The sequence below is a fragment of the Zingiber officinale genome, chromosome 6B (assembly GCF_018446385.1).
Source record: "Zingiber officinale cultivar Zhangliang chromosome 6B, Zo_v1.1, whole genome shotgun sequence".
Taxonomy (NCBI): domain Eukaryota; kingdom Viridiplantae; phylum Streptophyta; class Magnoliopsida; order Zingiberales; family Zingiberaceae; genus Zingiber; species Zingiber officinale.
Window position 1 is genome coordinate 3,782,379 of NC_055996.1, and position 72,089 is coordinate 3,854,467.

Below are 72,089 nucleotides of genomic sequence, written 5' to 3' on the forward strand. Positions count from 1 at the left end.
GAACACACAACTTAATTTTATCAATGATAATTCATTCCACTAGAGAACTATCATTGAACTACCGCACCAATCCCAAATTACATTTTTGGGCTCCTTCTTATTATGAGTGTGTTAGTCTCCCTGTGTTTAAGATATCGAATGTCCACTAATTAAGTGAGTTACTGACAACTCATTTAATTAATATCTAAGTCCAAGAGTAGTACCACTCAACCTTATCGTCATGTCGGACTAAGTCCACCTGCAGGGTTTAACATGACAATCCTTATGAGCTCCTCTTGGGGACATTATCAACCTAGTATCTCTAGGATACAGTTTCCTTCTATAATCAACAACACACACTATAAGTGATACCATTTCCCAACTTATCGGGTTTATTGATTCATCGAACTAAATCTCACCCATTGATAAATTAAAGAAATAAATATCAAATATATGTGCTTGTTATTATATCAGGATTAAGAGCACACACTTCCATAATAACCGAGGTCTTTGTTTCTTTATAAAATCAGTATAAAAGAAATGACCTCAAATGGTCCTACTCAATACACTCTAAGTGTACTAGTGTAATTATACAGTCAAGATAAACTGATACCTAATTACACTACGACCTTCTAATGGTTTGTTCCTTTCCATTTTGGTCGTGAGCTACTGTTTATAATTTATAAGGTACTGATAACATGATCCTCTGTGTGTGACACTACACACTATGTTATGTACAATATAAATTAATTGAACAACTACATTTATCACAAATGTAGACATTTGACCAATGTGATTCTTATCTCTAGATAAATGTTTATACCAAAAGCTAGGCTTTTAGTATACACTCTAACAATCTCCCACTTATACTAAAAGACTAAGTTGCCATATCAGCTGCCATACATCTGATTCCCAACCCTTCAACATGCCCATCAAAAGCTCTTGCCTTAAGGACCTTAGTAAAAGGATCTATAGGTCATCACCTGATGCAATCTAGGCGGCAACAACTTCTCCTCGTTTATACAATTTCTTGTATTGGGTGGTACTTGCGCTCTATTGTGTTTACTTGCCTTATAGACTTATGGTTTCTTCGAGTTTGCTACTGCACCAACATTATTACAATAAATTGTAATAATCTTTGGACAAACCAGAAATCATATCTAAGTCTATCTTGAGGTTATTGAGTCATTCAGCTTTTATGGCTACCTCAGAGGTTTGCCATATACTAAGCTTCTATGGTGGAGTCCAGAAAAACACCTATGCTTATCACTCTTCCATAGTTATGACTTTACCTCCTAAAGTAAACACAAAACCCCGAGGTTGACTTATTATTGTCCCTATCCGATTGGAAGCCAAAATCCGTGTAACCCACAGGGACCAAATTAACTGCCTTGTAAGCTAGCATATAATCTCTAGCGCCTCTAAGGTACTTTAATATATGCTTTACTGCAGTCCAATGTCCTTGTCTAGGGTTACTTTGATATCTACTAACTATGCCCTTGGCAAAACAGATTTCTGATCTCATGCATAGCATACATTAGGCTTCTGACAGCCGAAGCATAAAGAACTGCCTTTATTTCCTTTATCTCCTTTGATGTCTACAGAGACATATCTTTAGATAAAGTTACTGCGTCCTGAAAAGGTAAGAAACCTTTCTTGGACTTTTGTATGCTTAAAACGAGCAAGGTTTTTTTTCGATGTATGAAGCTTGGGATAAGTAAAATATTCTTTTCTTGTGATCCCTTATTACTTTGATCTCAAGAATATATATATTCTCCCAAGTCCTTTATATCGAGTTATTTGGACAACCATACCCCTACTTCTGACAACATTTTGATATTGTTTCCAACTACCAAAAATGCTATCTACGTATAGTACAAGAAATACCACCACGTTTCCATCACATCTTTTGTATACACAAGACTTATCCGTTTACTCAATAAATCCAAAGGTCTGGATTACTTTGATAAACCGGATATTCCAAGACCTTGAAGCTTTGTATCAGTCCATAGACTGATTGAGCTTGCACACAAGATGCTCTTAGCCCTTTGCAATGAACCCTTCTGGTTGCTTTATATAGATGTTTTCTTCAAGACTTCCATTAAGGAATGTTGTCTTGACATCCACTTGCCAAATAGATAAAAGAATCCGAATAGACTTAAGCATGGCTACCAGTGAAAAAGTTTCCTTTTTCATCTAGCCTTGCTTTGAAGGTTTCTACCTTCCTGTCTATCCCTCTAGACCTTTTACACCCAAAGGCTTTTACACCGCTTGGTGGTTCTACAAGCTTCCAGATTTTATTAGAATACATATATTCTAATTCTATTATTCATTACTCTTTGCCAAGATGTTGCATATTTATCTTGGAGTGCTTCGTCATATGTCCGGAGATCAGGTTTATGTCCTTCAGGGATCGAGTCCAAAAACTCTCTCAAAACATGACCTATTTAGGTTGCCTAACAACCCTCCCACTACGACAAGGCACTTTCTGCAATTGTGTATCATTTGTGATACGTGTTGCAGTTTTCTTGTGGTATCTCATCTTGTACAGTTGGTACTAGGTTAGACATGTCCTTTATTATTTTCTTAAGAACAAATTTACTTATGAGCACGTGGTTCATTATATAGTCCTTTTCTAAAAATCAGTCATTGATGCTAACAATGACTTTCTGATTTTAAGACTATAAACCTACTTTTGTTTATCTAGGATAACTTACAAACAAGTGAACTCCTATCCAACTTATCATTGTCTCTCATATGTGCTAGATTACCCGAATCCGAATATGCTTCAAAATAGGTTTTCACCTATTCAGCAATTCTATATGAGTAGAGAGTTCTAACTTTGGAAGGTACTATGTTCACTTTCGTTTTCAGAGTTTATCCTTAAAACAAATTTGGTAATTTTCTGAATAACTCATCATCTATCTAATTATTCCATAAGAGTCCTTTACCTTCTTTCTACTACACCATTCTGTTGGAGTGTACCAGATGTAGTTAGTTGGGATTGAATCCCTACTTCTGATAAATGACTCCTAAATTTTCCCAAGAGGTACTTGCCACTACGATCTTACCGTAGTGTCTTGATATTTTTCCACATCAGCCTCGTACTCTATGAACTAATCAAAGCACTTAGACTTGCGGCACATCAAGTAAATATATCCGTATCTCAAATAGTTATCTATAAAATAGATGAAATATTTGAAACAACCTCTTGCCTGGATGCTCATAGGATCACACAAATCAGAATGAACCAATTCCTATATATCTTTGGTTCCATACTCCTTAGACTTAAAAGCTCCTTGGTTATTTTCCTTCCAAGTAAGACTCGCAGGTTGGAAAGATTTCCACTACTAATGAACCCAAAAGTTCATCAGCTACCAATGAATCCTACTCAAGTATAACCTAGCTTTTAGATGTCAAAGATATAATTGGTTCATTTCCGAAGGTTACTTTCTCTTAAAATTGGAAGATGTGTTACTAATTTCCATTTGTTGCATCGTGGGAGTTATTGGATTATAAATTGTCAACCACCATACCAGAATAGATAACTTCCCTTTTTTTTCTTGATAACAACTTTGTTATCAAAATAGACACAATATCTATAATAGTTTAGAAACTGAAGTCAGGTTCTTTCTAAACTTAGTACGTAAAGACAATTACTTAAAATCCATATTTTATTCTTATCAAAGGATAAACATCTCCCACTGCAATAGCTACCACTTTTACAGTAGTGCCCATGTGGACGGTGATTTACCTTTCATTTAGTTGTCGAGTTTCCTGGAACCCTGCAATGAATTGCAGACATGATTAATGGCATCTTGTATCTACATTCCAGGTTCTGGTAGATAACACCACTAGACATGTTTCAACTAATGAATTAAATACACCTAAATTGTTCTTAGTTCTAAGAAGACAGTCTACCTTAATGTCCAAGTCCTATTTCCAATCATTACAATTTGGGATTACTAAGTCTTTTTCTATAGTATGACTACTAGGGATTGACAAACATCCTAAGAATCACAAAAATATTTGGTCAAGATCAACTTCTTAAAATCTCCATAAATTTTGCGTATACAAAATTGAAGAGGAGATTTCATTAATTTTATTATCTCGTCAACTTTACTTTATGACGAATAAAATTAATAGTTGGTTTATCTTTAATCAAATATTTGGTCAAGACTCTAAATTTAAAATAATATTGATTCCTCTAACAATACTATTTAAATTTACCAACACCTCAAAACACCGTGAATTTTGCATGCCACGTTAGTGTGGACGTATACAAAATCAACATTTGTAAGAGGAAGGTTTTACCCATTAATTATCTTGTCAACGTAACTTTATGACAAATAAAATTATCTCAAACACCGTTAATTTTGTATGCCACGTTAGTGTGGACGTATACAAAATCAATCATTTGTAAGAGGGGTTTTAACCCTTTAATTTTATTATCTTGTCAACCTAGTTTTATGACAAATTAATAGTTGGTTTCATTTGGTTACACAAATAATAGCAGTGACTCCGATGGGGAGGATACTATTAGATGTGTCTAAGTGTATACCATTACTTGACACTAAGTCCATTAATAAGATTATGCCCCTTCCGTTGGGGAAGATCACACGCTCTTAATTAACTTCCTATAGTCATCCAAAAATGGAAGTCTGTTCTAGTGATCCACAAACAAGCTCATCCGTTATGGAGGAAGGCACTCAGAGCCAACGCGCAAGCTTGTTTGCATCACTTACAAACCAGTAATGGAGACCATGGGATTTACTTAAAAATCCCTCTCCCACTTAGTTATTTATGAATGAGGAATTTTAACTATGCTAGCCTACTAAACTTGTAAACTAACATACACACACAGCACAATATAAAAGCAATAAATAGAAAATCTAATTTTCAACTATTATGGCTTTTATCTCTAGTTGTCCTCCGTGTGTTGTCATCCCAAGCTGCTGCCATATTTGGCCACCGCCACCGGGTCTAGCTGTCCTTGCTCCTAGTTCCGCTGCGCCTCTGGTCCTTAGAAGGTTCCACGCTTTGCAAGATTCGATCCGCGACATAAATAGAATTTTACATTTTTGATCCTATATTCCATAAAAGGAATGTACATGTATCTAGATCAAAAACAAAATCCTAATAAAACTAAATACAGCTCCTGCTGTATTTTATAATACAATCATGCACACACATATAAATGCCCTTGACATGTCCAAGGGTCCAATCACACACATAATAACTAAAAGCCATAATAGTTGGATCCTGCATCCACAAAGTTAGCACATCCTACTATTATCCTGCCTAAATTATGTATGACATGTGCATAATTAAACTAATACCAAATACACAGAGGCAAAACTCTAGCTCTGATACCAATTGTTGGTTGCTACTCGGAAAACCTATAGGTTCCACTGTACAAAAATTTTGTACAAAGGTCTGAACCTTTTCCTAGCTACCATGTGTTCTTTTAAATTAAATTTTGGATCGCCTGCGGAACTTTACACGTTTGATCCAAAACTTAATCTATTTGTTCTTTTAGGTTTTGACTTGGATCTCCTGCGGAACTTAACACGTTTGACCCAAGTCTCCTTAAGTTATTAATTCCATTAAATATTAATTTCCATAAAAGGTTCCCAGTACTGACGTGGCGAGGCACATGACCTTCTTGGATATGGGAGCAACCACCACCGACTAGACAAAACCTTTAATAGAAAGCTAATATTTAATTTCCTAAAATAACTTTAGGTTAACCAAAGAGAACAATCAAATCACAAGGAAAAGAAAGAAACAAAAGAACACAACTTCGAAAAACCATATTCGAAACACTAGAACGTAAGCCTCTTGTATTTGGTATTATTTCCATAAATAACTAGCATGATGCGGAAATAGAAATTACTAGTTATACCTTGTAGAAAAACCTCTTGATCTTCTACCGTATTCCTCTTCTTATCCCGGACGTCGTGTGGGCGACGATCTTCCGAGATGAGAACCACCACGCACCTTCTTCTTCTCCAAGCAAGGTTCGGCCACAAGAAGAACCACCTCCAAGGAAGAAGAACTTGATCACCACCAATGCTCCAAAGGATCTTCAAGATGAGGCTTCCTCCTCTTCTTCTTCTCCTTCCTAGGTCCGGCCACCAACAAGAGCTCCAAGAGATGTATGGTTCGGCCACCAAAAGAGAAGAAAGAAGAAAGGCTAGGGCCGGCCACAAGAAGAAGAAAAGAGGGAGAGAAAAAATAAAAATATTGTCTCTCTTCAAGGCACCTTAACCCCCTCTTTTATAATCCTTGGCCTTGACAATTAAGGAAACTTATTAAAAATAATATCAATAGCTTTCCTTAATATGAATTAATGAGGAATTAATAAAATAAAAACTCCCCATTAAATTCATATGGCCGGCCACAATTTAAAGAGAAGAAAATTTCCAATCAACAAAAATTTCCTTATTTGTTCTTGTAAATTTAATTTCTCTTCAAAATCCCTTCATGGTTGATAAAAAGGAAATTTCTATAATTTTAATTTTATCAACATGTGGATAATATTTAAAGAGAAAATAAAACATCTCTACAATCTACAAATAAGGAAAGAGATCTAATCTTTTTCTTTAATCTTTTGTAGATCTATTACAAGAGAGATATTTTAATTTTAATTCTCTTTAAATTATATCTTCCACATAATAATAAAAATTAAAATTAAATTTCTTTTTTAATTTATTTTGGCCGGCCCTACTAGCTTGGGTTCAAGCTAGGGCCGGCCACCCAATTTTATACCTAGGCCGGCCCTAGCTTGTTCCCAAGCTAGCTTGGTCGGCCCCTATTGGGTAGGTTTAGAAGGTGGGTATAGGTGGGTATAGAACTCTATAAATAAGAGGCTACGATAGGGACCGAGAGGAGGAATTGGTTTGGTCTCCCGATAAAATTAAGCCCGTGTTCGCCCCGAACACACAACTTAATTTTATCAATGATAATTCATTCCACTAGAGAACTATCATTGAACTACCGCACCAATCCCAAATTACATTTTTGGGCTCCTTCTTATTATGAGTGTGTTAGTCTCCCTGTGTTTAAGATATCGAATGTCCACTAATTAAGTGAGTTACTGACAACTCATTTAATTAATATCTAAGTCCAAGAGTAGTACCACTCAACCTTATCGTCATGTCGGACTAAGTCCACCTGCAGGGTTTAACATGACAATCCTTATGAGCTCCTCTTGGGGACATTATCAACCTAGTATCTCTAGGATACAGTTTCCTTCTATAATCAACAACACACACTATAAGTGATACCATTTCCCAACTTATCGGGTTTATTGATTCATCGAACTAAATCTCACCCATTGATAAATTAAAGAAATAAATATCAAATATATGTGCTTGTTATTATATCAGGATTAAGAGCACACACTTCCATAATAACCGAGGTCTTTGTTTCTTTATAAAATCAGTATAAAAGAAACGACCTCAAATGGTCCTACTCAATACACTCTAAGTGTACTAGTGTAATTATACAGTCAAGATAAACTGATACCTAATTACACTACGACCTTCTAATGGTTTGTTCCTTTCCATTTTGGTCGTGAGCTACTGTTTATAATTTATAAGGTACTGATAACATGATCCTCTGTGTGTGACACCACACACTATGTTATGTACAATATAAATTAATTGAACAACTACATTTATCACAAATGTAGACATTTGACCAATGTGATTCTTATCTCTAGATAAATGTTTATACCAAAAGCTAGGCTTTTAGTATACACTCTAACACCGCAGCAGCGGCTCCTGCCGCATTACGGATAGTTGTCGCCGTTTTTAATACTCCGGCGCTGATCCAGTGTAGATTCCTCGTCGTTGTATGCCCCCGACATGTGTGTCACTGTGGTGTGTTTCCGACCTCCGAGCCGATATGGTGCTTCCGGCCTTCGAGCCGATATTGTGTTTCCGGCCTTCGAGCCGATATTGTGTTTCCGGCCTTCGAGCCATATTGTGTTCTAGTCTTTGCATTTTTTTTGGCATGCGTGCCATTATTATCTCCTGGCCTGCGTGCCGATGTCTTATCCAGGCCTACGTGCTAATGTCTTATCCTGGTCTGCGTGCTGAGGTCTTATCCCGGCCTACGTGCCGATGTCATAGCTTGGCCTACGTGCTAAGGTCGCATCCGGTTTCGTGCCACTACTTCCGACTCCACACCACGTCCGGCTCCTTGTCGTCAGATCCAGCTCTCCAACTTGATCAGAGTCATCTACTCTTCCGGGTTACGACACCTCGACCAGCGTCCCGTCCGAGAGCGCCCCCTGGGCCAGGGTATGTTTTCCATACTCGCCCCTCATTTATCTTATTATTATATTATTAGCATGTTACTCATATATTCGTTGGATCTGCCTCGAGCCTCGGGGACCAGGGCAACCCGGTCGCTGGCTGCAGATAGCGTTGACCAGAGAACTTCTGAAGACTTGGTCAATATAGAAGTCATTTAAGCATACCCTCCTTTGGGACATCACAACTCGATCAACATTCTCGATTTTATCAATGAAAGTAAAATATGACACAAATGAGAAGCATAAACCATGGAAACAGAAAATAATATTGCATGATGGTTTTTGACTACATATAGGCATGTAGATGTAATGGATCAAAAAAAAGAGAGTAAACTAATTCACGGATTTGGCTAGTCTTAACAGACACATCAAATTGACGATGAGTTAACATCTGAATTTTGCACTAATAATGGCATTAGATCAAAGTGTTGAGGTCACAAGGATGTTTTGGATATGCACACAACAAATGGCGCTTTTGGCCTAAAAGATGATAAGGGTGTTCACCTACAGTTACAACTAAAACATGCTAACAACATGTGCATCAATGGAGAGCTATCATGTCCAACTAACATCAAAATCAAATTTAATAGATCAGTTGATTCAAAGGATGATTTGCACATCTGCAAGATTACAAATTGGTTCCAATGGTTGATAGTTAGAGGAACACATAATGATAGTCGCGGCCGGCTGCGCTCGAGGCCGGCCGCGAGCCACATGCAAGGGCGGGGAGGGACAGGGCCGGGGAGGGGAGGGGAGAGAAATGGCATATTGCATTCAAGAAACGGAGATTACCGATGGTTCTCGGAGTGCTTTGCAAGTTGGAGAGAAATGACGGAGGAGAGCAACACATATCGACAGAGGAGGAGAGCAGTACAGATCATGAGTGAAAATTAAGGCTAGAGATTTAATCCTAAATTCAGCGATGAAATTGACCTTCGTTGCTAATTTCAACGACGTATACCAGATTGATCGTTGAATCTAATATTATAATACATAACTTAGTCTAAACTTAGTGACAGAATCTGATTTCATAGTAAATTTAGCTACGAATAAATAATTCGTCGCTAAATTTTTCTAATTTATCATTAAATTCATCGTTAATTTGTGACAAATAATAAAGTCATCGCAAAATAGCGATGAATTAAAATTTCATCCAAATTAGTGATGAATTTAGCTACAAAGATATTTTTTGCTAATTCTATGATAAAAATATTTTTGTTGTAAATATCCTTGTTGTTTTATAACAAAAGAGTTTTTAGTCACAATATATGTTGTTGATTTGCGACTAATAAATTTCATCTTTAAAATTTGTCACAAATTAGGAATTTTTTTATAGTATTTCTTTTCAATTTTTCCGCTAATGGCACCTTTGTTGGGGGAATTATCAATGCTCGAAACCTACACCACATTGTCAACAACTTGGGTAAGGTTCAATACTTCATCAGTAGAGATAGATTTCCTATCTCCCTCAATGGAAGAAGTCATCATGCCAGGCTAAACTCACAATATATGCAGAGTCCTCATCTTCAACAAAAAAAAATAGATCCGTTATCTTAGCGGTTCCCCTAGTGCCGGTCCCACGGATATGGAGGGAGGTTCATGCAGGTACACAGGCCATAGGCGCATGGCGAGGTAAACCCCAGGTCGTTAGTTCCTGAGAATTGACCCCTGGCCATTACGCCAGAGATACCATGCGCCCATCGTCTGTGCTACGCCCTGAGAGCACCTCATCTTCAACAAGATATGATATATTGTTGAGTTTCATCACCACATAACTCTACTTGAGGAAGGGGTGTCAACATATATAGTTAAAGGATCTAGGTGAGTTGAAAATCCAAGCTAAATGCTAGCAAGCTTGTCTAAACTACTAGTTGTTTCTCTTGATAAGTTGTCATCAGATTCTTGTGACTTGGATATAAACGCAGCTTCCACAACTTCCAAATGTACATCCAAATTCTCAACCTGGGTAGATTCACTAATGTCAGGCCCCCTTGCTGGGTCTCACCTTTGCCCAAAATGCATAAAGTCACTAAAATAAGGGTTGAGTATAACCAAAGTGAAGAAAGTGACTATTCATCTTTTGCTTCATTTTCTCCTAATCAATGATTTTGGCTTTACCTTGTTTCTCTTGTGAGCATCACAACTGTCCCACCATGTAGAGGCTTGGCCTCTGAGTTTCACGATAATCAATTTTACTTTATTAGGTGCTTATAATAAAAAATTATTTTTATTTCGTTAAGTCAATCAATAAATTTCTCGGTCCGTACCATATCAAAAAAACTTAGGAAGATCAATTGAAAATTCAATATCTCCATATCATTTGTCTCGACCATAGCTTTCGTAATTGTAATGGAGTTTTTAAAAGTGGAAGTAGAATTAAGATAAAAGAACTCATGAGATGTTGATTTAATTCTACAACTTGTCTATGTAGATTTTCAAGTATCTTGTCTTGGGTGTTACGATTCCAATACGAGGCTTCTTCAGTTGGAACCTGCTTGTCACGACCACAACCACGACCACGACGATCGTCCATGGGATATGATAATCTCTTATATCAACTGACGCTGGACAAAATAGCGATTATTCCGCGAGTTCATTTTCTCATAGAAATTGCAGAGAAATGAGTAGAGAATTCGGAAAATGAAGAAGAGTCACCTCTAGGTTTAAACAAATTTTTTTTATTTATTTATTAAAATAAAAGATAACGTTTAAATCAACTAAACAGACGCTAAAATAGACTAAAACCCTAACTCGCAAAGATAAAAAAATATCCTTTAAAACTGAAAATTACTAAAAATAGAAAGAGCCTCCGAAAAAGTATTAAACAGTACTTTTCGGGCTTGAGACTGACCTGCTACAAATTCCACCTAATAACAAATATAGATCGCTGAACGAGCTTCAATATAACACGTAGATCATCCTATCCTAATACTCGAGTCAAAAGTTAAGATTGATGCTCGGATCCTCCTACATTAACTATCAAATGCATCAAACTTCTTGAGCTTGCTCTAGATCATCCAGTCATCCAAGTTTATGAGTCCACGCCATTCTAGACTATCAAACCATTAAGAAAAAATCAACTCAATCCCATCAATTCAGTAGGTTCAATGTACACTATTTTACATCTGAACAAATTGAAATATAGGTAAAACTAACTTAAACCACATTATTAACACATCAAATATCATAGCCAAATCTAAGTTTTTTCCCCAATAGAGAGGTCCATATAGAGCTCTAACTAAATGGTCAAACTTTGACCTGATTAGACTAATTGGGTTGATTAGTTATCCAATTAGTTTGATTGGACTAGTTGGACTGAACGAAGCAATTATAGGTCAATCAAATTAAGTGGGTCAATCAATTTGAATAGGCCAATCAATTAATGATGGGTTAATTTGCTTGGATCAAGTCAAACAATCTCGATGATCTCATCATCTTAGGTGAGTTGATCTAGTCAAGTATGGGTTAAGTAAATTTGATTAGTGTAGTCCTAGTAAGCCAATTAAATTTAGAAAGTTGGTCGAATTGGTAACTGATTAGACTAGTTAGTTTGTCAAACTAGGCTAGTCGAGTAGGGTAGGTGAGTAAGCAAGTGAGACTAGGTGCTTGTCCCTCCCAACTCAATCCATCTAGGATATGGGATGTTGCAAGCGGATCTAGAGATGAAGTGACAGTCAAAGTTAAAATGAGTGAATGGCCAAAGTCAAGATGAAATGCAGCCATAACGTCTCTCAATAGGACATAACTCTTTACTCAGTGCTAAGACCTTTGATATAAGGAAGGTGAACCTAAAATCTGATTGGACTTGAAGGATCTAGTGCTCCACTTGTAAATAGCCGGCCGACATAAAGAAAGGTCGAACTTATGGACCTCGTTCTCTATTCTTAGAGTACAAGTCTCTCAAGGTAAGCTCGGCTACAATGCGCTCGCCATGTGTAAGTGACTTAGCTCTCTAGCCTTCAGAGGTAGTCTCCATGCATACAACCTTGCATAATTAAGGTACTCGGTATACAACCGGTCAACCCAATAACTAGTCAGACTCTCGAGATAATAGCCAGTTGATCACAACGTCGGTCGAATATACATGGCTCAACACCCTCATATATACGAGGTAAATGTGTAGAGCACTTAGAAAAACTCGATTAGTCTTAATGTGATGGTCGAATATATGGGACCTAGCTCCCCACTGCTACAATGTAACTCTCAGCTTACAATATAACTATCAATATAAAAGCTGACCGACCCCATGGACGGTCGGACTTACGTGGCCAAGCTCCCTATTCTTAAGAGTTAGTCTCCCATTATACGGTTGGTCGGTCATAGCACTGATCGGACCTACGAGAATTAACTCATTATTTGCATATAAGATCTTCAGTATTAGAGCCTACAAGCATATAGCTGCTCGACTTTAGGGATGATCGAATTTACGGGATTCAGCTCCCCATTCAAAGGTACCAAGCTCCTATTACATATGGCCGATTAGACACAGGGCCGATCAGATTACATTCAGGGGATAATATTATCAGGAAATCATAACAAGCTGTCAGAGAATAACAGTTATTCACCAGTCAATATTCTAACACAAACCTGCAACAAAACTGATATGATGCATAAAGGTGGGGCCCGATAAGGCCAGATAGTCAAAAGTCAAGGGGATGTGGCGGTCAATAGTTAAGGGGACGTGACAATCAAAAATCAATGCGACATGACCATCAACAGTCAAGGGGGTGTGACAGTCAAAAGTCAAGGCGACATGGCGGTCAATAGTCAAGGGGATGTGACAGTCAAAAGTCAGGGGGACGTTATGGTCAATAGTCAAGGGGGCGTGACAGTCAAAAGTCAAGGTGATGTAGTGGTCAATAGTCAAAGGGACATGACAGTCAAAAGTCAAGGGGGCATGACGGTCAATAGTCAAGAGGATGTGACAGTCAAAAGTCAAGGGGCGTTGTGGTCAATAGTCAAAGGGACACGACAGTCAAAAGTCAAGAGTACGTGACAGTCAATAGTCAAAAGGAAGTGACAGTCAAAAGTCAAGGGGACGTGGCAGTCAATAGTCAGGAAAAAGAGCGAGTCGGACGGTCTGACGTCATCAGCCGCATATTTCTTGGACGGTCACAACCTGGATAGGTCCCCCAGATCGGAGACATAAGATGAAACTCGTACTAGTTCCTGACCTACCCCTGACTGATCGGACTTCCTCAGCTTGGGCCGTGTAGCCATGCCTAGTACTTTCACTAAGATAACTCCCGACCGACCCTTTAGCGATCAAGGCGTGAAAGATGGGTCCTTTGCTACAACTCATTCTTCTCATCAAGACTCAAGCCGGGTGGTACATCTGAACGTCATCTCGAGCTGTCTAAAGCTAGACCCAGGTGGGACGGAAAGTGCTAAGCGACAACGATGTCAGAGAATCGTAACCTCCTGTCAGAGAATAACTGTCATATGTTAAGGAATATTCCAGTGGTCTGCTATCACCTGCGAATGGAACCTTTCTTCCACTAATAGGAGACCACTGTACATCCTCCCTCACCCGACAGTCCCTGACACCCAACATTCTCTGACAACAGATAAGCTCTAAAGGTACGCAGTGTCATATAAAAAGGGAGGTCATCTTCCTTAACCAGGTATGCGTACATTCGCACTCATCTTCAACAATTCTTTTTCCATCGTACACTGTTTTTTTAGGGAAAAATGACCTGACTTGAGCGTCGGAAGGCCTGTGTCGGGAACTTTTCTCCTGATTTTTAGTTTCTAATGCTCCGGGTGTTTGTCTGAGTGTGTGCAGAGTTCAGGTACTATCAGTCCTCATACTATAGATCAGGGAGTTCCACGTGGGGGTTGACTTTTCGGATGTGCATACACCGGGTGCGTCAAAGTCGTCTCTCCGTCAACACCAATGTCATCTCCGTCAACCTCGATCTGACTCAGATTCTGGACATGATCAAGGATCTTCTTTTGAGGGTGGCTATACAACTCTTATCATTACTGCGGAGGTTACAAGAAACTGTTCATATACATGTAATAGAATATTTTTTGGGGGAAGACTATATACTTTCCATTATCCGACATCTTCTGACAATGAATATTCTTTGTCATCATATTATTACGGAGGTTATATAACAAGGAGTTCTCTCCATTGGCGAGGCATACAACTTTACGCTTTACTATGCTTAATCATGCACTCACATTTATTGTTCATCTTCTCCACTTTTAGCTCGATCACCTTACGTTGGAGGGCCTACGTCAGAGACCCCTTACTTGGTTCTCGTCCTAACGTTCCGTTTGTTCTTTTAAATGTGTACAAAAAGTAGTCGAAAGGAGGATTAGACGTTATCATTTATCCCTAACCGAGTCATCTCCCCATCAATAATAATATTACTTATCTAGTACGGCATCTCTATCAATTCCCGAGATGATTAATTTGATTAGTTTATTAAACCGTGTGATCTAGGAAAAAAAAACGTACGTCCCTTTTACACCAAATAAAATAATAATCTCAAATGGATTTAGTATCATATTAAAATAATAAAAAACTAGTTTTTCTTAAAAAAGTATTTTTCATTATGGGAAAGGAGTATGGTACAAGCAAAAAAATTCTCTACTAAACAAAAATTCTCTGATACATACAGACCACCATGATCCCATGTCTAGCAAACTAAAAGACAACCAACTAGAAGACAACGATATGTACATACTAAAAATAATTTAGACAACGTGAAGCAACTCCAATAGCCCAACAGAGGGGAATGGAAAATCCAAAGGACAGATATGCACATCTTGATCTAAGCAAAGAAAAATAATGAGATGGAAAAGCCAACTAAGAATCCGATCATCCGCCCATCACTTTTTGCCAAAGTAAAACCTTGGAATAAGACTAGGATCTATCTCGTATCGTATTGTTAACTCTCTACCCAGCACCGTAGCCCTGGTTGCATTGTGCACGTCCCTCTCAATCTAAAACAAAGTCGATTTCCTCAAATTAATCTCGAGCCCACTGCAGACAAAAAAAAAACAACGACAGTGATAAAGAGATCAAGTACAACGCTGGATCAACGCTAGAAAAGAATAAGACTACTCAGTGTAGTCAGTCCCAAATTGGCAAATCAAACTGAAAAACTTAGTTTGAATTGATTTTATCGATCAGAAAAAAGAATCAGGATTGAGTTTGGTTTTATCAGTAGCTGAGAAATCTGATCCTGTCCGAGAGTCGAGATGATGAGTGCTAGGAGCGTGATGTTTTTATTGACCGTGCGTAGACTCCGCGCTAGAGGAACCTACAATCACAACAATATCAGTGCCGAATCAGGGAGGTAGGGATGTAAATGAACCAAACGGTTCACGAGTTATTCGGAGCTCGGTTCGATAAAAACTCATTCGAGTTCGTTCGTTTATGTTATCGAGCCGAGCTCGAGCTTAAGGATATTCGGCTCGTGAGCTCGCGAACATGTTCGTTTGTAGGCTCACGACCCAAAAAATGAGCCTTAAATCGAGAAAAAATGAGCTCTAAAACGAACTAAAAAAAGAGTTCTAAAACGAATCTTAAAACGAGCTTTAAAACAAGCTAAAAAAATGAGCTATAAAATGAGTCCGAAAATGAACCCGAGCTCACTTAATAAATTAGACTCGTTAACTATTATAATCGAGCGAATAACGAGACGAGCTCGAACTGTTCGCGAGCTTGATAATTTCAAAACGAGCCGAGTTCGAGTCTTGTAATAAAAGTTCGATTCGAGCTCGAGCTGAGTTCGAGCCCGAATATAACTTAAACGAGTTGAGCTCGAGCCTAATACTGTTTGGCTCGTTTACATCCTTACAGGGAGGGGTTCCTCGACGATGGTCCTCCGACATTCGAGTTAGTCTCCGGTGATGTGCAAGTAAGGAAGCGAAATAACATAGTAATAGTGTGACCATAGTAAAAATTAAGATACCTCCGTTGAAGCTTGGAGCCCTTTATATAGGGTTTCGAGGGCCCGCGTGCACGCTCCTCGAGATGTGCACGTTTCTCAAATCTTTCTCTGAAAAGGACATGTCAGGAAAGTGTCCCTGACACCATACCTTAACGACCCGGACATATTTCTGGCGTGACAATAGAAGCTTCCACCGTACGATCCACTATCTGACCATGTTGCTGACCATGTCGTCTATCGACGACACGGGTTCCCAGAAGGATATCCTATAGATCTTTCTTTTGTCCGTTACTGGGTTGAGCGGGTGAGTCGTTAGACCAGCCATTAGTCGTTTGGACGTTATCGTTCATGTGTCGAGCGGGATGATCACTCAGCCGACCACCCACTGCCCGAGCTCCGCTTCGAATGTAATCTGTTCGGTCGTGACTGAGGTGATGTCGAAGTTTGATGTAACTCCGAGTGGAGCCGGCCGCTCGATGTGTGCTTTATTGATCCATTTCTCTGAGTGTCAGAAACTCAGTATGTGATCGAGCTATAATGATATTGAGTCGTACCTTCTCTATCCCGAACAGATAGGTGGGCATCCGATCGGCCGATGGTAGAAGCATTGATGATTTTAACTCTAACCTTTGATCTGACAATGCCCTTCCACTGGATGACCCCTCATTACCACATCACACTGATTTCTTTTGTCAGTTATCTTGTTTGGAATCGCCACTGTTTCAGTCACCGAGCGTGGCCAGGTTCCTTTACCAGTGACAGAGCAAATTCCATCGTTTCGAGATGCGCGAGCCGCGATTCGAGATTTCTCCCGGAGAATAATTGCTGTCCTCCCCAACGTCACCGTGTGTGAGCCCCGACCGTTGTCACGTGAATGGACTTGATTTGGATATGGAACCGAACCATCGAGATTTAAACACGCAATTATTGGCGATCCCTCGCTAAGCTGCTGCTCCAATGCTCCATTTAATGGGGAAAAAAATATCTAGTCGAGCGAGTCGCAGACCCACTGCGAACGTGGCTGGTTTTGTCCGCAAGCATTTTGAGCGCGTAGCTCTCAGATAATGTCGCTGGTTTTGGACCTTAATTGCCATTACGCTCTCGCATTTATTTCATTTATTTTTTTTTGCCTCGACGCCACTGACCAGCAGGAGGCCGCGCGTTCGCCGGCCCGAGGGCGACGGCGACGGCGACTCGGTCGAAGAAGGGTGGGGCTGGGTGGGCCCCAGAGCCACGTGGCGAGTGTCTCCGGCAAGCGTGCATGGGTCAGATGGAGAGTGATCGGTGATCGCCCCCGACAGAATGGCACTGCAGCCTCATCTCGGATAAGGAGGCTAATTCTGCTGCTCCCTGCTGTTCTCTGCTCGTCCCATGCTCAAAGCCATGTGATCTTTCTTCTCGCTTCTCGCAACCCAATTTTATTTATTTTTACAAGAAAAAAGAAAAAGAAAAAGAAAACTGGCAGCTTCTGCGCCCCCAATCATTCTTCCTCTTCCACTTTCGCAGATTTTAAGCGCAGTTGCTTCGGTCGAAGAAAAGATCGCCTGTTTAGTAGCTTCAGAGAGCAGAAAGGCAGCTCTGCTTTAGAGTTCTTCACCGAGACAACCCATCCAGGTGCTCAATTTCTTTCTCTATTCTTGTTCCCGTGATAATTTCGATGACATAAATAAACATTTTTTATCAATATTCTACGAACTAATTTGTTATCGATATTCTGCTGCTACTGATGCATAATAATAACCGTTCTACCGGTCTAAATGCTACTGTTTGACTGAATTGATGACCTTTTAATAAAATGTAATTATTTTGCAGGAGAATGGAGGATAAGTCCCCGGCGAGTCGACCCGCAGTCGTACCTAGTCTGCCGCGCGACTCTCGTGGGTCCCTCGAGGTCTTCAACCCCACCAGTTTCGCCGCTCGGCCCCAAGCCAAGAGCCCGACTCCCGCCTTCGCCACCTGGCAGCCCCGCTCCGACCCGCCGTCTCATCCCCAATCGCACCCGGCGGAGGACGACGACATCATCCGCCCATGGTTGGCCCTGCCCACCGGGCCAACGGCGGTGCCGCCGGTGCCGACGCATCAGCACTACTCCGAGACCGTCTCTGTCACCAAAAAGGATTCTGCTTCCTCGTCGTCCTCAACCGCCGTCTCCCAGGATGTCGGCACGGCAGCTCAGCGGGCGGCGGAGTGGGGCTTGGTGCTGAAGACCGACGAGGAGACGGGGAGGCCTCAGGGAGTCGGGGTGCGAAGGTCGGGCGACGAAGTCGGGAAGGGTGGCCCGCATAGGGTCTCTGACGGGGAGTCATTCCGGAACTCGGAGGATTCGGATGCGTTGGGGTCAGACTTCGGTGGAGGGAAAGAGAAGGGAGGGATCCCTAGGGTATCGGAGGAGCTCCGGGAGGCGCTCTCCGCCTTCCAGCAGACCTTCGTAGTGTCCGACGCTACGAAGCCCGACTATCCTATCTTGTACGCGAGCGCCGGATTCTTCAACATGACTGGTTACCTCGCCAAAGAAGTCATTGGCCGAAATTGGTATGCAAAATTTTGAACCAAATCATAATATGAAGCTATGTTATAGATTTTCTTAGACGCATTCACACACACGCAGAGGCAAGCTTGTGTATCAGTGCGTGTGAAGCGCCTTGCTCATGGCCCAGCTACTCCAAAAATGTCTTTTTAATATTTAGAGCTGTGATGTTTGAGTCCTGTGGATTGCATTTGTAAATCACCTATGTTTATGGTTTCTGAAAGGATAACAAAATTTTATGGTTTTGCTGTAGATTTTATTATTTAAACTTACAATTCTTCTGTTTGCTCGACTTTTTGACAGTCGCTTCTTGCAAGGTGCTGGAACCGATCCATCAGAGATTGCAAAAATAAGGGAAACGCTGTCATCTGGTGCAAATTATTGTGGTCGTATATTGAATTACAAGAAGGACGGTACACCATTTTGGAATCTTTTGACTATTGCTCCCATCAAAGATGAGGAAGGGAACACCCTCAAGTTCATTGGGTATGATACTGATAAAAACGTTGCTCATCATATGATGATTATGAGAATACAAAGATCATCTTCAACCAAAAAGAGAGAAAAAAAAAACAAGGACTGTTCCTGTTATTGGATTGTGTTAGACCGTACCCATAGCAATCGTCCAAACTGAATCATATATCATTCTTTTGGCTACAGTGCTTCTTACTTAATAAATGAACTGATATTGAATCTTGTATATCCTTGGACGGCAACTCCAAGTCTATAATGCTTTTGCAAAATGATTTATACTTCCGTAGATGCTCTCCTACAACTGATTTTGTTTTTTTTTTAAATTATTGCTTGCAGGATGCAAGTGGAAGTTAGCAAGTACACAGAAGGATCTAAGGACACAATGGTACGACCCAATGGATTACCAGAGTCCTTGATTCGTTATGATGGTAATGAGCCATTTCTGTATATAAAGTACATTGAAACTTTCAATTCTAGTTTGTAAATTAACTTCTAGACATGTTTACTCACATAAACAAACCTTACAGCTAGGCAAAAAGATAGAGTTCGCAGTTCAGTTTCTGATTTAGTAATGGCTGTAAAGGATCCAAGCAGACTTTCAGAATCAAGAAATTACACTCATATGAGGAAATCTGAAGGTGGTGGACAACCTGTGGCATCTGAAGTTCCTGAAAGGAGGAAATCAGAAAATACAACTTCAGTTAGGCGCAATTCACGTGGTGAAACAAGAATCTCAATGCAAAAAATTTCTGAACTCCCTGAAGCTACAAAAAAATCAAGAAAGTCAGGACTAATGTCCTTCATGGGGTAGGTTATAATGTGGTATATCTTTCAGAAGAATATACATATAATTGTGGCCAACTCAATTGAATAATCACCCTACAAGATCTATTTTCTCTTCCGGCATCGTGTAAGATGCCACCATTATATTACTGGTCTCATTGTAGCAACAGAGAAAAATAACAAATGGAATAAATAATTTCATTTATATCTTTCATTTTTTTGGTTGCAGACTTATTGGCTTAGGTCATGGGAATAGTGAAAAGCATGACCAGGCCGAAGCTATTGTGGAGGAACTATTGATGGAAAGTGATGATGAAAGGCCAGAGAGTTTTGATGATAAGGAAAGAAAAAAGGAGATGAGACGGGGCATTGATCTCGCTACAACCCTAGAACGCATTGAGAAGAACTTTGTGATTACTGATCCACGGCTTCCTGATAATCCTATTGTAAGATTCTAGTACTTTTCATATTAGCTGCATTTTTGGTTGTTTCTGCTGGATAACAACCTATTACGAAAATTGGAAACAAGAAATTAACATTTCAATTTTCCATCTCAGATATTTGCATCTGACAGTTTCTTGGAACTGACAGAGTACAGTCGTGAAGAAATTTTGGGAAGAAATTGTAGGTGGGCAGGATTTTATTTTTTTATTTTTATTTTTATTTTTCAATTTCTTGCCGAGTTTTGTATTTGGTGGATTATGCAACTTTGTCTCTGCTATAGTTGATAGCTTCAACCATGCAAGTACATCCTCCTATGTGCAACTGAAGTGAGAACTAAAAAATGAATTGTGAAAGATGATTGCTGGCACCATAGTTTCCCATAGTATTGGTTAACATTTGTTTGTGTTATACTAATCTTCTAAAACACTTCTATTCTAATTTCTGTTGTTTTTTTAGTATTTGAGTATATTAGAATGCATACAATAGCTGACATTACTGGCTTTAGAATATGAAAGGGCCTCAGTTCACACCTCAAAATTCAATTTTGCCATTTCTTTTTAACTGGTGGTCTTTTTGGAATTGTAGGTTTCTCCAAGGCCCTGAAACTGATCCAACGACTGTGAGGAAAATCAGAGAAGCTATCGATAACCAAAGAGATGTAACTGTGCAGTTGATAAATTACACAAAAACTGGTATTGCCTATTTGTTCATTAAAATGTGAATGTTATTGTTCATTCTGGCTACTATGATTTCATAGGACTGCACTTTCTACTATTTTCTTAATGGGGATAAATTTATCGAGATGGTTTCTTAAGGAAAGCTATGTTCTTTATTTATGCTATAACTATCATATGTTGCATTTTATTACAATCATGGTTTAAAGTGCCGTGCCGAGACGGTCAAAATGGGCGAAACATCTTGTTCTGCTCGGCGACCGGCACCGGCACGACCTTGGCACCATACTTGCAACAGCTGTGACATGTTGCGCGACCCCGTGGTCGCAGCGGAGTTGCTCAACCCCACAACATCAGTAACCCTTCCGCTGCCTCCGTGGAGGTATCGTGCGACCCTGCGGCCGCTGTAAAGGGACCACCGCGGTCGTGCCAGAGGAGTTACGCGATCCCCGCAGCCATGGTTGAGGGGTCGTGCAACCCTGCGACAGCGTCAAAGTCACGTGAGCTCGCAAGTGGTGTCGGATTTCAAATTTTTTTAATTAAATTTAGGTTAATTATTTTAATCAATTCCTAGCTATGATGGAGATAATCAAAAAGACTTTATTAAACCCTAATAAAATTATCTAATTAATTTTATATTTCATTTATTTTAATTTAAAAATTATAATAAAATTTTTATTTATTTAGTTATCTATTTTCATATATTTTTTTTAAAGATTATTTTTTATATTGTTTATTTTTTAAATATTTATGTTAAATATTTTATTTTTTAACTAATATATTTTATATTTAGAAAATACCGAAACTATATCGGCACGACACGATACGATACCAAAACCGTATCGTTCCGGTCCAGAACCGAAACCTCGACACGGGTCGAAATTTTAAACCTTGATTACAATAAAATTATAGTTTCGCCCTATACTATTCTGGCATTGGTTAAGTTGGAATAGGTTCTTGTACATCTCTGATTCAACAGTTAATTGACCGACAAGAGCAAAATATTAACCTTAATATGCATCCCCCTCTCCCATGTTGGCAGAAGGATATGCCATAGTTGCATTATCACTATGATTGGATGCACTAGCTATTACGTTTTAGAATGTTTCTGGAAAAACCAAAGTACAAGTAAATATTGTTGTACTTATTTCCAGAACGTAATGCCACAATGATAACATGTTTATCATGATATTTTAATTTCAGTATAGGGGGTTGTTGGAGTGATGAATTTCAAGCCAACCGATATCTTCACATGTTAAAATCTTATATTTGATGCATTTTGCCTTGTTCTCATGCTATCTCGTCTGTTAATTTGAACCAACACTCCAGTAAATGCTGCGATGAGATTCATTCTAATACAAAATAAGCATTATCCCATCTGATGTCTACCTATTTAATTAACTAAAGCACTAAAGTTTGTTAGTATTAGCACTCAAGTTCTAGTACCTCTTTGATTATTACGTTGCACTTGGAATATCACATTAGAGAACTGCAGCAAATTGTAACATAGTCAACAACTGTTTTGTGTTTAAAATGACTTTCTATGAATGCAATTCCAGAATTGTATTTTAATTTACTGAGGTGGTACAACTTCTGGAGTTTAACTAATAGATTTCTGGTAAATATAGTATAATTTTATATAAGGGTAGACTAAGCTAAGTCCTTATCTTTTCAACCAGTACTATATGAACTTAGTGGTCTTATTCAAGATACATCTCCATAACATGTCACTACTTGCAAATGATTTTTGTATTGCTTCAAAAATTATGTGTCAGAGGTTTGGCCTCTAGCTGAAATTGTATGATTTCAGTTTCATGTCATGCAAACACTCAACACCTTTCCACACGCTTCATAGCATACTAAGATCAACTCAAATGATCTTTTGTTCTTATAATTCCGTTCCAGTTAGCTTGCCTCCAAATATAAACATAGTAATTATAAAAAATTGGATTAAAAATTTAGAGCAATAAGGCATAAGGTTCAAAATCTCAAGTTCTCTAAAGTTTTGGTCTTTGACTAGAACGATACTCGACATTTCGATAGTACCAGTGGCAAATTGGAGGTAGAAAATAAGCTAACTATATGCTAAGTTCAAACTTTATTTTTCATTGGAATGTTTCGATTTTGATATTAGTTTGTATGGAGACAAATTTAAAAAAATAACATCATTTTCTCAATTCATTGTGTTGTAGCATGTCAAGGGGTGTCAAGTGTTAGCATGAAACAATACTCATTGTCATAATTGATATAATGTTACATGATTTTGCCGGTGCCGAATATTATTGAGTTTTGATAATTTATCGGAACGATATGTTTCAAGTATGAGATTACAAACCATGATAGGTATAAAAATGTAACACATTCCAGCTAATGGGTATATCTCCTAATACCAAAATTAGTTTCGTGCATTCGATGTGAGCATTGGTTCTTATAGCACTGTATCAAGATTAATCCCACAATTTTCTAAGAATTAAATAATGTTCCCAGTATTGGAGTTGATTGTCTCACATATGAATATTTCTTGATCAACTATTAAGAGTTGAACTTGAACAAGCTCAACTAGAATTGAAAGAGATACGTTTAGGATTGAACAAGCTCACGTATTATGTGTTGCATTGCTCTTTGTTATTGCTGGTGCTTTAGTTGATGTATCTATTCTTCCCTTTCTATCTCTTTTTCGTACTTATGGAATTGAAGGATGAGTAATGAGAAGAAAATCTTCCTTACCTGTGTAGTTAGCTGGTGCTTTTCCTCTTCCCTTTCCCTCTCTTTTGGTGTGTTTGTCTCTTCCCTGTGATTGGTAGACATAATCAAAGAATGCCATATGAAGAGAATTTTCATATATTGTTCGATTTTAGATGACACGGACCCTGTTCTGGTTAGGACCATTATGTTGGCACGGACACTTGGCATTTACCTATGCTGTTATAGAATTAGCATCCGTTGGCTAGAATGATATGTTTTAGTAATGCCAAGTGTTATGGATCAACAGTTGAAAGTTGAAACCATGGATTGAATTACAATGGATGTCTAAGTTTAATTGCGGAGAAACATAATTTAGCAATAATAGAAGATCAACAAAAGAATAATTACATTAGCTTAATATGAAATTTTTGATAAATGTTGATGTAAGGATAAAGATTAGGTGGTTTAAATAAAGATGCGCTTTAGAGTGTTGTATGATTATCATATGCCTTTAAAGCTGAAAAAGAAATTTTTATAAGATTATATGTGGGTCAAATTGTTGGACAATAAAGAACAATGATATAACTATGTTGAGATGGATGCCTGTTACTGAGAATAAAAACATGTCACTAAGGTGAGTCATTACATGTAATTATGATAGACAGTAAAACAAGAAGAGGGAACATTTTCAGAGATCACAATTTGGTATTTACAAAAAGTAGATTAACTACAATTGAAGTGAAGATTTGAAGGATGAGAAAGATCAACAAAAACTAAACATAACTGAAAGAAATGGATGTTAACTAGGTTGTTCTAACAACACACTTTTACATTTGGCTCATTGGAGGGAGTAGAGCTATATAACTGATCTCAAGTTGTTGGAACACATGGCTTGCCATCTTTGCATAAAGTTCTCTTCGAAAACATCCTTTTGCACTGTTTTCTTTGTTAGCTTTGATTTTTTTGACTCTCATATTGCAATCTTAGCTAGTCGATCATCTTAGAGAAGTTTTCTTGAATTCATTGAAAACCTTATATTTTTTTAAATGATTTCATATCTTAGGCAAAAAGTTCTGGAATCTTTTTCACTTGCAACCCATGCGTGATCAAAAGGTATATTCTTAAGATAGGATTATCCTTTTGTTGTTTCAGAACTTTTGACTTTGTTGTGTTACTTAGTCATGTTTGCCAGCAGATTTACATGTAATTCTGCTTCTTCAACAGGGGGAAGTTCAGTATTTTATTGGTGTCCAGTTGGATGGAAGTGAGCATGTTGAACCACTCCATAACTGCATACCGGAAGAGACTGCAAAAAAAAGTGAAAAGCTGGTTAGTAGTTCTATTCACTTGAAGATGTTCATAGGAAGATTTGCTAATAATAAGCAATTAACACCATTTGCTGCTAAGTTGAAGTTAGATTTTTGTATCTTCCATATAGATGGTTCAGTGAGTACCTCAAACAAAATATTTTAAAATTGACGAATCAATTAATTGGCATGCGTCCATTTCTAGTTATTCATGTGGCTAATCCATTATTTCTAGATTTGATTTCCTTATTTGATTTATCCATCAGATTGAGAACTTTATTGTCTATGAGAAAAACGTTCCAAAAATTAGTAAAGAAATTATAAAATACCTGATACGGTCAACTTTTCTTTTGCATCTATGAATTCAAATTATCTCATATTATCTGCTTTAGGGGATTTCTTATCTAGACATTGTGAGAGAAAACAAATTAGAGAGTATGCTGAACTCTGGAAGATATTCGAGCCTCTAGTTTGCATGTTGACTTTGTTACACGAGTGTCACAAAGAAAGTCATGAGAAAGTACTTCCACCTTTAGATGAGTTGAATATTCTCTCACTAATTGAAAGGAATGTCTGAGAAGAAAGAAAAAAAGGCATTATTTATCAATAATTAGGATGAGAAAACCGATGCAATTGTTTCTTACTAAATCGAAGCAGACTTCATTCATCAATAATTAGAATGAGAAAACCGATGCAATTTTTTCTTACTAATCAGAAGCAGACATTATTTGTCAATAATTAGGATGAGAAAACCAATGCAATTGTTTCTTACTAATTAGAAGCAGACTTTATTCATTGATAATTAGGATGAGAAAACTGGTGCAATTGTTTCATACTAATTACAAGGAGTCTTCGAAGAAAAAGGTTATAGCAAAAATTGACTTATTGTAAAACAAAGTAAAGACGATGATCCATTAGTTTCTCACTCATTAGAAAGCCGTCCAATAAAAGATAATGACGAAACCATGCTTCACAAACTTGGGGAGTCAATTGTCACTTAGCTTTTTGAAGATGACTAAAGAAAGATGCTGATAAATTACCAGTGTTGAGTTCTTGTTGGTCCAGGAGATTGCCATTGTTGCATGAGTTTATTAAAAAATAAGCTTAGGATCCCATGTGATTCATTCATCTTGGAACTTATGATATATATGCTTTTTTTTTCTCTGTGTGTTTTGAGTCTTTTCTTTAGCCTGGTGCTACATCAATTTGGTAATAAACTGGTGCTTTATCAATTTTGTACTTCAATGTTTCCGTGTTGCATGAGGCAGCCTATCCCTGATGCTATTCCTATGGCAAATCCCTGTCATATAGTCATGCAGAATCAATCTACCCATGACCCCAGTAACTTCTTTATAATTTGGACTATATCTATATATATATATTAATTCAACAATTTTTTGATTGTTCCTTTGAAATTTTCAGTTCATATTAATAACCTTTGATATTTATAGGTGATGAGCAGGTTTATAATCTTGACATGTTTAAAGTATGAAGATTTCATGGATATCAAGTCTAGTATAGTCATCTCAACCTAGCACAAACCTTAATCTCATTGCCTCTTTTCATTAAGATTCCCCATCTTTGCATTTTCCATTTCCTCTTCTGATTTTTAGATTTAATTACAACTTGCAATTGCTTTACGTTTAGGTGAAAGAAACTGCTGATAATGTTGATGAAGCTGTTAGAGAACTCCCAGATGCTAATTTGGTAAGTTCCATTAATTTTATTTTTGTCATAGTCAGTATTATTCTTCATCATATTTCGGGATTATGTGCAGAAACCAGAGGATCTATGGGCTAATCATTCAAAGTTGGTTCTCCCAAAGCCCCACATGAAGAGTAATCAATCATGGAGGGCCATCCAAAAAGTATGTGATATTGAAGTATACAAGGCTTACTTAGGGTATATAATTTAGTTAATAGCACAGTTGCCAGCTCTAAGTGGGCTGTATGGAAATTTTCCAATGATTAAGCTTTCATAGATTGAGGAAGGGCATCTTACCCTTACATAGAAGAGGCTGTTCTCATGAATTGAACCTTGTTTTCCTATGTTGCATGATTCTTTTTAGGAAAAAGAAACATCTTTCTGTTGCTTTCTGAAGAGAGAAAAGATGACATATCTTTTTATTAATTAGCTTGTTTAATGTTATGTTACTTCCTTTGAATAAAAGATAAGTTAATCTGTTCTATTGTCCCATCTGCGAGGGAGGAATTTGCTGCTTGAACAAGTAAGATAAAATGGTTGCATCAGTTTTAGTGGCAAGAAGCACAAGGCACAGTTAGCTGTCTTTATAGAAATTTAGTTTAAATAACTTGAGGAATATTAATGGCTTTTGTTAGTTATGATGTAGTTTAAATATATTCAGTGTTAATTTTCTGCAGGTTCTAGGTAGTGGAGAAACGGTAGGATTGAAACATTTCAGACCTGTTAAACCTTTGGGCTCAGGTGATACTGGCAGGTGATTATACTCTTGATAATTTCTCTTAGTTACTGTCAGCCTAGCACACTAATCTGTTATTTGTATGCGTTGTTTACTTTTCTTGCTTAATATGTGTTTTACTGTAACACAGTGGCCACATTTTATCTTATAATTTTGCTTTATTGTTAAAAGATTATGCCTTGATAATTTCTCTTAGTTACTGTCAGCCTAGCACACTAATCCGTTATTTGTATGCGTTGTTTACTTTTCTTGCTTAATATGTGTTTTACTGTAACACAGTGGCCACATTTTATCTTATTATTTTTTATTTATAGTTTAAAGATTATGCATTGTTAGTTCTTTGATTTGTAGGATGTGCCTATTTTGTAAAATCTCTACCACTGTTAAGGTGTTTGATATAGATTTTATGAACTTGAACCCATACAATTTTGTAACATGGAGATACCCTTGTTTGCTGCTTCGATACTTTGTAAAAAGCTAGATTATTAACTGTAAAACTCCTCTTTTTTGGAAGTGTGGACTGTGGATAGCTTGCAGCGTTATACATTTTTCCCTTCTATGCCCTTTCTATATTTTAAAGTCACTCTCAGTATAAACTATCACTTCAAGTCGCACAGATTTGACATCCAAGAAGCATCACAAAGCATAGCACATGAGGCACATAAGCAGAGGAAATCTAGAGTCCCATTTGGATCTTTCACCTTTTCTAGTTCTCTCTTTTGTTTAGCCATTCCAAGCATTATAAGCAACTTTTCTTACCACATCTTAGAAGCAATCTCTCCAGGATCATCTCTATACTTCAGATTATTACAATACCTCCAGACTTACTAATCATGATTAACAAGTGAGGCCCAAACCAAAAGTCAAGCTTCCAATCACTTCCTCAAACTAACTCAACCTATTCTAATTCCCAAACTTCTCAAATTAAACTCCAAAAATTCTTTCTCCTAAGCATGGAACTCATTAAATTCCCATTCGTACATGTCCGTAACATCATTAGGATTCAGGAGCATCCTTACAAAATGAACTTCGGATGCAGAAAGAATTCAGGATTAGCAAAGTTAGATCACCTTCTATATGTTGACAATTTACCCCAACCAAGCTTCCAAAAAATATCTTGACCCTTTGAGATCCAATGATGTTGACAAGTCTCAGTATCATCTAGCAAATTACTTACCTTTGACAATTCCTAGAATTAAGTGGTGGAAGTTAAAGGATGGGAAACAAAATATATTTAAGGAGAAGGTAGAAGTACAAGCATTAGGTGAAATATACGATGACTCTAATACAACATGGGTACAAGCATTAGGTGAAATATACGATGATTCTAATACAACATGGTATCAAAGCTGAAAATAGTAGCTAAGAGGGTACTCGGTGAGTCAAAGGGACATGCACCACTAAGTAAAGAATCTTGGTGGTGGAATGAGAAAGTACAAGAGAAAGTGAAGGAAAAACGAATAGCTTATAAGGAATTATATATTTGTAAGAACGAGGAAAACTTAAAAAAATATACAATAGCCAAGAAAGAAGCTAAGAAAGTAGTGAGTGAAGCAAAAAATGAAACTTTTGAACGGTTATATAAAAAATTGGATACAAAAGAAGGAGAAAGAGACATTTATAGAATAACTAAAGTGAGAGAAAGGAAAATAAGAGATCTTAGCCAAATAAAATGTATTAAAGATGAATGTAATAGGGTAACTAGTAAACGCTGGAGAAATAAAAGAGCGGTGGAAGAGGTATTTTCATCAACTTTTTAATGAAGGTTTAGGTGATCAACTTAACTTAGGTAATTTAATTAGGTCAAATGAGCATAGAAATTTTAATTTTTATCGTAAAATTCAAACTTCAGAAGTAAAACAAACTTTAAATGAGATGTACAATGGAAAAGCCGTTGGACCAGATGATATTCCGATAGAGGTATGGAAGTGCTTAGGGAAACAAAGTATTGAATGACTTACAAAATTATTTAACATGATATTGAAAACGAAAAAAATGCTTGATCAATGGAGGATAAATACTCTAGTTCCCTTATATAAGAACAAGGGAGACGTACAAAATTGTACAAGCTATAAAGGTATTAACCTAATGAGTCATACTATGAAAGTTTGAGAAAAAGTAATAGAAAAAAGATTAAGGAAGGAGACCAAGTAACAGAAAATCAATTTGGGTTCATGCCTTGAAGGTCGACAATAGAAGCTATACATCTTCTTAGACAATTAATTGAAAAATACTCTGGAGCAAAAACAAGATCTACACATGGTATTCATTGACTTAGAAAAAGCTTATGATAGAGTTCCAAGAGAAATTATATGGAGAATTTTAGAAAAGAGAGGTGTTAGCGTAACATATATTAAACTAATTAAGGATATGCATGAGGATGTAACGACCAGAGTAAAGACTTCAGGCGGAATAACTGAAGCATATCCAATAAAGATAGGGTTACATCGAGGATCAACTCAGTCCTTATCTTTTTACACTAATTATGGACGAACTCACTGAACACATTCAAGACACAGTACCGTGGTGCATGTTGTTTGTAGATGATATTATTTTGGTAGATGAGACACGTGAAGGAGTAAATGCTAAACTAGAATCTTGGAGGGAAATACTAGAAGGGAAAAGTTTTAAGCTTAGTAGATTAAAGATAGAATATATGGAATTTAAGTTTAGTAATATTAGAAGTAATGAAACAATTGTTAAGATAGGAGAGGACGAGTTGCCCGGAACCGAGAGATTTAAATATTTAGGATCATTTTTACAAAATGATGGAGGGATTGAGAGAGATGTCTTACATAGAATACAAGCAGGATGAGTGAAATGGAGAGGAACGTCGAGTGTTTTATGTGACCGTAAAGTACCTCTTAAACTTAAAAATAAGTTCTATAAAACCGCAGTTAGACCTGCTATGTTATATGGAGTTTAATGTTGGGCTATAATTCGAGCACATGAGCAGATGATGAGAGTTGCAGAGATGAGAATGTTAAGGTGAATGTGTGGATATACGAGGATGGACAAAATAAGAAATGAGAGCATTAGAGAGAAAGTCAGAGTTGCATCTATTGAGGAAAAATTCCGAGAGACACGTTTAAGATGGTACGGATATGTATTAGACGATCAATAAATGCTTCAGTTAGGTGATGTGAAACTATGATAAACATGCATATCAAACGAGGAAGAGGAAGACCAAAAAAGACTTGGTTAGCAACAATAAAACAAGATAAAATTTATTTAAATATAGATGATGATATAATATGAGATAGAGCTCAATGACGTAAAAGGATTCATACAGCCGACCCTACCTAGTGGGAAAAGGCTTGGTTGTTATTGTTGTTGTTGTTGTGTTTGGAAATAAATTATATTCAACATGTGTGTCGATATGTTCTCTTCAACATTTGTGATTTAACCAATGTGATCAACTTGCTTATTGAGAATAAATGCTTATAATTCTAGTACGAGTTTGAAATTATTAATTTTATCTGGTGTTTTGTTAAGCGCTTGATTCAACTACTTATCTTAGTATATTTAATTCATTGATCTAAGGACTCTATATGCTCTGGATGGCAGTGTCCATATGGTGGAGTTGGTGGGTACTGGAGAATACTATGCTATGAAGTCTATGGATAAAAGTGTCATGCTCAACCGTAACAAGGTAAGCCCTTGTAGTTGACCACATACTTACAAAATTGACAGATTTATGAATTACAAAAGGGTTCTTTCTATTGTCCAATCCAATTATCACGGTCTGGCTTGGTTTGACTTTGTTCAGCTAGAACTAGTCCAATTTGAGTGTGAATTGTGCCTGGTTTCAACATATGGCAAACCAATCAACTGATACAAACCTCTATTGGCCAATCTAACACCAAATCAAACCTAAATGGGATTTAATTTGATTAAATCAGTATTAAAACATCTTGGTTCAGCTCAAGATAATCTTAATTTCTGCTAGTATTTCACAATTAACTATTCTAATCCTTGAATAACACCCTAATCAAACCTCCCAACACACCACGACCACCACTGCCACTACTTTTACTATTATAGAATTATTAATATGAGGAGTTTAATTTATTTTTTTAATGTATAATGATGGAGAATAGTGTCTCTTGGCTTTGGCTCAGAAAAAAATGACTTCTTTTTCAAAGGAAAAGTATTTTCTATTGCCTGAAGTTTTGTTTATCAACCAGAACATCAGAAAGTAAGTAAATACTCCATTGGATTCATCTTTTCAAGAGATAAATGAAGCCTAAGTTTCTTGTTGTGTTTCAAATTCAATTTTTTTATTAACCAAATTCTTATCTTTGTGCATTGGCTTGTGTCTTTGACCAATACAAAAAGAGTTCCTGATTTGCAGTATTATTTCCCTCATAATATAATTTTTTTTTCTCTTAAATTAAGAACCGGATCAATCTTGGATTCAAACTCTAGACAAAAATGAAATAATATTTTCTTTTAAGACATCTATGGCGTAAGACCTTTGTCTTTGCTTTTCATCAATGCCATTCTTTTTTTCCTATGTTCTCTGTTGTTTATAATATTTAATTTTATGCATCATCTGCTTTTTTTTAAAATCATTTTGTGTTTCTTCAGGTGCATAGAGCTTGTGCAGAAAGAGAGATACTTGATATGTTGGATCATCCTTTCCTTCCTACATTATATGCATCCTTTCAGGTAATTCACGCAACCCTTTTTTGGGTTGAATTTTGAAGTCCACTTAGGCAAATAAATGGCTGTCTGATAGTATCTTTATAAACATCATGGTGAAGATTAGGAAACTTATTATCTGCTAATGTTTGTAAGATCACGGAACCTGGCAATTGAAAATGTCTTGAAGACTAGATTCACATTGCAGCTGCTTGTTTTTGTCCTAGATAAATTTAGTGAAGATAACATATATCATATACAAGGCTAAAGCTTTTACATGACCTCCAAATATATTGTTATAAGTTACATTATTTCTGAAAAGAGAAACATTTCAGAACCCATAAAGGATGTAATAATCAGTTACCTTTTTCTAAAATTTTATACAACAACAACAACCAAGCCTTTTCCCACTAGGTGGGGTCGGCTGTATGAATCCTTTTACGCCATTGAGCCCTATCTCCTATTATATCATCATCTATATTTAAATAAATTTTATCTTGTTTTATTGTTGCTAACCAAGTCTTTTTTGGTCGTCCTCTTCCTCGTTTGATATGCATGTTTATCATAGTTTCACATCGCCTAATTGGAGCATTTATTGGTCGTCTAAGTACATGTCCGTACCATCTTAAACGTGTCTCTCGGAGTTTGTCCTCAATAGATGCAACTCCGACTTTCTCTCTAATGCTCTCATTCCTTATTTTGTCCATCTTCGTATGTCCACACATCCACCTTAACATCCTCATCTCTGCAACCCTCATCTTATGCTCATGTGCTATCCATATAACATAGCAGGTCTAACTGCGGTTTTATAGAATTTACCTTTAAGTTTAAGAGGTACTTTACGGTCACATAAAACACCTGACGCTCCCCTCCATTTCACCCATCCTGCTTGTATTCTATGTAAGACATCTCTCTCAATCCCTCCATCATTTTGTAAAAATGATCCTAAATATTTAAATCTCTCGGTTCCGGGCAACTCGTCCTCTCCTATCTTAACAATTGTTTCATTACTTCTAATATTGCTAAACTTAAATTCCATATATTCTGTCTTTAATCTACTAAGCTTAAAACCTTTTCCTTCTAGTGTTTCCTTCCAAGATTCTAGCTTAGCATTTACTCCTTTACGTGTCTCATCTACCAAAATAATATCATCTGCAAACAACATGCACCAATGAATTTATTTATGACTAATGTAAAAAGATAGGGACTTAGGGTTGATCCTGATATAACCCTATCTTTATATGGAAATGCTTTAATTAATGCACTTTGAATCTTCGCTCTTGTCATTACAGCGTCATACATACTTTAATTGTACGCTAACACCTTTCTTTTATAAAAATTCACATAATTTCCTTTAAGACTCTTTCATAAGAATTTTCAAAGTCAACAAATACCATGTGTAAGTCTTGCTTCTTTTTCTAATACTTTTCAATTGTCCTCGAAAATAAATAACTTCTATCATCAACCTTTCGGTTATGAATCTAAATTGATTTTCGATCACCTTGATCTCTTTATCACTCATTCCCAAAGTTTCATGGTATAACTCATTAACTTAATGTTCCTATAATTCACATAATGTTATGTCTCCTTTGTGTTTATACAACGGACTAAAGTACTTACTCTCCTAGTTATTTTCTTCATTTTCAATAGCAGATTAAATAACTTTATAAACCGTTCAATACCCTACTTCCCTAGGCACCTCCATACCTCTATTGGAAAATCATTCATCTTTTTCATTTTGCATCTCATTCAAAATTTGTTTTACTTTGAGAATTTGAATTCTACGATAAAAATTAAATTTTTACTCCTCTTACCTAATTAAATTACCTAAGTTAAGTTGATCACTTAAACCTTCATTAAAAAGTGATGAAAATACCTCTTCCACCGCTCCTTTATTTCTCCATCATTTACTAATACCCTATTACATTCATCTTTAATACATTTTATTTGGCTAAGATCTCTTGTTTTCCTTTCTCTCACTTTAGCTATTCTATAAATGTCTCTTTCCTTCTTTTAGATCTAATTTTTATATAAGCATTCAAAAGTTTCATTTTTGCTTCACTCACTACTTTCTTAGCTTCTTTCTTGCTATTGTATATTTTTAAGTTTTCCTCGTTCTTACAAATATATAATTCCTTATAAACTATTCGTTTTTCCTTCACTTTCTCTTGTACTTTCTCATTCCACCACCAAGATTCTTTACTTAGTAGTGTTCATCCCTTCGACTCACCGAGTACACTCTTAGCTACTATTTTCAACTTTGATATCATCTTATCTTATGTTGTGTTCAAGTCGTCGTATATTTCACCTAATGCTTGTAATCTTACTCTCTCCTTAAATATATTTTGCTTTCCATCCTTTAACTTCCACCACTTAATTCTAGGAATTGTACTATTTTTTCTATTGATACTATGTTTGAGACGTATATCCAACACTACTACCCTATGTTGGGTAGTTAAGCTTTCTCCATGGATGACTTTGCAACCTTTACAAATCTTTCTATCCTTCTTCCTAACCATAAGAAAGTCAATTTGTGATTTATTATTCCCACTTTTGAATGTGACTAAGTGTTCTTCTCTTTTCTTAAAAAACGTATTAGCTAATATAAGGTCATATGATATCGCAAAATCTAATATAGTTTTCCCTTCCTCATTTCTCGTTCCAAACCCATAATTCCTACTCTCTCATATTCCTCATTTTTCACTCCGACATGTCCATTTAGATCACCTCCCATTAAAATCATTTCATTTGGTGGAATATTTTGTAATATTTCATCTAAGTCCTCCCAAAACCTTGATTTGGTAGCTTCATCTAATCCTACTTGTTGTGCATATATGCTAATTATGTTCATAGTTTCTTTCGCCACTATTATCTTAAGGACTATAATTCTATCCCCTTTTCTAACTACTCCTACAACTTCATCCTTTAACAAACTATCTACAATGATACCCACTCCATTTCTTGCTCTACTCTTTCCAGTGTACCATAACTTAAAACCCGAGTTCTCTATCATCTTTGCCTTCTCGCCTATCCATTTTGTCTCTTGTACACACAAAATATTAATTTTTCTCCTAATCATCATATCTACTACCTCCATTGATTTACCAGTGAGAGTTCCTATATTCCATGTTCCAAATCTTAGATTATTAGTTTTCCTATCAAATTTGTTCTTATCTAACCTATGGTGTGAGAACTTTTGCCTATTTAACACTACACCCAAGTTCTCATGGAGATGTAGCGATCCTTGCTGAGACGTTACAGTCGGACCCTGTAACGCGAACTCTTGCATATTTATCACTACACCCGAGTTCTGGAGATGCAGCGGTCCTTGTCGAGACGTTACAGTCGGACCCTGCAACGCGTTCCTTCCGGGGAATAACCTAGCATTAGCACAATAGTTTAATGGATTCATTCATTGAATATTTGCCAATAGTTTGACGTTGGCTGGCAACCTAACGCAACCCTCCTCCTTTATCCGGGCTTGGGACCGGCCATGACCGGTCATCATGGGCGGAGTTCTAAATTTTATACACAAGGAGAATTTTCAATACTCATATAGAACTTATCCGAGTATGAGTTCAATGAGAAACTAATTTTGCTATATGATTTTCAAATACTAAGGACTAGATCCATCTTATGAGGATTGAAATAATAGTCCATACTATGTACTTGTTGGGCAGCTCATTTTTGCACCAGGTGCTTGCGGCCGTGTGTTTTTCTGACAGTGACAGCTACAAGAAAAAAAACAACCTATTTTACTTGTCATAAGTTGTTTGTCTAATAGTGACAATAATCTTTCACCTAAAAAAGCACCTCAAAAAAGCATGCCAAAAATCATGCCTTTGGGTTTGGAGAGAAGAACTTTGTTCTTGAGGAGAGCTGTAGGTGTAAAGGAGTGAATGAGCTGTGGTTTTACTTGCTTCTCTCATCAGTAGGGAATCTAGGGAGGACTAATTGAGTTTCCTATGTTTTGCGGTCAGGCTTGTCTAAGTTGCCTTATATTTTTTGCTCTCATAGGCTTGGATTCTCTCTTTGAATAATTTTTAAGACAACCCACTGTATCTCTCTTCTTTTCTTGTGTACTTGTGTTTATTATTTTGTTGTGTTGCAAGCTGGTTGTTCTGGAATGCACAAGAGTTATTCAGAGTATTGCATTTACATTGTGATTGCATGGTGTGGATGATTTACACATTCAAGGCATACTGATTTTGATCTGCAGAGAATGGTTTGAGATGATGGATTCATATATCTACCTTATTGGGCTTACTAGGAATTCCGTGGTATGTCAATATCAACAAGTGAAGTTATAATGACCTCAATTTGACAACTTGTATTGAGCTGGACTTGCTAGATTGAAGGAATGCATTTAGGCTATGTAGGGGGCAGATATGTTGAAAGATTAGAACTTACGTGGTACTCCCCTTGACAAGATAAATGCATGTCATCGAGTAAGAGTTAGTGATTGGGAGATAATGAAATCAAGAGAAGTCAATACCATTTAACTATGTATCATGAATAATGTCATCATTAGCATGTCCTCCCTCATGTCTTGGCCACTTACACTAATGGCTAGTAGTCACCCGTGATTTACCTTCATTGTGTTGGCCTAGGGACGGGTTGGCGGAGGCACTGGGGGCGAGTGAATAATCTTTTGCCACATGAATAATGTCATCATTGTCCCCACAGGGTGCCTAGTTGGCTAGAGGACAACAAATTTGCTACAATGGGGCAGGGATCAAATCCTCCTAGTCACTTGACAGTCGGCTATAAGCTGACTCGTGATTTACCTCCCTTCACATAACTAGAGGACGAACTGTGAGGGATGCTTGGGGTGAGCGTAGTCACCTTTTGCTACAATGAATAATGTCATCATTCATCAGTATGGTAACTAACAAGATTACATCACAATGTGTGTGAAGAGATTGGAGTGTTACATGATGAAAACACTACTATTAAAGAAAACCATCTGATGCAGAGGCTAGGGTGTATGAATCCCTTTCATGAGGAGGCTACATAATCTATACATGGTAGAATATAAAAACCTAATTGAGCATTTGAATATTACGGAGGGCCTTGTGGAGGTAACTAAGCTTACTGACAAGGCATGCACAAACAATTGATTACTTTGTTACCTGTTTTGTTTGTTGCTTTTTAAAAGACAATCCAAATTGGTAGGAGATCAAGATGGCGCTTTAGGAGGTGACAACTGAAATTATTGCATTTATTGGCAAAACGAGGAGAAAATTGTCATTCAGATTCAAGAGTAAATGCACTAGTTATACAAAGGGAGTAAGCTCTTGTGCTATTATCTCAGTAGTACAAATCTCAATTCAAAGTCAAATCAGAAGTTTGAAATTCCATTCTGTCACTTGAAACAAGTAGAATTTATTTTTTCATTGATTTTTTGAGATAGAAATAGTGTAGAGTTAGAGTTCACAATTCCAATTGGATCAGTTGATTTCACACTGGGGACCTACAATGGGAGAGGAAATTGGTGTCAAGGAAGGAAATTCAATATTAATTGACAAAGGGGAAGATATTTAAGATCAAAAACTACAAAAGGTCGACAAAGATAAAAGACGAGGTATGTTTCACCCCCCTCCTTATTCCTCTGCTCATTCTTCAACTCCCTCTGTCTCTTTCTCTTTTAACTGACACCAACACTATCTCCTTCTGGCCAAGCATTGAGACATCAACAAATAACAATACTCCAACACTCCAACCACTAGCAGATTTCAATGCTTTATAGAAGTGACTATTCTTGAAAAATAATAAACAGTCAAGATTGAAAATGTTGTCTCTCTTGTCATCTTAAACGAAAAAACTTTATCTCACAGCCTAGTATTTAATTTATATTTTGCAATGCCTTTTTGCAACAAGTTGTATTTTGAGACGTTCTATGTAATTATGTATAAGACCTTAAATATGAGAGATGATTTGGAGTGGAAGTCATTGTTGTCAGCATGTTAGATTTAATTTATCTTGACTATAGTACATTTTGGGTTAGGTGGCTTTCTTCCCAAAGCTAAGGAAGAATCTAAGTTCATCAAGTTGGTTATGTTCAAACAGGATCACTACAACACAGCTAAGGGAATTCTGAGGAGGGCTCATAGGAGGTGAATTTACATGATAGCAAAAGGTGTAGAAAAACTTGTCTTCTATGGAGACATACTGAGGAGAGATGGGGTGGACGACAGATATAGTGAGCTCAAGTGGCACAATGTTTCTTAAAAGTCCAAATAGACAAAGTGAAGGTTTATTATTTATCTGAGAGTGGAGTGATCAAAGGTGTAAATAGGTTATGCCTGAGCACAAGGGCCTCTTGCTCAGGCTAGGTGTAGGTATGATGTGGAATTGGGTTTTAATGTGTGCAGTGGTAGAGCAAAGTGAGAGGAGTGAGATTGTATTTGGAGTGTTTCCTTAGAGTTTCAGATTAAGTAGAATTCGCGAGGTTAGAAACTTACTAGGCAATTCACTTATCCTGATTCACTTGTCCCAATACAATAAGTCGAAAACTCTATTGTAGGATTGGAAGCTGGTTTTTCTCTTGGGGAATGTATTGAAGGCATGCCATTATCTCAGGGCTCATGAAGATGCTATTGGAGAATAGAGAGCTTATAAAGAAGAGTTTTTTGTTCTTAAGGAGAGCTTTAGATGGCTTAGGAATGTGCAGTGAGATTTTTATTTTCTCTGTTGAGGTTAAGATGGGAGGGTTAAGAAGGATTTTGGACACTATAGGAAACAATTTGATTAAATTTTATTATTTGCTAGGTGTAGACCACACCATGCTACATTGCTTATGTTTTTCTTATTGTGTGTTTATATTTGTTACCTTATTTCAAAGGAGATTGTCTTTGGCACACAACCCATTTGGTATAGTGCTTTTCTGTGAAGATAAATTGTGTTACGTAGCTTTAGTGACTGTTTTTCATATTTTAAGTGTAAGTGTACGAACTTCACCATACAGAGGATAGTTTGAGATGACAGATTTGAGGATATATCTTTGAGGTCGATCCTTCTAATATTTCTTGGCGGTGAACTACCACCAGGTGGAGCTAGAGAGGCTTAAACCTCAATGATATAGTCAGTATTTATCGGTTTGTTGAATGAGTAGTACGCAAAATGTTTCAGGTGATACACATTTTTCAGTTTTGTGCGTTGTTACAATATGGTAGAAGATTGTATTGATGCACATTTTTCAGCTTTGATTTTGATATTTATTTATTTGGCTAAGGGATCCCCGAGATCAGTCTCAAACTAAAATCATAAATGTCTCCATATTATAGAAATCATATCTTTAATAAATATCTGCTTCTATTGTAGAGACTAACATACAATAGCAGTTCTTCATTGATATTGGATTTTTATTTATCTGATTGATATTGTAATTTGTAAGTAAAACATTATAGTATTATACTCATCTTATTACATCATTTACTAATCACTCTTTTACAACCATCTATTTTTAACTATGATCTAAAGGTATTTGTTGATGCCAAATATACATTAATGTGTCTCTGAAGAATAATAACCAGGTATTGTCATATATTGCAGACAAAAACACATATATGTTTGATAACGGATTACTGCCCTGGTGGAGAGCTTTTTTTACTTCTGGATAAACAACCTGAGAAGGTCCTCAAGGAAGATGCTGTTAGGTAGCTGTCATGCATACTTTTCTAACTGGTGATTCTTTTATTTCTTTACATACTACCTATAAATAAATTAAATATGTCATAAAAAGTTACCTAGGAGTGATACGGATTTTTGAGAGTATTTTATTCTATGTGACCTAAAATCTCTTTTATGGTTTACGTAGCTGTTAATCATGGATAGCTGTTAATCATGGATTCTATCTCCCGTGCATTCTTATTATATTAATTCTATAATGCTTAACAGAATTGAGAGTTCCACTTTTAAATTCTTTTGGTATGACAAGTTGTTGCATAATTTGTTGGTGAACTTGATACTGATATTGTTTATAGAAGGGTTGCTGCAATATTTAAGAATAGATTTATTACAAATGGCCATACAATACAGTAGTGTAGATGTCAGGTGATAACTGAAGCAATGCCTTTCAAAATGTGACCTACTTAACATTCTTTTGCTATTTCCTTTGTTGATCATTTAGCGTACCTACCAAATTGTAACCACCAATTACCATTGTCTCCTTATCAGAAGGATGTCTGATTAACTTAGATAACTGTTGTATCATTCAGGCAATAAATATCTTCAGGGTGTATTTTTAAACATTAAACTTAGAAATTTGCCAATCTCTTCTAGGTGCAACATGATTATGAAGATTGTGTGTTGTTCTTGATTAGAGTGTCCATCTACTGTGCTCAAGCCTTAAGCTCTGAAGTAATGAGTAGTAGAGAACTTCAGTTTCCATGGTCCCATATAAATACCTGAAATCTTCTCATTTCAAGGTTTAAAATTTCGACCCGTGTTGAGGTTTCGGTCCTGATCGGAACGATACAGTTTCGGTACCGTATCATGTCATGCCGATATAGTTTCAGTATTTTTTAAATATAAAATATATTAATTAAAAACTAAAATATTTAACATAAATATTTAAAAAATAAACAAGATAAAAAATAATCTTTTAAAAAGGAAAAAGATATGAAAATAGATAAATAAAAATTTTATTTTAATTTTTAAATTAAAATAAATGAAATATAAAATTAATTAGATAATTTTATTAGGGTTTAATAAAATCTCTTTAGATTATCTCCACTATAACTAGGAGTTGATTAAAAAATTAACCTAAGTTTAATTAAAAAAATCTGAAATCCAACATCACTGGCGAGCCCGCTCGACTTCGGTGTTGTTGCAAGGTTACGCGACCAGCCATGGCCGCCGGGATTGCATGACTCCTTCGGCGCGACCACGTTGGTCGTGCGACCCCTCTGCAGTGACCGCATGGTCGCACGATGCCTCCACGACGACAACGGAAGGGTTATGCAACCTCTCCGCTACTGTTGCAGGGTCGAGCCCTCTGCTGTGACCACCGGGTTGCGCAACACATCGCACCTGTCGTGGGTTTGGTGCCGGGGTCATGCCGGTACCGGTCGCCGAGCGGAACGAGACGTTCCGCCCGTTTCGACCGTTTCGGCACAACACTTTAAACCATGCCTCATTTTCATTTTTAAAGAAGTGATATAGTTATGTGTCACTAGTAGCCACCAAATGTTGACTCCAAGAGCAGCGGTAAACATTTTTCTCAACTTATTTCTCATATTTTATTCAACTTTAGAAGGCTTCATCTACAAGGATCACACCTTTACTATGTTGCACTTAAGAATTCACAAGTATCATGGTCGCCATATCTTCAACTTTAAAAAGTTCGTTTACAAGCACCATGATTTGTCATGACCTGGGGTATTTTTCCATTTACCAGGAGGTACTTCACTTGATCATGTGTTGATAGAAAAATCCACAATCATGAAGATGATAAATAACACAACATAAGCAAATATCATACCACTGCGGTACACATTTTATACATTTCTTAATTAACAGAACAAATATACAAGAAAGTATATGCTAATCAGAATTTTCCTTTGACAAAAGAATAAAATACATTAAGATCTACAATTAAAAAAATGATAAACTAGATGAACAATAAGTAAAACATGAAATGAAAATTTGGTTTTCAGCATGTATTTGATTTTCAGCATGTCGGGAAAATCAATTAGCAAGCAACTCTATATATTCATGAATTGTAACCTTAATTAAGAATCTAATAATTCAAATGAGTTACAATTCTCATTTCAGCTTCATGGTTCCACTTGAGCATATAGTAAAAGGATTCAATTTTCAATCACTTATAAATAATCATATATGTTTTTCTATCCAATTTTAGATATTTCATCTTTGTTTAAAATAAGAAAATCTATTAAGGAGTGAACTACTAGAGTCAGGATCTCAAAGAAAAAATTTATAATACACAACAACAACCAAGCCTTTTCCCACTAGGTGGGGAAAAAAAATTTATAATAGCGAATCACAAATAACTGTAACATGTTTTGCACATTATTATAGAACACGATTTGATCAAAACATTACCCTATTTTGCAATAGGGGAAAATATTGCCTTGTCGTCTTTCAAAATTGTGGTTGCAACAATTGTTCGATATTTCTTCATATTTGCTTATGTGAAGTGCATGATTATAAAGTGGACATTAGATATATCACAGAGAGAAGAAGGTACAACCATTTGTGCAAGATAAAAATCTATCGTAGTTACAAAAGCATAACATAAATGGGGCTTAAAGATTCCATTTATGACGCACTGCTAAAGACAAGGCCAATCATTGAAAGGATAGTATTCTTGTAAACCCGGGTGGGTTTCTTTGAATTGTTTGACCTCTTAGGTCAACATACAGAAATATTTCTTAGTTAAGCATATAGAAGATATGATATTCAAATGTTATCAAAAAAATCATTTTCTCACCACCAACTTGAATCAATTGTCATAATCATTGGTATAGCTGACTTATAATGATGGAATGCCCATGTGTGGATGTTCATCATGATAGTGGGCATTATTTGCGTAAATTTAGTAGAATTAAAAGATTGACCTTTTTATTGACTGGGTCAATTTTCTTTAGTGTTAGAGGTGTTGGTCTCAAACTTGCGTAGATGTTTTTCAAGTGTTCAAATTAATTAATTGAGATGTAATAAGACCAAAGAATTAGGGTCATTTGGAAGTTTTAACATTCATGACCTTGGAACCGAGTCGAATAATAAATGAATTTGTTGTATGACCTACTAGAGATAGGGATAATTCACATTAGCATAATAGGAATCTTGGATCTTGAATCTTGAATCTTGAATCTTAATTCATCTGGATAAAATTCAAAACTAGAGTGGCCTTTAAGATCTGTACTGCTGCAGTCTCACTGCTCACGTGAGCATTTTGATTAGTTAAGCTCAACATTCATGATAGTAGTAGGAACTCACCAACAGTTTAATCTATTTCTCATATAATTGTTTTCATGATATTCGTATATACACATGCATGCCATATCTAGTCCACCCTCGATTTAGTTCCACATAGAGGTTCTGGGCTCAAGGAGAGGTTATAGACTTAGGCAAGTGAATTACCATTAACTTGGGTTTCAACATTTTGGGCCAATGATTGATCTTGATAAGTTAATAGATTTGAACTCTCATTTGTTTGGATTGTTATAGTGAAGGTTTAAAATCTTGTTTTGAGCTTGGAAATTGGTTCCTGACTGAAAAACTAGATATGTCGGTCATGCTGCTGCTGGTGCCTATGCTGATCCTCAACAGTAGGATGCTATTGGTGGGAAAAAGAGAGGAAAGTTGGAGAAGAAGCTACCGGTTGGTGCTTGTGTCCCACCTCCTGTGTTGCACAATAGGTTTTGAAGTATCCATTGTGTTGGTTAGTGAGAAAAATGAGATGGTTCACCTATGCCAACCATCACAAATGGTTTTTAAAAACCATGGTCATAATTAGACCAATGAGCCTAATTATAGGCATGGTGAGGTTTTTCTATGACTTTGGTGGTTGAGTTGCCATTAGTTTGTCCTTAGATATTGCTAGTTAGAAATGATAATATGCTGTGGTTGGACTTGTGCATTTGATGAAGACATTAAGCTTTACTTGAGGGAGATTTTAGTATAGGTATTCCAATACAAATGGCTTGCCAATGGGCAATGGTGGCTGAGTTGTCATTGGTTGGGTCTTACATTTAACTGGTTAGGAGTGATTATTTGTGATGACGTGAGCATTTGAGGAAGATATTAAACTTTAACTGAGAGATGTTCCACTGACATCACCAAGCACTTGATGTGAAGAGAGTACTAAGAAAACAATTTTACCAATTTTGCACTATTCTTTATTCAACATAGTATAGCCCACTTGAATTTCTTCATTGTCATTCATTGGAAGAAGTCTGCAATTGTTCTTCTCATTCTTGAAATGCGTGTTGAAGTATTTCAAGCAAAACACACATTTTTTAATTTATTTTAAGGTATTCATTTTCTGTTTCTAAAGAGTAATTACTCTCCTTGAATGCTGCTAAGGGCATCCTATTTGTACAGGTTCTATGCTGCAGAAGTAGTTGTAGCACTTGAATACCTTCACTGTCAAGGTATGCAGATAGCTCTTTGTAACTCTGAGCTATTAATTGCTATTCTTGTTCTGAAAAATGTCTCCTTTCTCAAGTAAGTGACTGAATCAGCATGCACGGCACAGCACTGACACTATATGGTTCCGACTGGAGACTAAAACTCCGGTTCAGAATCTATTTCAAACCTTGACTAGTTGTATATTTATTTTTCTTCGACTCACTCGTGGTAATGAAAAATAACACCTTTAGCTTAACTTAATGAACTGGCAAAGATTTTTCTATTGAATTTGTATGTTGTGTATCCATGTCTTTTTGATGTTTAATGTCTACTTATTTGCTACAGGTATCATATACCGGGACCTGAAACCAGAGAATATCTTGCTTCAGCGAGATGGCCATGTTTCTTTGACAGACTTTGATTTATCATGTTTGACACCTTGCAAGCCTCAGGTGGGTTGATTATTTGACACCATTATATATGAAACTGGAAATGTTGTCTTTATTTACCATTTTTTTTTGGGCATCCATCTCAGCTTTTCCTCCCAAATGATGAGGGTAAGAAGAAACAGAGAAATGGAAAGGCTCCTCCAATATTTGTAGCTGAGCCAGTGCGTGCATCAAATTCATTTGTTGGAACTGAAGAATACATTGCACCGGTATGTATTTTTTGAATGAGTCAAGATCCTCCTTGATACAAATACTTCTAGCCATGCTACCGTTGGACCGGATTGTGCAATAAAAATTTTTGTTTTATTTTCTAAAACAAAGACAGAGATGCGTAGCGGAAAACTAAAAGCAAGATAAAGACTCGGGTGGTTACTTAATTCATAGCTACTCCAAGGCCCACGATCCCTTGGACCGTTTTCGAATGAGCAATTCACAAATATTCTCCTCTTCGAAAAGCTTTTAGAGAAGGAGGAAAGTGTACAAAAGATAAAGAAGATAGTAACAAGCTACTATCCCTTTTAATGTAAATACAAGTAAAGTATACCGACAACTTAAAGATAGAGCTTCGTTATAGGTTGTCGGAGAGCCTCTTTGCATAGTAGTAGCAATACTTGCACGAACATAATAGAAGAGAAGGAGAGATCGTTGAGCGAATTGGATACTGAGCATCGGATCCTGAGGCTTGTTTTATAGGCTTCCTTCGGTAAAACCAATCTAAATCCTTCCGGTCAACTGCAAGCGACTGGTCCGTCTTCTTTCCTTGCTTACTTAAATCGGATCAATCCCACGAATGCTCTTTTTCGGTCAACTGACCAAACTATTGGACCGCAAAATTTCCTTCCCTGGTTGATCCAATCATATCCGATTTTCACTGCTTTCCATACTTGTTCGGTTGACTGAATCCTCTTGATTAGAGATCTTTGTTTCCATTTTTGGACTTATTTGTAATCCAATTGTGCTTTTCTTCTTGGGATTGGTTGACCGAATCTCCCTATTCTATTGATCGAACCCTTCGGTCAACCCAAACTTTATTTTTCTGCAAAACAAAGTTAACACAACAAGAATAACAATAATAGATCTGTAAAACAAAGTTAGACATATATAAGTATGCATGAATCGATCTTGATAGTTAGGACTATCTGATCTCGAGTTAAAAATCTTTGTTGGTTTCTTTAGTCGGATCAATGCCAAAGATTGTCCCAACTGGGACACATCCTTATTGCCGAAAGGCCTCTTCAAGACTTATCTTACTGATTTGTCAAACATTTGGTCTGACTTTTTTGAACATCTTCTACTCAGTGTCTGATCGATTAAGACTTTCCTGTAATACTAACTTAGCACAATAGCAATGCAAAATAGTATTAGAAATAGTATTCTTCGGTCAACCAAATAGTTGGTCTGTCGACCGCGCGCGGTCGACCAGAAACTTTCTTTCGATCACACTTGTTTGGAGTTCACTCCTTCAAGACTTCTCATTTGCTTAGGTCAACTTTGACATGTCAGGACTTCTCTCTTGCCTAGGCCAACCTTACATGTCAGGACTTCTACCTTTGCCTAGGTCAAGATAACCTTGACCTATCAGGATTTCTAATTAACTTGGTCAACCTTGACCAGATCTTATTAAACGTATTGTCAAACAAACATCAAAATCTTGGAGGTCGATTGCACTAACAGCCACTACCTTGCAAAAGCCAATATGGGCATCTATGTTAGAGGTCCTGTGACTTATTAGGTTATGAGTGTTGTTTATGTTGAGTCCTATATATGCATGTGATAGTTGTCCCTTAGAATAGCAGCAATATACAAGAGTTCTTTCCTGTTTTCTACACAGTGGGGTAGGTTTTCCAAAAGAAATCCCCCTAAAGTGGAGGCTGCCAATGCTAATGGCCTCCTCTCATCTAATCTACTTTTGTTGACAGCAGCCCAAACAGCTTGAAGATGTCGTGGCTCGAACCAACACTAGTACACTTGGCCCTTCATGAAGTTGGAGTCCGATGGCATCCAGATGATATTGGATGCCTATCAATCGCATGTAGTTTACGTGCCCATGAGGTTCCATCCCCTAGCTTCTTCCCTCCATCATCCCCTCCTTGGTCGCCTCTTGTCATGTGTTTGCCAACTAAGCCATGTCAATGACCACTTCTCCTCCTTGTCTAGGTCATGATCACTTGCTTCTCCTTGGTCTTAAGGTCTTGTAGCAATGCTCGACCATTGACAGATCTACTCAATCAATGCCTCTTTTCTTCTTGTTGCATTTTCAGTCTTCATCACAACCTAAGCCCTCATGTTCCCTGCTCTTTTACAATCACCAAACTTGCTTTTCTTTTTTGCTTCCTTTTCCAGCAGCAACTGCTTGTGTCTTCATCCCAGCTTCTCTCCCCTCTTGGTCTTTCTCATAAACATGCTTTTCTTTGGCGCTTCTTGATAATGCTTTCTCCAGCAACCCAGTCGGCATCAACAACCCTTTCTTGATTTCTTTTACAAATCTCATTTCTTCCTAGGGTTTAACTTTACTTTCTTGTTGCATTGTTTTAGCTTCTACATTCTTCTAGATTTGCTCAATTCCTTCCTGTGTCTTTGCCTACAAGATGCTATCTTTCTAGTAGACTCTAGGATTGTCGAGTGTTTTCCTTCTCTTCTTCATCCATTTGTTTCATGCTCTACTATATTTTCTGTCATGGGGAGAAGCTCGCTCTAGAGACCCTTCTCTTAGTATTTAGTTCATTCTCTCAGTTGCTTCCTGAGCCTCATCAAATGCTTTTCTTCTTCCTTTTGCTTTACTCAGTTGTTTGCTAGTATATGCGCTGCCACAATGAGAAGCTCACTTGAGAGACTTGTTTCATGTGGTCATGCTTCCTTCTCTCCTTATCGACGTGTTGATATGAGGTCAAGGAATTGATGTCTGTATGCTGCATCTACTCTTCACCAAACTTTATTTTACCTGTGTATGAGAATTGTGTCAGCATTTTCTCTGTGGTCATAACTTTAGTTAGTTTACATTCTATTGTGAGGACTTTTCTAGTTTATGATAAGTTGGACACAAGATTTATGCTCCAACTTTAGGGGTGTGTGTTAATAGGTATAGATATTAGGTTATCTGTAGTGGGTTTAGTCTTACGTTGAGGATTTATGTTTCATCTTAGATATACATGTAATAGATGTGTCTCACGCTAAGAAGAAATAGAGTTCTTCTCCACTTTCTTTATGGCTGATGTAGCAGCAGCATGTAGTAACAAAAGATTAACTGTCGATTCACACACAATAGCTAGGAAAATCTCAAGAAAAATATTAAAATAGGATTGACATGTTGATTCACACAGAATAAGCATGAAAATCTTGAAAATAGAACACTCAAAATAAGTTAATCAATCTTCAATCATCCCATTAACCAAAAACTACACTCATATTTATAGGACGAGCTACAATAAGCGAATCCAGAAAATATTTTCCAAAATGGAAAGTACATATTTAAGGAATAAAATATCACAGCATGCCTAAGAAATAAGGAAATCAAATTGGAATCAAATTTCAATTTTCCTAGACTGATTTATTAGCAAAACAAAATTCAACTAAAAACAAAAAAAAAATGCAAATTTAAAGGTTGAATGAAGGAATTTGTTCAAATCCACCAATTTGGATATTTTTGCCTTATTTGGCCTTGGGGTGATCCCGACGTGCAAAAAGGTGTCTTACACCGCATCATTCTCCTAGGGTAGAAAGAATTCGCCCTTGAATGCCCAATTGCATTTAGTGATGAAATCCTCGACCTTCATATGAATACGAATTTTGTTGGGCAGTGGAAGTACATCAATCTAATGATGAATATTCTGCAACGGTGGTAACTGCTTCGGCAAGTTGGCAAGAAAAGCATTAGAAAATTCCTCTACCAATGGCTTACTAAGGGACTCACCTCTTTGCCAAAGAGACTAAATACCATGCCAGATTCTTCCATCTCGTCTTCGAACATTGGTAGAGATAATAGATTTGCTTCTGGTTTACAATTGATAGGCTCTTTTGAGGGTAGCAACACAATTTTTTTTTTTATTGGAATATGAAACTGTAGGTATTATTTCAACCATTATGATGAACCAATCTATCATATTGTCATGATCTCCCATAGCATAGGTGGCATGCATTCATGGGTACCATGTCACTCCAAATCTGATCTTTTTAATGTATCCCATAGAAATTGAAATCATCACTCATTTAGAGTGTTACCTCACTTCCCTTTTGCAACCAGGTGGGTTTGTAAGGCTTGGGGTGTTTTTTAGTCTTGATGCCCAATTTTTGTATTAATTCTTCGTACACCATATTTTCACAACTTCCTGAATCATTCATGAATTTGCATACCTTCCCATTAACTGTGCATGTTGACTGAAAGATGTTGGTTTGCAGCCATTCGTCATCCATTCTCATCATAAACATCCTCATTCATGCCTATAGTTTCTTCATGTGTGCCTATCATCAACGAAGGCCTCTTGCCAGCCTTCTTGCAATCTTGTTGCCGGTGTCCTGATTCACCATAGCCATAACATCTCACATTGCTTCTAGGTTATTGGTTGGTAAACTTCTTCCAGTGGTGTCACTCGTTGATCTCGTCTAGGTGGCATATTATAGGAAGCTTAGTCAGCTTTGATACCAACTGATGTAGCGGAAATGTGTAGTAACAAAAGATTAACTGCTGATTCACACAGAATAGCTAGAAAAATCTTGAAAATAGAACACTTAGAATAATTTTATTAATCTTCTATCATCCGCTTAATAAAAAAACTACACTCATATTTATAAAACGAGCTAAATGAGTGAATCTAAAAAATATTTCCCAAAATGGAAAGTACATATTTTAAGGAATAAAAATATCATATCATGTAAGAAATAAGGAGATCAAATTGGAATCAAATTTTGATTTTCCTAGGCTGATTTATTGGCAAAAATAAAATTCAACTAAAAATGAAAAAAATTTGCAAATTTAAAGGTTGAATGAAGGAATTTGCCTTAAATCCACCAATTTGGATATTTTTGCCTTATTTTGCTTTAGGGTGATCCCAACGTACAAAAAGGCATCTTGCACTGCATAAATTGCCTGTGTATTAGTTCTATGTGCTCAACAGTCTCTATTATGTTTTCACTTGTAATAACTACTGCGCTTCTGTTGTGCCCCATAGTGCAGAGGGAAGATCTAATTAAAATGGTCTTAAAATTTGGAATGAATTGATCATAATACAAAATTTTCTCCTTTCTCCACTTTTGTTGCTGTATGTACTAGTAATAATGATTAAAATTGCTACCTGTAGTGAGCTTTATTAGTGTTTCAAGACTTAACTGAGCTATTCCATCATAATTTTGAGCTCTCTTGTTTTACTGAGTTGTTAAGCAATGATCCTTTCTGGTCTTTTTCATGTACTAGGAAAATGCTATGATATCTATTTTTCTTAATTGGATCGAGTCAACTACTCGCTAGAATCACATTCATCCCATCAATTCTAACTTTCACAAGTTTTAAAAGAATTCACTAAATGTAAAAAGCAGGGTAAGGCTGCGTACAATGGATCCTTTCTCAGGACCCCGCATAGCGGGAGCTTCGTGCACTGGACTGCCCTTTTTTTAAAACATAACATAAAAGGCATTAAAATTTTAAATTCTGGAGTCTATTTCATTTTGTTCAGTAACTCTTGATTTCAATGTATTTTCTGCAATATGATATCTAATTCAGTTTATGTTCAAGTCTAGGTTAGACGACCAGCCAGAAGTTCTGAATATTCGATGTTGATTATATGGATCCTATTCTAGCATTGAACATTATAACTAGTAGTGTACAAATGTTTTCAATTATTTTAATTATGTCAAATAGAGTTTTGCTAGGCTTCCACACATTCAATTTGAGTCAACTCAACTTGTCTAATAATATAACGTATCAGCCTTCTTTGAAAATGTTCAGGCTTTTAAAGTTTATTTTTGTTATTTTTGCATCTATTGAAGCTATACTTGATTGCTCTAGAATAGTTTTTTTTTTTTTTTTTTTTTTTCATTTTTATGGCTTTACACATCCGTCTTAGTGTTCTCTTCTTTTATATATTAAAAGTGTTTTACTAATTGCCAACTACTTTGACATAAAGTATGGTTAGTCAGATTTCATCTTCTTTGACCTACATATCATAAATTCAGTTTCTATACTAGAATCCTTTATTTTACAGAGTTTCTTTCTACATATCAACCTTTGAGTTTATTCTGTTTACACTCGGCTTATCAGTTGCTGGCTACGATGTTGTCTGCATAAACCATGTTTAAGTTTGTGTTAGAGCAAAATTAAATTTGATATATCTGATTAAGGAAAAATATTTAAATTTAATAATTAGAATTAAAATTACATAATAAATTAAGATTAGAACAACATTACCTGGAGATTTTGTTGGGTAACCACACTCTAAGATCAAACTGGGTCAATGGACTAGGAATATCTAACATTCATGTTTTACCACTGTATATACCATCTCTCTCACCCTCTTATGTGGATGATAATAAATCCATTTTAGTTAAAATGCATTAAGACATTTGTTTATATAGCATGTGAAAATAAGTTCTATTGACTACATCACATGCATATAAATTTGAGTATTCTTATGCACATCTAATCAAAAGAATAGCTGGTGCTTCCTTCTTATTCTGATTTAGATGCATGCTTTATCAGCACATAAAGATGGCTAGTTGGCTAGGAAGTGATAGATGTATTATTAAACATCATTGCTGACTGCACTTTTATGAAGTTTAAGTTTATGCAATGTGGTTTCTTCCAATTTCCAAGGGACAATTACAGTTTCACTGGCATGTGATTCGACCCAATTTTTACTTTCTTGACTTACGGTTCAAGAAGTAACACCTGCAACCAAAGTCACCTTTGGCTTGTGTTTGTTTCGCTGGCATGTGATTCAACCCATTTTTCATATCCTTGACTTATGGTTGAAGTAAGACTTGCAACCAAAGTCACCTTGGCTTGTGTCTATTTATGGATACTGACCTAGTTTTAGATCCAACATGGACATGGGTGGTGCTCAATTCTGACCATAAACCAAGCAGCACTCAGCAAATTGTTAAACATTATACTAAGACAAGAAAACAAAGACGACTATAGGACTAGAAAAGGGCATTTAGATGCAAGCACCTGGAGAGCAGAAAGCCAGAAACTACTTTCCACATTAAATTTATCTAAATTTCATGTAACTGTAAACTAAAAGATAGATGTTTAAGCTAAATGACTGTCATTCTCCGCTTTAATAAGTTTGCTATGCTTTTTTGTGAAGTTAATACTTCTATACTATAACTGTTCATAATATCGATGATCTTCTTTTTCAGGAGATCATTACTGGAGCTGGCCACACTAGTGCAGTTGATTGGTGGGCACTTGGTAGGTGGTGCATTTTGTTGCAATACATTATCCAGCTTTTACTATGATTTCTGTAACTGCATATGTTGTTGCAATCAATTGCAGTAGTTTTACTCATACTAATTTAATTCCTTAAAATTTCTTGGATAGGAATTCTTCTTTATGAGATGTTATATGGTTATACACCATTTCGAGGAAAGACTAGGCAGAAGACATTTGCTAACGTTCTTCACAAGGACCTTAGATTTCCTGGAAGTATCTCAGTGAGTTCATCAATTGAAGTATCTATATCAGATGACAAAATTGTGAAAATTGTTTTTTTTGTGGCACAAATACTTAGTTACTTTCTGTGAAAAATTTGAACATTTGCTAGTTAAAACAAATGATCTCGTAGAAATTCTAGAATCTAGGTGATTTTGTTCTCTTTAGACTGTTGCCAAGCTCATTTATTCTCATTTTATTGTCACCAATGAAAGTTGTAGAGTTCTAAAGTTCCAAAAATTAAGTGAGCAAGTGCTTCATCAATAACAATTAGAGAAGAATGATATAAGCACATCATAAAATTACAGGACTCTCTGTGATGTTGATCTCAAAAGCACAGAGGGTACCAACTTATACATAAGTTTGTTAATACATGGATTCATAACAAGAGGCTCAGAGGGGCTTAATGATGATTAAAACTCAACAAGTGTTAAGATGTGATTTCAATAATTGTCTACTCTGAAAGCTTAGCCTGTAAGGTGATTATGGTGAAAGGTGCAATGCAATCATCATTTCATGGTTTAACACTTACTCCAAAATTTTGATTTTTGCAACTTTTCTTGCCAGCGAAATTAATAGGAATCTTCAGTCCTATCGTAGGAAATGATAGTTAATGTAACATGAAGTTGTTTTCACTTTTCAACATCTTGGAATCAATTATTGAGTCCAGACCTAGTTCCTGGAATATGATACTAAATGCTAGGTGTACAGCGATTGATTGGGTATTACAAAGAAAAACTTTAGCAATCCATTTATTGATTACTATTATTTATATATTGCATGCATCTTATTGGATGTGCACTGTTGAGATCTATTCAGAATTCTGTTGTGAATTTAGTTGGATTTATTCTACTTTACATGGTTGCTAAGTGTTTTTTTTTAATTTTTGAGTAGGTAAGTCTTCCAGCAAAACAGTTGATATATCGGTTGCTGCATAGGGATCCTAGAAACAGATTAGGCTCGTGCCATGGAGCTAATGAAGTCAAGCAACATCCGTTTTTCAGTGGCATCAATTGGGCTCTTGTGCGTTGCATGGTAGGATTATTTGATCAAATATATGCCATGATATCTGTTACAAGCGGAGTGTTTTTACTTGTTTAAGCTTCCTTTGATTATGTTATATGTTCAGTATGAATTTAAAGATTAATTTAACTTATAATAGGAAACCAGTACCAGCTTAGTTGCAACTATAAAGGAACAACAACAAACGAATTTGCTAAGGTTGCACTGCTAAATCATCTTGTCTTTGGACATTATTATTTAAAAAATTCTAAAAGATTTATACAAGGTTCCTGTCCGCAAGATGATCCATCCCTGTGCAAATAAGTGCCTGAATGTGAGTTCTCTCATGTGAACATTTTCCTCTTACTACTGTCCTTGATTTGTCAGAGGAAAGGTACTTAACTTGTTTCTAGTTACCTTTCTACTTCTTTGACATTGCTTCAGAGCTTATCTACAGAAATCCCAGAATTCCAGTTGCTTCTATTGTTGACTAGTCTATCTCGGCTTTCATTTTCCCATATGCTTGAACTTGGAGCAATAACTTTCTTTTTCTAAAAGTTTGGTCTGCAAATTAGCCATCTTCAACTTATCAAATCACCAATTTACATACTCTCTCTTTAAATCTTGGTTGCCATTACACACAAAAAAAATGCCAACTGAAATAGGCTGTTTTCAGCCATTCTGTTGCCTAGGCTGTTTTCTTACCTATTCTCTCAGGCTTTTTTTTCAGGACAATTTTTTCCTTTAATTATTTTGTTAAAGAGGATCTTAATCTGCAATATTTTTCATAGTCATCCTTCTACAAGTTGGACGACAGCTCTGATGGGCAAGGGTCCTGATGTGGTTGGTCTTCAAAATGAGATAGGGCAGTAAATAGCTGGTCTTTTGGATCAGATGGGCTCCCCATCATTCTCTCCTCTTTTAACCATTGGCAAACTTATTAACTACCTAGTATCCCCCATCACTCCCTGATTCATCTTCGATAGTTTGAAGAGTGGAGACTTGCTCCTTACAGGAACTAGATTTGTTTGCAAAAACATTCAAAAGTTAGAATAGCTGGTTAGGCTTTTAACTGATCTGGACATTTTCATAACACTGATGGGGCATAAGAGAGAGCGTAATTAAAGGAGCTTAAGAGACGTGTTTCGGTAATTGAGCATTGAAAAAATGGTGCCAGTTAATAAAATTTACAATGAAGGGCTACAGAATAAAATAAAGGACATGAAACAAACTCTTTAACTTTGCAACCAACACCAAAGCCTACAAAAATATTATCCAATCAAAACATCTAACTTAAACATTTGATACAAGCAATTAAATAGTAGCTCATGAACAAAATTGCTTTTCATGGACATTGAATACCACAAATCATGTTGGGATCTTTCTCCAACTAAGTAATTTTTAACCAATAACCATATTGGTCCTCATTATTATTGGAAGTTCTGTGTGAAAAGTAGAATGTGATTTTCTTTCTTGGTAATCAAAAAGTTAACTTGCATGTTTGATTGTTTTGGAGATTTTTCATCTTAATGAGTGATTCACCTTTGTTTAGAACCCTCCCAAGCTGGCTACTCCTCTATTTGATACTAAAATGACAGAGGACCCTAAGATGACATATACAGACCTAGATAATCTTCAAACGGTGTTTTGAATGAAGAGGTATTTTCTTATATTCACAAGCATGTTATATATAAGCCTGCCACTAGATTCATGTATTTAATATACCGTTGAATTCATAGCACTAATTCTTTTCCGCACAGTACGGTTTGGTCTTGCATTGTGATGGCGTCAAGTGTTGGCTTGGTCTCTGTTGGTTTGCTACATATCTAGAAAGCTCCATGATTTGTGCTAGGGTAGTTCTTCTCAACGAGCATATCTGAGATGGAACTTCCATGCTACTTGCTTTTCCGAGTTTGATTTTCTGCTACAAGATCGGAAAGATATTATGTAGTTGTTGTTCCTTCTGGTCGAACAGTTTCACTTTCCCGTCATAGTTTCTTGTATGTTCTTTGTTAAATAATTACGTGGATTTCATTCTTATTGGTAACTGCTGAAGCGTATCCAATTTGAGTTTTCCAGATCAAAATATTAGTAGATTTGTTGTGGTAATGCCTTCACAGGATTTGAGGCTTCGTATAGTGACTGACTCATTATATGGATGCTGATCTAATTCATTTATTATTAGACTAAGCAACTGATGCTTAACGGATTAAAGTATGATTCTAATGCGTCATTGAGATTACAATAGTTATAGCCAGACAATTAACAGATTGAAGCAGTCTTAGTTTATCACGTGAATCTTAATTTTCAATATAAATAATGTCTTAGTTCTGAATACTTGGTCAACAATTATGTCAAAAGACGAATACGTTCGTCCCAGCATCCCTGTCAATCCGTCCCAAGGTTAATACGGAGGAGGTAAATCAACTTTTGGAATAGTGACTAACACATAAGGGAGGTATTTACCTTAAATACTTCGTCAACAAGTACATTCAGAGAGAGGGATTTGGCTGGTAAGTTAATATTAGTGCATCTGATTTACGGGAATAATGTATTTATTCTTTATGAATTATTGTAAAATAAGTATTTTTATATTTGGTTATACAATTTACATTCAGATCATCGGTTCTTACTGGATTATTATTTTTAAAATATCTATTTCGGACTGGTAAAACTTATTCTTAGTCAAAAGAATATCTATTTTTTCACTTTATTCAACAAGTTATTTCGGATTATGCATCATCCGTGTTCTGGTGGTAAACGGAGTTGCTCCGAGGGAAATATTGCTCAAGGAACTCTTCACTATGTGGGTAGGGATGATAAAAAATTCCGTATATACTGTCAAAATATATTGAGTCATTTTAGCGGTATATTAAAAATTTTAATAAGGTAATATATCATATTAAAATTTTCAATATTAGTATGAAATTTATATCAAAATATTTAATATATTGCACTTTTTTAATACGATCTAGGATTCAATATATCATGCTAATCCCTATTCCACCTTTTCAAAATTTGCAAGCACAGACATTCAAAATTATTAATGATGCTAAATCATTCATGTGGCGGCATTTGATTAAATGATGAAAATAATTATAGATATGAGTTTGATAGTAAAATATAATGAGAATGAGAATGGAAATAAAATCTACCTAATTATATAGATTTAATTGATTTTTATAAATTTAAAAATCATTCTAAAACTCATAATCCAAACATTATTTTTTTATTATCATTTTATTTCTTCATTCCCAAACTCATCAACCAAACATCCCCTCAATCCTACAAGTAGCATCTACACATTAAGCAAAGCTGAATTAAAATTTATTAAAGAGCAGAAGGGTATAACTCTAAACCCTAAACCAAAGACGAAATGAAGATGATGTGTCATAGGAGATACGCACCAATCACAGCGGAGGCAAACAATAATTAGTTCAACAATACTAGCACAGAAAAATAAGAACATCATACTAAAATATCAGTTTATTTTATCATAGAGAAGATTGCGAACGTTACAGTCCATGATCAACCTGGGAAAAATAGGATTTGGCGAAAAAAACAACCAAACATGGTTGTCATGGCAATGCTACAATAACATGCAGCCATAGCCAAATACCTTGAATCTCAGGCATCAAACAAACTGTGCAAAAGCAACCCAACCGGACCAACACTACAGAGGACAGACCCGAATTACAGAGCTGACATCGAGCACACACTGCAAACAACAAAGGACTCAACACACCTGAAACTCAGCACGAGTTCGACCTGCAGACTTTAACAACATGATAACTTGGCTAAAACACCAGAGAAGCAAACTATCAAGCTTCCTTGGTAACACGAACCAGGATCACAGTTGAAACATCTAAGACCATGACATAACTAGGCTCGGAAGTAGAAAACTACAACCAAAACCGGGATTGAATATGGTAATTCCATAACCCAGGCCAAAAATCGAGGAAAGCAAGCCATTGGATCGGATGACTGCTTGCCGCCTCAAAACAGAGTTCCTTTCCAAGAACAACTGTAAAAATGAACTCAGCCATAGGTCCATGGAAATTGACCAAAAGGTGAAAGGCCAAGTCCGGAGGACATGAACCAAAAAACAAACTGAAAGATACTTATGTTTTTCCACACTTTTCTGGCGCTGAAGGTCATGAAAGAAGTCCAATGACTAGACTCCAAAGAAACTCCCTTGCACCATTTGTTTAGTGTTCTCTACTTCTAGGAAATGATATCGCACCACCATAGTTTTTGCTCAAGCACTGCAACTGCATCACTGGTGATCAAGCGGCACTGCTGAAGATTCAGGCCCACTACTGACTGCCCCATATTTGCCAAGAATGGCAGACATTTTGTGGTGATTGAGCAGCTTGCAAGAGAGAGAACACGCAAGCTAAGCTGCTTTGCAGATGCAAGAACTGCCACACCATAGTTACCTATTGAGCAACCTGATAAATCCAGATCATCAAGCACAAAGCAACAGGTTGCAATGGCCATGAGGCTCCTGTCGGTGATCTTTGTACAACCATCAAGATTAAGCATCTTCAGAGTACTTCCATGTGCCTTTGCTAATATGGTGATCAATGCATCCGAAACATTAACACAACCTCTTAAATTTACTTCTACAATACCCACTTTTGAATTCTCAATTAGTGGGATAAGCAAAGCATCAGTAACTCCAGCTTGACCACCCAAGTCTATTTTCTGCAACTGGGGGCAGATCTTCCCCACCATTTGTAGGCTAGCACTTGTTACATCTGGACAATCCTGAATTATCAAGGACTCAAGTGACATACATGATGGCAGTTGGGCAGGGGCATAAGGTAAGTCTCTGATGCCCAAGCATCTCATTAGGGCAAGTGAGTTCAACTTTGGACAATTGAAAAGAACACTGAGGACACCCAAAAAAGTTACACGGTTACAGTTCTCAAGGTGAAAATTTTCAAGTGCCCTAGCTTTTTCAGCAAAAGCTCTCAGGCCAGCATCAGATAGGTAGCAGGATTTGCGAACAAAAAGCTGCTTCAATAACGGGGAACCTTTTGCAACAGCTTGCAAGCCTATATCAGTAAGCCCACTACAACAGGTGATACTGATGGATCTTAACTTCTGTAACCCACAAGTATTACCCATAACCCAAAATCCCTTCTCCCCCACTTTCTGTAGACTAACCAGAGACAGATCTATTAGATTCTTCCCATATTGGCCAATAACTGCAAGGGCCAAGTCAGAAATGTTCAAAGCTTGAAGTTTTATTCTTTCCAATGAAGATGAGGGAGAAGAGACCAAGCTTGCAATTCCTTGGTCGCCAACTTCTGGGCAGTCTTTAATAGTAACATATTTCAATTTTGAACAGCAACGACCAACAAACTGAAGAGCTTTATTACTTATGTTTGAGGAGGCTTCGATAGTGAGAGTCATCAAGTTGGGGCACTTCAGAGCAACAGCTATCAAGCCCTTGTCTGAGATCTGAGGACAGTGACAAAGATCTAATTTTTCCAACAATGGGCATTCATTGGCAATCTCTTCTAGACCAGCATCAGTGACCAATGGTACCTTCCACATAGATAAGGCCCGAAGTGAAGGGCAAGCATGAGCAATTGCAGAGAGCCCAACATCAGAGACCTTAGTTGAGTCATTTCCTTGGATGAAAAGTTTGCCCAGTCCCCCACGGCTACAGGTTCCCAGTGCAATAGCAGAGAGTCTAATATCAGTAGCTTCCTCTGCTTCCAAGCGCCTAGTAAGAAAGCCATTGTTCTGAATTTCCTGGTCATTTACAGACGGATGCTCATTCAGATCTGGCAAGGGCTTGTTCACAGATTGGAGGCTAGGCTTCATCCTACCAATAAGTTGAGAAGAACAGATGCTGCTCAGTAGCATGAGCCAACGTTTAGAGACACAAGCAGAGTTGCTTCTTTCTTTATCTCCCGGCAACCGTCTGAGGATCTCAAAGAGGCACTCGTCAGGCAGAGTGTCAATTGACCGAGGTTGCTGTTTTCCCTCTGCAGCTTTCTCTCCAGCTCTGAGGATCAGCGGAGCAGTGACTCGGGACCTCTTGCGAGGAGGGCAGTAAACATCAACTGTACGAGCGAGAGACACAAGAAGGCCCGCATCTACAAGATTTGAGAAGAAAGGGCCACCAGGATAGATATCATCACTGCCTGCAGAGACAACGAAGACAAAAGGATATAGTCAGCCCAAGAAGCTGAGCATATTTATGTAATTAAACCTCTAAAATGAAAAGCTGATTACCATACAAACAACCATCCTCAACATAGCACTAAAAACAAACAAGATGCTATTGTCGGAATTGCAGGTTTCACTTTTTTCTGAAGGTATTGGCGAAATACAAGAACTTATGTTCAATATCCTTAAAGGCATAGCACAAAAATCTACCCCCCGAAATAGCAACAACAACAACAACAAAAAAAAAAAAATCTCAGAAGCAAAACCAATCAAAGATCGGTAACTATGAGCTGAGAAGTTTAAGTCAAACAAATCTTAAAGGTAAACAGCACAAAGTATCGACAGATCTGCAGCATCACCTCGATTTTAGCAAATTTTATAGCACAAAAAGTGGCTAACCATCGAAATAAACAACAGGAAGATATCTCTCAACAAGGATCTCGGAAAACCCTACAGATCCAGCCCCAAATCGGCCAATTTCTCCAACAACACGGAAAGATAAGCTAATATTACAGGGATCGAAGAGGGATCACCTCCTCGTTTGACAAGAGCTGCCATGAGTGCGGACTAGGAGGAAGCAACCCCGAGGAGCCAAATCCGAGCACCAGCAGCGGAAACAGCAGCAAAATCCCGAGAGAAAGGCCGCCGACGAACGGGAAGCATGAGGAGAAACAGACCCTGACAGATCGAGCAACCCAAAAGGGCAAAAAAAAAATTAGAAGAGAGAGGAAGAAGCGGAGAGGAAAGAGGAAACGGATTTGGGGAAAGCGGAGCGTCCTGCGCACCTCACAAAATGCAATAAGAAAGTAGGGGAAAGATCTCAAATGAGATTCGGGGGATGAACGTGGACGGACCGAGTGGGTCAGCCATGACCAAGTTGGCTTCTAATTAGTAATTACGCGTTTCTGTCAATGCTTTTTTAAACTATAGCCCATCGCATCAGCGGGCAGGGGTATGAATGATTAGTTGACAGCCCGGCCGGGTCAGAGTGAATATCGGACCGTATCCGAGCATGGACACCCTTTAGTATTGGGAGACAAAATTTATTGGATCAATTTTTTTTATCTAGAAGATGTATTATTTATATTTATGATCGAATTGTAGTCATGATCCAATCGTAATTAATTATGATTTCTTTTTAATTTTATCATCCCGTCAAATTATAATTTGGTTCATAACCAGCAATCCAAGAATATCCTCACTCGATGTCCAGTACTTTGATCATTTATCCATCACCGACCTTGAGACCTCGAGGTATTAAAATTTTAGACTAGATGCATCTAATCTAAAATTTTAATATAAGATTAAAATTTAAATTAAATTAATTATGATCTATCCTGTTAATTTGTAAGCGTCGGACATTTGACAGGTATTAAAGTCCTTATTAAAAATCAGGCAGTAATCAAGTATCTAGGCATGAGTTACGTTTTGATTGGGATCCAACAGATAAAATTTTAACTATATATTAAGTGAATCAAGTTTAAGTAATTAAAATTTGACAGACAAAATTTTAATAAAAGTTAGGTGAATCAAATATAAGTGATTAAAATTTCATAGAAAAAATTCCTTAGTGTTAGATGATTTAATTCTAAGCGTGTGAAATCTGTTAATCTAGTCAAGTGCGAGTAATTTAATATTATATGTCATAATCATTACATATAACAATTACAGTAAAGTATGCTAGACGGTTCTAGGTAATTAGATGGAGTCCAGAGGTAATTGGCTAGTGATAACTCTAGATGAAAAGATTTCAGAGGGTCTAGACAATCGGGTATACAGGTGACCGAGCAACTTTCAAGCGGCCATGGAGCAATGTTATCAGCAACTTGAACACGATGGTTAAGATGAAATTTGACCCATGCCAAGGTGATTGAGTGGTACACGGGCGACCAAGAAGTTTTGTTAATGTTATCTTACGAATTGAAGTTGCAGTCATGTTAGCACTTGTACAAGCGGCCAAGAGAGTACTATATAAGAAGTTTCAAGATAGAGCTTTCAAATCACCACTTGTTCAATCATTTAGTTCTGTCTAGTACTCTTTTCGCTTTCTGTGCTACGACACGCTGGGACATAATTCATTTTTTTATCAGCAACACGTAGAGTAACTTTTTTATATTATTTTAGTGTTGCCTTAATCTTTTTATTTGTGCTTAGTTTTTAGATTTTTTTTTTTTGTAAGGTTTCTCTGCCTAAGAGAAATTAGAAATAAAAATTAATTTTTTAAAAATATTGTATGTCTATACTTTTGATTTGGTTAGTTAATTTGCATGCTTATACGGTTAGATTTCAATATAACCTTTGTCTTTGAATTAGTTTAAGTTACTTTATTATTTCTGCTATACTAACTCTAATTAATTTAATTACTATTTGCTCATTATTTCTATTGTAAAAATTCTCAACGATTCATCTCATCTAGCGTCGATCTCAATCCTACAATTTGGTATCAGAGTGAGTTGAGCTAATAGAAATTAGGAAAACTAAGATAGTTACATGTCTAGGCTAGATTTTCTTACCTGGTGCTTCTAGTCAAGTGGAACTAGTAGAAACTATTGTACCTTACTCTAAACCAAGACATTGTATTAAAGTTAATTTAGCTCATGATTCTTAAAAAGACTTTGTTTAGGAAGTGGTCATTGCTTCGATACTCAAAAAGACCTTGTGTCTCGCTATCACCTAAAAGTCAATTTTTGAAATTCTTGCTAAATTCGCTCAAAACAAAACTTGAATATAACTTAGATCAAAATTTACATTCAAAATCGGGAACAAACAATTAAATTAATTAATAATCTGAGCCTAGCCTATACCGAAATTCAAACTCTGATTACAACCATACCAAATCCAAACCAAATCCATATCATGTCCTAAGCCTTAATACAACTTGAACAAATACTTGTTTGCAGAAATGTCTTTGCAGGAAGGATTCAACACAACCTACTCACCACTTTTCAATGACAATAATTTCACCTTTTGGAAAATCAGAATGCCAATTTTTGAAACACTTGTTAAATTCACTCAAAGCAAAACCTAAATCTAACTTAGGTCGAAATTTGCGTTCAGAATCAGGGACAAACAATTAAATTGATTAATAATCCGAGCCTAACATGTTCTCAAATTCAAACACTAATTACAACCATACCAAATCCAAACCAAACTCATATCATGTCCTAAGCCTTAATACAACTTGAACAAATACTTATTTGTAGATATGTCTTTGTAGGAAGGATTCAGGACAACCCGCCCGCCGCTTTTCAATGGTGATAATTTCACCTTTTGGAAAACAGAATAGAATACTATCTGATGGATGACATAAAAAATTATCTTATCATCAAGATGGTTAAGCTACCCAAACTCCAGATGGCATACCAGTTCTTTATGAAAACTGGACAAGTGACAATAAGGAAAAAGCTCAAGCCAATGCTAGAGCCACAACTATATTACAATGTGAGCAAACACAGAAATAGCTAACCAAAGTTAGCCAATTTAGCCGTGCTAAATAGCTTTCGGAGAAATTAATTGAACTACATGAAGGTTCAGTTGACTCAAGAATGACTAAAAAGGACTATTGCTAAGTCAACTCCAAAACATCCATGAAAGAAGGCAAAATGGTAAGTCAACTACACAACTACTTTAAAGAGATACTAAACGGTATCCACAGAATTGGAGAACAAGTAGACAATTGCGATATGATCAGATATTCACTTAAGCCATTTTCAAGGACCACCTTGTAGGCATCTATGGTTGATACGTACAAAATATCTAAGAACTTGTCTATTATTAAACTAAATGAATTCTCTTGTGATTTTGAACTGTATGAACAGACTAATCTTGATTAGAAAGAGAAGGGTATAGTTTTAATTGTAGGAAAATTCAAACCAAGATCCAAATCTAAATAAGAGATCGAATCAGAATCTGAACCCGAATCAACATCCAATGAAGATGATCTCTCTTCAGAGTTGCGAACTTGGTTAAAAGGATGATCTGACGGAAGAAATTCACTCAAAAATTTTTTGAAAAAGGAGATCTCAAACAAGGACCTGGCAAACATTCAATGCTTCGAATGTAAGAAGAAAGGACACTTCATAACCAACCATCCCTTATTAGAAGAGAAGGAGAAAGAATCTGAAAAGAAGGAGGAGGAGGAGGAGGAGGAAGTGTAGGGATATTTTGTGAAAAACAATAAATATATGCAATAGAAAAATTGATCCCTCTAGAGATCCATGTGAATATAATATATATGTTTGATTGAGTTGTTACCTTTGTTGCGTGAATGATACAATCCCCGCAACAATTTTGATTCATTGACAGATCTCAACACGATCAGAACATCCGAGCCTCTACAGTATCCACATGAGCAAGTCCCTCGGTTCTTCTCCAAGAACTTTGGAATTGGAGCTCTCTCTTTTCACATGGAAAATAGAAGAAGAGAAAAAGGATTCATGCCAACCCCTCATCTTGCTAGAGATGACATATATATTGGTAATTCAAGAGACACCAAAAACCTTTTCACCTTCTTAGCCTATTTATGGCTATTTAAGGTGATATTAAAAGGAAGATAAATACCAACTCTTCATCTTCTCTGATGACTATTAGTGTTTATTTTAGTGGGCTCTTCATTAGGTTGGGTCATAATAAGGTCCGAAACTAATTTCAGGATTAAGACTCAAACCTATACAATTTTAGTCAAACTAAAAAAAATCAATCTCTAAGTCAACATGCTCTTTATATGTGACCCAATAGGTTCTTGTAACGTTGGCAGCGTTTCTAAAATCATTTTAGATACACAAGTAATGAGTGACATCTAGCAATACATCATTGCTACCCATGTGACGAGAATGTTGAGATTCGACCTAACCTGTCTGTGTCTATTATGTTGTATAAGTCAATCATTCTATCCTTGATATCTAGATTGATCCATGAGGCATAGACCGTGTCATTCTCTTATCAATCTTTGTATTTCTTGATCTCTAAGTATACTCACTTAACCAAATGAGCTCAATATTTCCTATTGACTTATTTGAGCATAATCATACATTTTAGTAGTCCTACTTAATCAAAGGGTACACAGATATCACTTCCATCATATGGAAGGGATATATCTCATCTATATCACTCACATTCCTCAGCATAACTTATTGTATACCTAGTGATTGACTTTATAATCCACCTATTACAAATGATGTTTGTTGATACCAAAGTGTATAACTCCTAATGTAGAGAACCGTAGTGACTTCAGGTCTAAGAACTATTCATATCAATAATTATTATGAGAATATTTATAACACTCATATAACGATTCATGAAACATTCTGATGATGGATCAATTTAGTACATATTCTCTAATATATACTCATGTGTCAACTTGATATCTTATATCCATGACTTGTGAGATTAAGTTATCAGTTGACCTACATGTTAGTCTTAACGCATTAATATTATCCTTGTATATTAATGTTTGACTAGGAATAGTTAAAACTAGTGTTATATATATATATATATATATATATATATATCTACAACCTCTCACTATCAATTCAACCAATTGATATGTTGTAGATTAGAACCTACTACCCTAGGACATTAATATACTTATTCATCTAGCACAGATCTGAAGTAAATATAATAATTAAGTCTCCGGTGCAGGCCCTCCCATGCTCAAGTCAGATATTTTTTTCCCAGAAGAACAGTGTATGAAGGAAAAAGAAATGTAGTAGACGAGTACGAATGTGTGAGAGAGCGTACTTGCTCAAGGGAGAGGACCTTCATTTTTATATGACTGTGTGTACATCTGAAAACTGACCGATGTCAGAAAATGTCGAGTGTCAGGACTTGTCGGGTGATATAAGACACGCGGCGCCCTCATATAGACTGAAAGAATATTCCATTCGCAGATGATAGCAGACCATTGGAATATTCCCTGATATATGACAGTTATTCTCTGACATGCGGTTACAATTTCCTGATATTATTTTCGCCTAGTGCCTTATGTCCCGTCCGAGTTTAGCTACGGGTAGCTCGGGATAGTTGTTATGATGTGGCGCCTGGCTCAAGTCTTGATGAGGGAGACAAGCTACGACTAGGGTCTCCTCCTCCATGCTTGGAATACCTAGAAGGTTGGCCGGGGGTTGTCTTACTAAAAGTACCAGGTCTGTCCATGCTGATCGGGTTGAGGGAACTAGACCAGTCGAGGAAGGTCAGGTCTTACTCCAAGCTACGCCTTATGTCTCTAATCTGGAATCCCGATCTATAAGCACCCGACCGAGAATTCTGCAACTAATGATGTCAGGCGGTCCCACTCATTCTTTCTCTAATTGTTGACTGTCACGTCCTCTTGACTTCTAATTGTCACGTCCCCTTGACTTCTGACTGCTGACTATTGACTGTCACGTCCTTTGACTTCTGACTACCACGTTCCCTTAACTTCTGATTATCATATTTCCTTAATTTCTAACTATTTAGCTCTATTGGATCCCACTTTTATGCACTGTATCAGTCATCATTGACGACAACTGCAGATAGATAATTTCACCTCCGGTTGCGGTAAATAATGAGATAATAGCATCCACATCTTTCAAATCAACTAATTTTAATGGGACTAGCAGTGCTTGCAGTGAGTTCAAACAAATTACCCGAAAGAAGAACGAAAGAGAGAGAAGCGTGGCAACAGCTAGCAACGAAGTTTTACCCGCCCATACAGCAGCTGAAGAAGCTCAAAAACCGACTTGGTAATGTGATTCATTAGGACCTTTGGTAATAAGAGGTGATTTTAATGTGATTCTCCAAAACTAGGGAAGTTAAATTACATTGGGAGAAATAAAACTTCAGGTTTCTTTACAAGATGGTATGATTCGATAGAGAGATGAGAAATCCAAAATAGTGGAAACGGCATTACATGGTATAATGGCCAATATCCAGCATCATTTGCTAAACTACACAGATTTCTTATAAATCTTGTACTGTCTGAAAACCCCCTCCTTAATTCATATTGCAAATTCTGCCTGATCATCATCTACAAGCTAGTCTCCTAAGCCAATGACATTTAAAGGGAAGGCTCTCATATTTAAGTGGATATTTGATAGACAACATTACTTTGTAATCAACATGCATCTTCAAAATTAAATATATCAATTTTAAGAGGGCAAATTAATTTATAAATTATTTTGTGCTTTTAAAATCAAAGATTATTTTCGATTTTTATGAGTTTCAATAGTTCCTAACTAAACTACTGATCTTTCTAAATTCAAAAAATATTTTAATTAAAAATATAACTGTAATATTATTTTTTTTGTTCCAAGTTTTTGTAATTCAATTTGCGCCTTCAAAATAAAGATTCAATGTTGATGCTTTCTTTTGTCAAAAATAGTTTTTAATAAAAAATTTATCTGTGAGATGTTTTATAAAACAAGAAAAGAAATGTTTTCATTGGTAAAAAATAATTTAGAGTCATTTTTTGTTCATCTTTTAGTGAATTGCCCTTTCGCTATGAAATATGCACTGTTTAGATAATTTATTAATTATTTAAATTCAAACATTTCTATAAGCCCTAACAGCATAATAAACTTGTAAATTGTTATTATTACTTCTTGACATACATCCTAATGAGCTGTAAGCAAGTCATAATCAACAAAGTTTAAAAAGGTGATTTCTTTTAGCCGAACGTTCTTCATCGTTAGCCTCACAACAAAATGAAGAGAGATAAATCATATACGACTTTCTATGTGAAAGATATTTAATTCTCAAGGAAATAAACTCTATGAAAATTGATCATTGCAAATAACTCTACCACCTGAATACCAACTTTGCTAAGGGCTAGCATAATCAAGCTCATAAATAAGTATACCATGATGACAAAAAACGAATACGCTCGTCCACAGTACTTCTGTCAACCCATCCTAGGGCCAACACGGAGGAGACAAATAAGTATACCAGCGCTTTGGCAAAGTTGCAAAATCTGTAGCCACAAAATCTAAATGGCATGAGTTGCAATCACTCCATGGAATCTTATTCCATGTGCAATGGCAAGTCGGAACCTAAAGAATAAGGAAACAATGTTGAAGAAAAATGTAGCACGCCAGAAGGAAAATATCATTATTATCACATTCAAAGCATGCACTACACGAACATAAAAACACTGAATCAGTTCAGAATTAGCAGCAACCCACGGAAACCAAGAACACAGGATGACCACTATTAAACAACTTTATTTGATTATAAAATAAGGATGCGTAGATTACAGTTTTCCATCAGCCTGTAAAAATAGGATTTGGCGAATAAAAAACAACCGACCAAGGTTGTCATGGCATGCACAATAATAGAGAATTATGCAGCCTAGCCAATCCCCATGCATTCAGGCTTCTGAAAACACTGTAAAAGCAACCAAACAAGACCAGCATTACAGACTCCAACAGACCCAGATGACACGGGACACGCCCAGAGCAAAAGCACTAGGACTGACTCACTTGACAAGAATTACTGATATGAAAACTTGGCTAAAACACCAAGTGAAACAATGTATCCAGCTTCGTTGGTAATAAGAACCATGATCACAGAAAAAACACGAAGAACATGAGATAACTAGACTCGTAAGCGAAAAACTAGGACTGAGACTGCATATGGTGATCACCGTAGCCAAGGCCAAAATAGAGGAAACCGGCAGACACTGGGAGCCTGCTAAATTTTCCCAAAAAAACAGAGTTCCTTTGTTAAGAACATCTGTAAAAATGATCAGCCATAGATCCACGGATGGTGACCAAAAGTTGCAGAGCCGAAGCCCAGAGGACGGTGAACCAAAAAACAAACTGAAACGGACTTCTGTTGCTCATGGTTGGCAGCGCTGAATGTAACGAAAGCTTGGTTATTTTGAAAGACTCCCAAGCACCATGCTTCTCTGCATCTAGAAAATGATATCACACAGCCACAACCTCTCCTCGAGCAAATTGATTGCATCAGTGCTGATCAAGTGGCAGTGCTGCAGATTCAGACCCACTATCGACTGACCCATGTTTAATAAGAACGGCAGACTTTTCTGGGTGATCTTGGAGCAGCTTGCAAGAGAAAGCATACGCAGGTTAAGCTGCCTTGCTGATGCCAGGATTGCCACACCATAATCACCGATCGTGCAACACGATAAATCCAGGTCATTGAGCACAAGACAGCTCTGAGCAATTGCCATGATGCTTCTATCAGTGATTTTTTTGCAACCATCAAGATTAAGCATCCTTAGAGTGCTTCCATGTGCCTTAACCAGCATAGTAACCAGGGCATCAGAAACATTAACGCAACCACTCAAATTGACCTCCACAATACCTACTTCAGAACTCTGGATCAGTGGAATAAGTGAAGCATCTGTGACTCCAGCTTGACCACCAAAGTCAACTTTCTGTAATCTGGGGCAGATTTTTCCAACCACTTGTAAGCTGGCACTAGTGACACCAGGACAGTTTCGAATGGTCAAAGACTCAAGTGACTTGCATGATGGCAGTTGGGCTGGAGCATAATCTATATCTTTGATACCCAAGCATCTCATTAGAGATAGTGATTTCAACTCTGGGTTGCATGTCAGAAGAGCACCAAGGACACCCATAAGAGTTAACTGGTGGCATTCCTCAATATGCAAATTCTCAAGTGCCCTTGCCTTTTCAGTAAAAGAAACTAAACCAGCATCAGATAGGTCACAAGATTTGCGGACAAAGACCTGCTTCAGTAAAGGTGAACCTTTTGCAATAGCTTGCAATCCTACCTCTGTAAGTCCGTTGCAATGGTTGACGGTGATCGATCTTAACTTTTGTAACCCACAAGTATTGCCCATAACCCAAAATCCCTTCTCCCCCACATTTTTCAGGCCAGTCAGAGACAGATCTGTTAGATTCTTCCCATATTGGCCAATAACTGCTAGGGCTAAGTCAGAAATGTTCAAAGCCTGAAGTTTGATCTTTTCCAGAGAAGAGGAGGGAGAAGAGACCAAGCTTGCAATTCCTTGGTCGCCAACTTCTGGGCAGTCTTTGATAGTAACATATTTCAATTTTGTACAGAAACGACCAACAACCTGAAGAGCTTTATTACTTATGCTTGAGGATGCCTCGATAGTGAGAGACATTAAGTTGGGGCACTTCTGAGCAACAGTTATCAAGCCCTTGTCTGAGATCTGTGGGCATTGGCATAGATCTAGCTTTTCCAACAATGGGCAACCATCAGCAATTTCTGCTATACCGGCATCAGTGACCAAAGGTGTCATGCACATAGATAAGACCCGTAGGGAAGGACATGCATGAGCAATCGCAGAGAGGCCAGCATCAGAGACCCTAGTCGAATCACCTCCTTGGATGAAAAGCTTCCCCAGCCCACCACGGCTACAAGTTCCAAGTGCAATAGAAGCAAGTCTGATATCAGTAGCTTCCTCAGCGACCAAACGCCTGGTAAGAAATCCATTGTTCTCAGTTTCATTCTCATTTACAGGTACAAGATTGTTTAGGTCTGGCAAGGTCTTCTTCATAGATTTGACGCTAGGTTTCATCTGAGCAGCAAGTTCAGAAGAACGGATGCTGCTCAGAAGAATAAGCCAACGCTTAGACACACAAGCAGAGTTGCTTCTCTCCTTATCTCCTGGCAACCGTCTAAGGATCTCAAAGAGACATTCATCAGGAAGGGTGTCAATTGAGCGGGGTTGATGCTTCTTGTCTGCAACTCTCTCCCCTACTCCGAGGACGAGCGGAGCAATGACCCTGGACCTCTTACGAGGAGGGCAGTTACCATCAATAGAACAAGCAAGTGACACGAGAAGCCCCTGTTCCATGAGGTTTGAGAAGAAGGGGCCGCCAGAGCAGAAATCATCGCTGCCTGCAAAACCAAGATAGAAAATGCCGATCAGTTCAAGACATCGAGTATATGTAAGAATTGAAACAACAACTTCCAATTTGTTTTAAGTATTAACAAAAATCTATGCCTATTGTAATAAAGAATTTCCGATTTCTTCTAAAAAATGAATCTGAAACAAAATTAATCAATCATTCAGTAGCGAATAACGATTAGATACATGAATTTCAGCAACAATTCAAAGCAAACGATTTCAACATGTAGAACGCGATGCAAAAAACCAGAAACAATACAGATCCGACCCCAAACTCGATGATTCCCATAGTACACAAACAAGTCAAGCTAGAAAGGAACACATAGGGTTTACCTCCGCGTTTGACGAGAGCTGCCATGAGTTCAGACGAGCGCGGAGCAACCCCGAGGAGGCGAATCCGGCCACCACGAACCGCACCAGCGAAAATAGCAACAAAAGAGAGCCGATCGAGGAGACAAACACCACCTTCAGATGACCAAAAATCTCAGAACGCATCCGCAGAACATCCCAGGAGCGCAGAGAGGGAAAATTGTGGAGAAAGGAAGAGGAGGAGAACGGTTTGGGAAGGAAACGGGGACGCGGCCTCATAAAAAAAGACAGGAAAGAGGAAAGGGGAAAAAAACATGAAAGCGACGGGTGATGGACGGTCAATATGAGATGGGGGAGATGATCTGGACGATGAACGGTCCACGCGTTCCAAACCGGAAGCAATATTAATTACGCCTTTTGCCATTTGAATGCACTGCATCCGCCCCTGCAAAGGAAGCAAGTGGGCGAGGAGATGGCACGGCAAGTGCAAAGGGGATGTACGAAAAAAGTAGCAGAAAAATAATAACAACTCAAACTTAAAATAATAATAATAATAATAATAATAATAATAATTATTATTATTATTATTGATTTTTGGGATAATATAGTACCGCAGATTAAAAGATACAAAACAAGTTGGAATAAAAGAAATCGACACACCAACCGAGGTACATTATGGTGGCCCACCGTCCATGCATCTCTGCCTTTTTGTGTACAGGTGGGCGGACAAGTGGGTGGTTTTAGACTTTAGGTGAGCCAATTGCCATTTCTTTTTTTCTAGCACAAGTTTCTTCTTTCTTAAAGGAATGCATGAACCTGGCTCTGCTTTGTCCCCATGCATCCATCGAGTCCGAGTACGTAATCGTAATTTAAAAACAAATGCATGCATCAGAATTTTTTTTTAAAACAAACAAATAAAAAAGGATGCATCTGTACGCTGGCCATCGCCATCCGCGTTGCAACTTGCAGATTAAGTTGCATGGAAATTTCATGCGGACTCGCCTGATTCATATGGATCGGATTAGGTCTGATTGAAAACAAATCTTAATTTAAATTTGATCTGAATTTATATATAATGTGAAAATTTTAAATCTGAATTTAAATTTGATCAGCTGCATCAATTCAAATCCAACTAAATAATTCTATTATTTTTTTTAAAAAAAATAATTTTTTAAGAATTTTTTATTTTTATCTTAATATTTTATTATTATATATTAATATTGATGTTGATATTAATCGGATTAGGTCTGCTAGCGTCGCGGCCGATTTTGACCATGAAATGGCCAGATTTCGGCCGCCATCTGGCCGTAATCCGGTCGGAATTCGATCGTGATAGGATTCCGGCCGGATCGCGGCCAGAATTGACGGTGCT

The 72,089-nt window shown here is 36.9% G+C and overlaps 3 protein-coding genes across 4 annotated transcripts; 1 reads left to right on the plus strand and 2 right to left on the minus strand.

Annotated features, from left to right (window-relative positions):
* Nucleotides 1-17,317: 17,317 nt before the first annotated feature.
* Nucleotides 17,318-55,517, plus strand: LOC121991737 (phototropin-1A-like). Of its 2 annotated transcripts, XM_042545763.1 has the most exons (25): nt 17,318-17,594; nt 17,716-17,823; nt 18,022-18,741; nt 19,040-19,222; nt 19,547-19,638; nt 19,738-20,017; nt 20,223-20,439; nt 20,551-20,621; nt 21,023-21,129; nt 24,860-24,909; nt 25,021-25,125; nt 26,751-26,810; nt 26,881-26,970; nt 27,485-27,561; nt 31,111-31,195; nt 32,134-32,214; nt 39,742-39,845; nt 44,260-44,309; nt 44,632-44,738; nt 44,822-44,944; nt 52,086-52,137; nt 52,267-52,379; nt 53,272-53,412; nt 54,932-55,038; nt 55,140-55,517. In XM_042545763.1, exons 3-24 carry the CDS (start codon nt 18,026-18,028, stop codon nt 55,028-55,030), a joined length of 3,003 nt encoding a protein of 1,000 aa, XP_042401697.1. In that variant the 5' UTR covers nt 17,318-17,594; nt 17,716-17,823; nt 18,022-18,025; the 3' UTR covers nt 55,031-55,038; nt 55,140-55,517. The 2 variants fall into 2 exon arrangements, with proteins under 2 accessions (XP_042401697.1, XP_042401698.1); XM_042545764.1 differs by lacking the exon at nt 17,318-17,594 and having other exon boundaries at nt 17,608-17,823.
* Nucleotides 55,518-56,850: 1,333 nt separating this feature from the next.
* LOC121991739 (EIN3-binding F-box protein 1-like) lies at nt 56,851-60,370 on the minus strand. The gene is made up of 2 exons (XM_042545765.1): nt 60,099-60,370; nt 56,851-59,540 (listed from the first exon to the last, which is right to left on the minus strand). Exons 1-2 carry the CDS (start codon nt 60,121-60,123, stop codon nt 57,604-57,606), a joined length of 1,962 nt encoding a protein of 653 aa, XP_042401699.1. The 5' UTR covers nt 60,124-60,370; the 3' UTR covers nt 56,851-57,603.
* Nucleotides 60,371-67,743: 7,373 nt separating this feature from the next.
* Nucleotides 67,744-70,988, minus strand: LOC121991740 (EIN3-binding F-box protein 1-like). The gene is made up of 2 exons (XM_042545766.1): nt 70,742-70,988; nt 67,744-70,398 (listed from the first exon to the last, which is right to left on the minus strand). Exons 1-2 carry the CDS (start codon nt 70,764-70,766, stop codon nt 68,456-68,458), a joined length of 1,968 nt encoding a protein of 655 aa, XP_042401700.1. The 5' UTR covers nt 70,767-70,988; the 3' UTR covers nt 67,744-68,455.
* Between the last annotated feature and the right edge of the window lie 1,101 nt (nt 70,989-72,089).

Coding starts and splice junctions, on each gene's coding strand:
- LOC121991737 (XM_042545763.1), top strand. CDS start 18,026: ATGGAGGATAAGTCCCCGGCGAGTCGACCCGCAGTCGTACCTAGTCTG. Junction 19,223..19,546: donor AACACCCTCAAGTTCATTGG/GTATGATACTGA, acceptor TATTGCTTGCAG/GATGCAAGTGGAAGTTAGCA. Junction 26,971..27,484: donor CATGGAGGGCCATCCAAAAA/GTATGTGATATT, acceptor AATTTTCTGCAG/GTTCTAGGTAGTGGAGAAAC.
- LOC121991739 (XM_042545765.1), bottom strand. CDS start 60,123: ATGGCAGCTCTTGTCAAACGAGGAG. Junction 59,541..60,098: donor AGCTCTTGTCAAACGAGGAG/GTGATCCCTCTT, acceptor TTGTCTCTGCAG/GCAGTGATGATATCTATCCT.
- LOC121991740 (XM_042545766.1), bottom strand. CDS start 70,766: ATGGCAGCTCTCGTCAAACGCGGAG. Junction 70,399..70,741: donor AGCTCTCGTCAAACGCGGAG/GTAAACCCTATG, acceptor TTGGTTTTGCAG/GCAGCGATGATTTCTGCTCT.